The sequence below is a fragment of the Lepeophtheirus salmonis genome, chromosome 13 (genome assembly GCF_016086655.4).
Source record: "Lepeophtheirus salmonis chromosome 13, UVic_Lsal_1.4, whole genome shotgun sequence".
Classification (NCBI taxonomy): Eukaryota; Metazoa; Arthropoda; class Copepoda; order Siphonostomatoida; family Caligidae; genus Lepeophtheirus; species Lepeophtheirus salmonis.
The window spans coordinates 44,602,076-44,674,164 of NC_052143.2; the positions used below are offsets into that span (position 1 = coordinate 44,602,076).

The 72,089-nt window shown below is 32.0% G+C and overlaps 1 protein-coding gene and 2 long non-coding RNA genes across 7 annotated transcripts; 1 reads left to right on the forward strand and 2 right to left on the reverse strand.

Moving 5' to 3' along the window:
* Window positions 1–15,800: 15,800 nt before the first annotated feature.
* Window positions 15,801–19,891, reverse strand: LOC121127972 (uncharacterized). Of its 5 annotated transcripts, none has more exons than XM_071892742.1 (6): window positions 18,455–18,681; window positions 18,286–18,389; window positions 17,322–17,420; window positions 16,823–17,218; window positions 16,491–16,763; window positions 15,801–16,433 (listed from the first exon to the last, which is right to left on the reverse strand). In XM_071892742.1, the coding sequence occupies exons 3-6, from the start codon at window positions 17,416–17,418 to the stop codon at window positions 16,285–16,287; spliced, it is 915 nt and encodes a 304-aa protein (XP_071748843.1). In that variant the 5' UTR covers window positions 17,419–17,420; window positions 18,286–18,389; window positions 18,455–18,681; the 3' UTR covers window positions 15,801–16,284. The 5 variants fall into 5 exon arrangements, with proteins under 5 accessions (XP_071748843.1, XP_040579490.2, XP_040579488.1 ...); XM_040723556.2 differs by lacking the exons at window positions 18,286–18,389; window positions 18,455–18,681 and adding exons at window positions 17,499–17,583; window positions 17,676–17,786; XM_040723554.2 differs by lacking the exons at window positions 18,286–18,389; window positions 18,455–18,681 and adding an exon at window positions 19,487–19,891.
* Window positions 19,892–35,640: 15,749 nt separating this feature from the next.
* LOC139906958 (uncharacterized) lies at window positions 35,641–36,547 on the forward strand. The gene is made up of 2 exons (XR_011783229.1): window positions 35,641–36,169; window positions 36,233–36,547. It is a non-coding gene; the product is annotated as an uncharacterized lncRNA (long non-coding RNA).
* A 28,356-nt stretch (window positions 36,548–64,903) lies between these two features.
* LOC121128772 (uncharacterized) lies at window positions 64,904–65,702 on the reverse strand. Its single transcript, XR_005868273.1, has 3 exons — window positions 65,594–65,702; window positions 65,328–65,517; window positions 64,904–65,178 (listed from the first exon to the last, which is right to left on the reverse strand). It is a non-coding gene; the product is annotated as an uncharacterized lncRNA (long non-coding RNA).
* Between the last annotated feature and the right edge of the window lie 6,387 nt (window positions 65,703–72,089).

A 72,089-nucleotide genomic window follows, 5' to 3' on the forward strand; every position in this document is an offset into this window, starting at 1 on the left:
AGTGAAATACCATCAAAAAATTGAAAATCTGGTCACTTTATCTCTCCTATATTTCTAAAATTGTCGATAAACTTTTCAGCTTTTCCGTTAGAGGAATAGATAGTGTCAGCCTCTTCGTGTGAGTGCTATATTTTTCTTTCCTTTCTAGTAGTTATAGTTAAAGGACTCCAGGGGAAAGAGGGGTTAAGGGAAATATAAACAATTCAATCAAAAGACAAGGAAGACTATGTTCCTAACACGTACCTATAATATCGTGTTATTGTTGTGTCGTAGTCGTCCTTGTTTGATCTTCTCTTTTCACTAGGGGAGACGGCCTGTTCAAACTGGCTGCGTGCCTGTAGGAACATGTAGCAGCTTCTAATTTTAAGCCAATCAGAATTGAGAACTACTAAATCCTACCTTCCTTGCCTTGAGTGTCCACTCTTTGCCTAGAGTCCTTTAGTTATAGAATTCCTTGTCTATGGTCATTTGTCAGTCAAAAAACCAGTCCTTATTGGCCTTTCATGGTAACTAAAACCGCCTAAATGACGTAGTTACCAACTATTTATTTTCAGCTGTTCAACATAACCTCTTTCAAGAGACAAGATAGCTGAAGTTTAAAGTATGAGATGCGTCGTTCGAACTTATTATACGTTTTAGCTATCATTAATTATTTTTTGTATTTTGATATTATTCAATCTTAACTATGAGTGAAGAATTGCTATAAAGATAGTTAGGAACGTAGTACTGAAGGACCGAGTTATCATCGGTTGAATGGTAAAAAAATGCACAAATAAAAAAAAAGACTGAAAGAGGGAGAAGACAGATTAGGCAATCAATCCTAAGGACTGACCAACAATATCTATGGATTCTATGTTTCCTAACCCCTGAACGGCTATCCCTTGCTCTTTAATCTCCCAGGATTTCAGTCCCTGATACTTCTACCCCCCTATTATAATAAATAGAGGTAGTATAAGCAAACATTCAATCTTTTAACAACCATTCAAACTAACTATTAATTTACCTTAATAACGTAGGTATTATTTGTGTTGTCCGTCTTCTTTTGACATCATCACTATTCACTGCCATTTATTTAAACTTTATTACAACTTCATCTGGGACTTGGAAAACCTCCAATCCAAGTCATACCATTTTTTCTTTTTTATATTTACCTATGAAACGTTTTTCACTTGATAACATTTTTTTTTCAGCCCAAAAAAATATAAGGGTTAAGTATTTTTTAATCTATTTTAGCATAGAAAAGCTTGTCTCTGTGGGTCAACTGTAACAGGTGGACTGTAGGCTATCCAAAGAGCACCAAAATATAACATTTATTAATGACTTTAGTCCTCTATCGTTTACTAGATGTACTTTTCAATAATAACAATAAGAAAGGGTAGGGTTGGAATAGACGACTCGGGAGTGAAATCCTAGGGGGTATAAGGACGGAAGGGGGATGTATGAGCTGGTTCAACTCCAGATATTTAGAGAACTCATAGCCTAGTCTGACGTTTCTTATGAATGATTATATAACCGGCAGAGTTTTGGTCTTGGGAAGATCAAAACTTTCACCTAAGGAGCGAGATCAAGAGAAAAAAATTCTATTTAATTTAGTTTGGCTCTTCATACCAAGACCTCCAAGGATTCCAAAGCAAGATTTAAATGAGTCCAGATCAAGACGAGATCATCACAGATAATAAATTTGTAAAGAAACAAATGTTAATGAGTTTAAAGAAACTTTTATTGCAATTCTTTTTTAAAGATATGAATATCTAACGACAGTTTGATCATTTTCTATTTTTTTAAACAATATATTTTTTTTGGTAATGACCAAGGAAGTAATCCGTAATGTAGATTGTAGTCCATAGATCATAGTTTCTATGATATACGTGATTCTGATGTCATTTAAAGAGATTAGAAACATTATTCAATTTGAATAAAATAAGAAATAGTGCTACGCAACGTATTGTCTGTCCATTAATATACAGGGAGCGGGGATCAAATTGTTGCTTAGTTGAAACCTTGATAACTTGAAGACGACATTATCAAATAAAAACCCGGTTACCAAATAGGAAATATTCTTGTCAGCTGACGATACGTAGTTCAGTTAGCATCATTCAATATGTATATAAAAATAGAAAATAGTCATGTCATAATCAAGTTTTTAACCTTAAAACTGTTGATTCTAAAGATGTCATACCGACTTTGTCGAAAGGTGAAGAAAATGGTTGAGGATGAACAAGGTCCATGATGGCGAGGGATCTGGTCTGCCATGAAAAACAATTTGCCATATGTCCAAAATCTCCATGGAGTGGTTAACCGAGAACTGTTATGACGTCGTAACCAAGGATTTGTGGCCTCCTACTCTCCCGAGCTTAATCCTTTGGACTATATGTCGAACATACCAACAGAACCCCCATAGCATAAGGCCAAGATGGACTCCATCAAGTATTGGCAACATGGGCTGAGATCCTGCAGCCGGTTAAGAGGCCGTATTGAGGCTGTTATTGATGCCAACGGTGATTATAAATGAATGAAAATATTCTATACCTATATGCTCGTCAATTTTCAATAAAAAGTTTGTATATTTTGTGTTGTTTTTTGTAGAAAAATATTTTGGCCAAGTTGTATAAAAAATAGAAAATATACTATTTATTTAAAAAACATTTATGCATAAAATGCGTAATATTAAAATATCCCCCAAAAGTAGATTTTATAGACCTTAAATCCCAATTCCTGGATTTGTATAGACTATAAAGCAAATATTTATTTTAATATCTCCCTATATTGCCAATTACAATAATAGTGTTAATAGTATTTTAATGGACACAATCCTTTTTTTATTATTAGATAATATAATTTATGGTACGGATTTATTGAACACTGTGTACTTAATACTACATTATTTCTTGCTCTACAGCAGACATATACGATAAGGATGTCATCTTTGTAATGAAAAAAACCCCTTTGAAAATTTGAAAAGGAAAAAAGGTTGCTGTGTGTGTTCTTTCGTCTTTTTTGTTCATCATTTCATTGGTCGTCATGTTGTAATCGTTTCTATTGGTGCAATTGAAGAAAATCAGTTAATTGATTCCATTTATAATAATAATTAGCAACTTACTTGAAAAATTATTTGAACGCAAATAACTCCTCGGATGTTAGAGAGCTAAATTTGGTGCAATTAGATCAGGTGCTATGCAATAATTTTAATTTTTTTTGTCTAAATTGGGTAATTGGAAGTGGACTTATTCTGGAAAAGTCAACATTTTTAAGACCTTGGTAAAATCCCATTCAGTGACTAATTATTATCTAATCAACAAATCATCCACAATTTTAAACAAAAGGTATGTGTTAAGTTACGTTTTTCATTATTTCGTATAAAATAACTGACCCTCTAGAACCTCTTCATGGAATAACTATTTATAGAGAAACAAAAATGAAGAAATCACGGGGTGTTAGAATACCAAAGTTAGGTGTATTCAATAATGGGGGACGTTAACTATCGGAAATGATTTTCAAATCTGAGTCTAACAAAACTTTAAATGAGTACCATCATAGTGAAAGAAAAATGAAACTTTTGTGCTTTTGAAACTTGTTTGATTTTCTTTTGAAAAAAAGGAAGTTAAGTTGTCGCACCCTGTATAATTATGATATTTTCCCTAGAATAATGCTATTTTAAATATAGAAGGTTCTATTCTTTATAGCAGGGATGGGCAACTGGCCCTCGTTCTCACTCAATGCAGCCTTTAGATCAATAATAATTTTAAAAAACAAAAAATAAAAACTTGTAATTATTCAGTTCAACGATAGAGGGCGCCGTACGCAAACAATAGCGGGGCCCGAGCTACCTCTTGCATTAGAGAAGAAAAACATTAAGAGCAATGGCCACTAGCAGCGTACATATATTATGTGTTCTTATTGAGAGTCACTTGTAGCGTCTGTCATAGTCAGTTATTTGAAGTGCGTGGTCATGTAGCCCTCCTATGATAGTGCTGAAAAAAATTTAGTCCTCTTTATCTTGGAAGTTGTTCATCCTTGCTTTAAAGCGTTATAACAGTAATTCATTTTTTTCTCCTCCCCCCCCCCATATATAGGTATGCACGTCTAAACTCCCTGGAGAGGCCGCTGACGGTGACCTTGCCTCTCTTGCTCTCGACAGACTTTTTCACAGCAGCAACCATTTCGTCCGACCTTCGAGGCCTTGACTTAGATCTAATGGTTGCCTCAGGAGTCCCTTTGGCTACCACGCTGCAAACGGTGATGCGGTTGCAGTTCTGAACCTTGTCAATTTCAGTGGGAGTTTTTCCCCACGCGGAAAGTTCCAAAATTGCGACTCGAGATCTCTCCATATTATCGGCTCTTGTTTCACTGTTCCTACTTAGATTTTGCTGGAGTTTTGTTGTTAACTAGTCAAGACCCTTGCCTCGAAGTATAAACCGGTTTCAACTCTATAAAATCACGAATATGTGCATGGCGTAAAATTAAAAGGAGGGTTCAGTTTTAGACGCGCACACCTGTAACAGGCACCTGATAGTGACAATTAATAACCGCACCTTCTATCCAAACTTGGATTCGCTCCGAACTGCACGTGGTACGCCATGAACACGTCCTTCATCGTCAAGAGCTACCTATCTGTTAGAAGGAATATCGAGGCTGCTATTGCGTCTGAATTGGATTTAAAAAATATAGTATTTAAACATAGCACAAATTTTGTTTTTTTACTTTGTCTTTTCTTGATTCCTTAAAAATCCCGTTTTTCGTAATTTAGTCATCATATTGCAAGTTTTGGGTCCTCACTATGTAAATATATATACCTACATATATTATGTAGAAATTTAATATATAAACATATATATTTTTCAATTGTATTTTTTTATAAAACATATTTTTGTGATGTTTAAAAAAACAAACTTTCTAATAGTGAAGAATATTTTTATAAGAATATAAACTGAATTTAAGAATGATCAAGTTTCTATAATTATTTGTGTGTATAATGTATATTCTCTCGTATGAATGTATTCCTAGAAATGTATTTTCAACAATTTGTGTCCACTCTACATTTAGTCAGCACACGGTAATATTCAAGTATACTTGACTCACCAAGCGGACAAAAAGTAATCGCATCGTCAACTTATTTGAATAAATATTGCTCACGTGGTCTTTATTTCACCATTTTTATAGCTTTAGACAGAACAACTAAGTTAATTTTAGGCTTTTTTAACATAGCGGCAGATGACCATTTAAATTGTGTTTTTTTCGCGTTATGAAATATAAATTTTCAGAGGCGTCCGCAGGGAGTGGGCTGAAGGAGGCAAATTATGCAGCTGACCAAAAAATTTAATTTTCAATTTTTTTCCCCAAATAATTTAATTTTTTGTGAATAGCTATGGATTTTTGAATTATTTTTTTGATACAAATTTGATTTATTTGAATTAAAGTTGAAGGAAGTAATTAACATAAATACATTTTTTAATGGAATATAGAACTCTTGAAGAAATCCTGAATACTTTTGTTCTTAAATTTCCTGCAACCATGCTTCTATCATAAGTATGACCTCTAATAATCAGTGATTAAAGTTTTTTAATATGTAAGCCCCACTTAGTGGTTAAGATTAAGGTAATCATATATAATGATATTTTTAAATTCCATCAGTTAACTAATTTACTGAATAAATGTATAGATATATCATTTTTAATTTATATAAAAACGTCTTTAAAAAAAATATCTATTCGACACTTCTCGTAAATATCTAATTTGGTCAATTGCAGTACGTATTTACTGCAATAAAATGTATGTTAATAGAAGTCTTGTACTTGGAACACAAAGTGGCCTAGACGACATTGAAAGAGTAAAAAAACTGGGATGTGATTGGACATTCAAATGTACCCCAGAAAATTTTTATCAATCGTTCACCCTGCATATTGTCATTAACCAGACTAGTATGTTCGTTTTACTGCCGGTGTTTAACAGTTTTTTAACATTCCCAAGAGTCTACACCCAACATTGAGTGCACAAACATTAATGGTTGATTTCGAAAAAGCAATATTAAATGCATTCATTCAAACATTCCCGACTTTTAACATCACTGGTTATCTTTTTCATATGAGAGATTTGTATCGGTACATTGTAGATCTGGCCTTAACAGTTAGATATCTAACCGATTCAAATTTTAATATTAAAGTCTAGTGCTTTACAGCCTTGGAATTTTCTCCCAGTCATTGATATAATGATGGGTTTATAGAACTCACCGACGACGATGATATACCGCAAGAATTTGTTTCATACTTTGAAACACATTACATTGGAGTAGAACAAGGTTGTAGAGAAAACCCGTCATTTCCTATTGAAATTTGGAATAATTACGAAAGGACTCAAGCTATAATGATTTGAACCAATAATAGTGTAGAAAGATTTCACCACACTTTAAAAATCTCTGTTATTAGTATTCATCTCAACATAGGGAAAGTATTAGACGCTCCTAAGAAGGAAGAGAGCCTATCAAGAGAAAAAAAAGTGATTTAGACAGGGTGAAATAATACCAATATCCAAAAAAATATTCAAATATAAATAGAAGGATCTCCAAAAGGACTCTCAATTATAATCCAGATGAAAGGATGTAATATTTGAAACATAGCTAAGAATTGATTTATTCATCGTTATGCCTTATTTAGGTTAAGTGTAATATTTTGTAAAGTACTTTTTGCCTTCATTACATTTAAAAAAGTTATGGAAATAAATCATCTAAATATATCATTTGTTGGCATAATTTAGTTTCAACAGCTATTGGTTCTTATGGAATCCTATGTAATAATGCTGAATTTCGGACTCGGAATAACTAGGTACTTTTTAGAAATGCATACAAATTTTGATGATTGCAATATCCCCTTCCCCTAGGGATACTCAACGCTTCTTAGGGGTTCACTAAGAGTTGGAGAGGCCCTGGACTAAGGAGCAGTAAACATAATTAATCAAGAAAAGAGTAATGTGTAAGGTTTATCCCACAATAAATATGAATACTTTATAAAGATATGAAGTGAGTCAGTTCGGATAGACTATAATGATTTAAAAGAGGAAAACGTTGGATTTAGCATTGGAAACCAGACTGGAAATATGAATATCCCTTTAGTCGATATATTTTCTGATGATCCAACTTTTCAATTGTTCCTGAGCTTAGGCACGGACAACAACTTGTATGATAAGAGAAATAATTAATTATTAATTGTGCTCCTTGTGTAGTGTAAGTAGGATTCTACTCCAATGAAAAACACATCTTGAGAATTATTGAGACTCAGACGACCTCAAGATAGAGGAGTGTTCATCATGACTTGACTAGGTACATAAGAGCTCCAACACCTTCCATCCAAATTATTCTACATTCACAATGTCCATTGAATCTCAATCGATACTCATTGAGTCATTGATTAATCCACCCTCGATATAATTGCGGTTCGAACTAACTTTTGATGCATCCTCATAATTAAATTAATCAATTATTAATTAATAAACAATTAATTATTGCAATTTGTGACAAATAATTAAACTTTTTATCATTTAAAATTGGTGTAACACGAATGGGAATCATAATTATAAAGTATTTGAGAATGAATCATCATCAAGTATATTTATTATTTTATTCGTCGAAGTGGTTATTCGGCAAGGTATCCGTTTGGCAAAGAGTCCGTTCGGCAAAATGGCTTTCGGCAATGTGTCCGCGCACGTGAAAAAATATTTCATCATAAATTGATAAAAGTTTATTAAGGCTCCCATCAGTTTGGTGCAGAATATTCCGTTTTTATTTACGATTTAATCTTTTATTTTCACATTAATTAACCGTGTAGGCCACTGAAAGTATATCATCCAATCGGAGTTCTGAAGAAAAAAAAAATACTATGAGAGGGACTGAACGTGGAGAGGGAATTAAATATTCTCACGAAACGTTCCGAGAGACCTCGTCAAAAATTTCATCCACGCAAAAGATAAATTGTATTGAAGGATACAATCATTTATTTCGAGAATGGACCTCGACTCCGAGGAAAAAAATAGCTTTTGACACATTAAACAAAGATACGTCAATGTATTACACAGATGTTCATTCCCTTGCGCACGAATAAGTGTCAATGCCATCATCACAAGTGAGTGTGATGACGTGTTCTCTGCAATGAAATTCGTTTTAAGTCCCCAGAGGTCCTCCATACTAAATACAATCAATCCTTTTTTTAAGAGCATTGTTAATTGTTTTTTCTAATATATAATTTATAAATATACATAAACGAAAGGAAAAGGTTTAGTATTAAAGTTTTTAATATCTTCCGTTTTTATGAAAATCAAAACTATATTTATTTGGTTTCTATTGTTCATATGTGGTTGTGAAATTCCTGTTATACTCAGGAATCAGTCTCAAAATTCAAGTCGGACTCGGACTCGCCCGGGTATTTCAGGGAGTTAACAGCCCTGGTCCTAACAATACTAAAAAAAACAAAGGAAAAATATTAAAAAGTGGACTTTTTAAAATAATTTCTCCCATTTGATAGGTTTTAGTACTAGTATTTATTATCGCCTCTCTAACGAGGTTAACGTGGATGAGGGGACAATCAAGAGGGCTGTGAAGGAGGACTTGGGGTTTCCTCTTACATAAAGACCCAACGCCACATGTTGACGGACACTCTGAAGGAAAAGAGACTGCAGAGTTGCAAGAAAGTTCGTACGTGGATCAAGGCAAATGGATCCATAGTAAAAATATTCTGACGAGAAGATTTTCACCGTCGACCAGGTCTACAACCGTCGGAACGACCGTTGGCTTGGGAGATCACCAGAAGAGTTCAAGGGGGTGTTCTGTAAAAAACATCTGGTCCAAAAAATGGTCCTGGTAGTTGTGGCGTCCGGAGGCAAGAAGATGCCTACCTTCTTTTTTAAGGCTGGGGAGAAAATCGGCCAGGAGGCCTACTACAAGGTGTTGAGGTTCACCATCCGGTCATGGCTGAAGTCCACCTACACAGAGGACAACTATGTGTGGACCCAAGATGGTGCACCTTTACACACATCGGCCAAATGGCAGAAGTTCTGCGCCGACAATATGGTTGATTTTTGGCCCAAGGACATCAGCCGTCATCTTCGCTGGATTTCAACCCGTTGGACTTTGCTGTGTGTGGCAATTTGGAGAGGGAGACTAACAGGACATCTCACCAGAACAGGGACTCACTGAAGTTCCCAGAAGTTCATTATCAACTTCTGGAAGGCTTTCTATCACTGTGTGGAGTCTGTGATTGCTGCTGAGGGCGGCCATTTTGAGTGAACATGTTTACAAAGATCGTGTCTCAAAGTTTTAATAAAAAAAATTCAAAATTGTTTATCAAAAAATAAAACTATTGATATTTTTCTAAAATCAGTCATTCAGTCCACGTTTTGCTTCCGAACCCTGTGCATCCATAAATTATAATTATGATTAGAATATATATATCTAGCCCTTGATTTAAATATGAAATCATGAATATTTACTTTGTCCATAAATCCAATTAATAGATAAAATATATTTTAAAAAGTCATAGGTACGATTGTGCTAAATCATGGTCTGAATCATTCTCCATAAATATTTTTACATTTGAAAAAAAAAAAAAAAAATCCTATCGTTTCAAAATATTAAATTTGTTTCTTAAAATATTTTATATTTTAATTTTTTTCTAAAAATATTTCTAACCTCAATGAGGGAGTCAGTCTTAACGAGCCAAATTAAATACATATACCGAGGTATCTAATTTAAATTTTTCTTTGTGGGGGATTTGTGCATTCAAAAGATTTCCATCTATATGGTTCTTCCACGTCAGAGTATAGTCTCAAAATCGTAAAAATATCTAAAAAATGTTATTTTAATAAAGGCTTTATTGGCCAAACCTAGATCTGAAGGTCATTTTCGAGTTTTACGACTTACAATAACAATAATAAAGATGATTTTAGACCGAGGACATGTCATGACCTGAATTTTTTTATACAGGACTATCATTATTGCACTTCTTATATGTTAAAAGAAAATTATTCTAGACCCTAGTCTTATACTATGATCCTTTTCTCCTCTTATTGGTTGACTATTTCAAATAGTAACATTTAAAAAGTTGGAAAAACATTTTTTTCCGGTGTACTTTGTATATAAATAAGTATTGCTGGAATCGGCAGCATTGAGCCAATTTGGTTGGTCCAAAGAAACATAAATTCTTGCGGATTCCGATGCATAAAACTTAGGAGATCTATTTCCGTATTTTGACAACACCTTAATTACGTTTAGTAATTGATAATTTTGAGCATTCCATCATGAGGACTCCTGAATTGTGAAGAGTACTCTCATCATGATTAGACTATTACTAGCGGTAGTACTCGGCATTACCCAGATTTATTAGGTGTTGACGAATATACCGGCTTCAAGTTAATACTATAGATTTGCTTTAGGATCATTCCAAGTCAAATCAGAAATTGGTTCTACCTACGCACACATTTTCATCTGTAATATCGAAGTGGAATCGAATACATCTCTAAAAACTTCTTATTGTATATTTTTATAATATATTAGAAATTAACATATAAAATTTGAATGAAATTAAACATATTTTTTTTTTTTTTGAGGTCAAAATATTGACCTCGTGACCTTGTTCACTTCTACAATAAAATACAACAATAGGATAAAAATAAATGGGTAATTAATCTATTAAATGGGGTTTCAAGCAGATCGATATTTTCAAAAACATTCAAAATACAGTAATTTAAAAATAAGGCATGTGGTGTCGAGGCCGAAACTTAAGAAACGTATAAATCCTAAACTGGAGGACAAAAAAGGCTATAATTTTGGATTTTGGAGGTTGTAACTAATATTTAAATATGAGCCAAATTTGAGGGGAAAAAAAAATCGAAAATGGTGCTCTGAAAAATGTCCTTTTTTCATTGATTTCATTAGGAATCACCCTTGATTGATATAGAAGATAGCTCCCAAGAAATTCTTTGTGCTACTCTAGGTTTTCATGAGCAAACTCACATGTAATTAGTCAATATTTTCTCTCCTACAGAATAAAATAATAATTCCAACAGCTCGAAAAATAAAAAACAGCTTACCGACAACAAAAAACTCCCGCTGTAAAAATTATTTTGGATTTAAAGGCAAGTACTCTTCTTTTCTTTTTTAATATGAGGCCCTGAACGTAGACAAGTTCGTTGCTAAACCTAATCTAAAGTTACATTCATTATTTTTTATTTTCCATAATGGTGTTCCCTTTTTTTTCTTTTTTAATATGACGTGCAAACTGAATGGCATTGTTATTTTGTAAATCAATTACCTATCCTATCCTAAAATACACTCAAAAATAACTCTACGGAGAGCATACCACATCCAGATAAACTTAGCTTAACTTAAATCTAAATTTAAAAAATGGTTCAAGATTCAACTTTTTAGAAGGAAAATGCATGATGATTCTGCGTGATTAGTTGAAAAATAAAAGTATCCCCGATGAAGGAAAATAAACATATTTTCCTATTCATTCGAGGGTAGATTGATAAGTCAGGTAAAATTTATTGAAGCAATAAAACAGAACAACATGGAACTTAACATGTTTGAACATAATTTACAGAAAATTTCATATGGATGTTTTCATTAGGGTTTATTTGACAGCTGTACGAATTGAACACGTCGTTCATTCTTTTTTACGGAAGAAAACAATAACAGAAACGAAAAAATCGCTTGAGATGATTTTGATGAATTTTTTTCCGTTACGTAAGACGGTTCAAATAGTTTTGTTGTGGCAAAATAAGCACTGGAAATGTGCCTCACTTAGGACGTTCCATTGAAGTACCCCTCAATTATGGTCACAAATGTCTACGATATCGTGTTATGGACATAGATGAGTAAAGCTATGGGAAATAACAAACACTGTGAGCATTTAATATGAAAAAGTTGCGTGAACATTTGCATATGAAAAAGCTTTCAGTAAGATGGCTGCTGCGTTTTTTGATAATTGGTCAGTTAAAACGAAATACAAATAAGTTTTTGTGCCAATTTATCATTGTACAAAGATGAAATATGTATCCAGTTTTATACATCAAGAACTAAACAACGTTGCGTAAAAGGCGTTAAAAGTGCTTCAAAGAAATCCTATACCACTCCATCAGCAGGCAAATTAATTGATTACATTGTTTTCAGGGAAACACAAAGTATCATCTTGTGTGATTTTATACACATAACTCCTGATGCATTTTTTTAATTTTAGATGAGACAAAACACTTTTTGAGAAATTGTATGATTAAATTTTTTTGAAAGAAACTAAATTTGACCGAATGAACATTTAAAAAAAAAAAAAAAAAAGATTGAAAAAAGGTTTTGGTTTTTGGTTTTTTTTTTTTTTCAATTTAAATTTTTTTAAATGTACCGATTAGGATGGGACACAGTCCCTCCAGTCCACCCCCGTGGACGCTCCTCATATTCTCCTTATCTGATTCCTAGTGATTGTTTCCTATTTAAAAAATGGCTTGAAATTCAGTTATTTACATTTCAAAAGAAGGAACGACTTGTCCCGTTTGAACAGCTGTCAAATCCGCACTATTTTGTACATGCCTTTTCTGTAGCTTCCAACTAAGCAATGCCCAATCCAAACATGTTAAGTACTCAGTTCTAGCATTATTGTTTCATTCAACTCTACCTGACTTATCAATCTACCCTCGAACATGTATGGGAAAATGTCCTTATATTGCAAGTTTAAGTCGATTCGCAAGTATTTGTTCACAAGTCCAAGTTAAATATAAGTTTTTCAAGATTTTTATCGAGTCAGATTCGAGTCTTTGGTAAAAAAAGTTACTTTAAATAGTACATCCCATAAAAATTGAATATGCAATCTATACAAAATGAATCTAAGTGCAAATATCTTAAAAGTATAAAATGTACCAAAATTATATTTCAAACAGTGAAAGGTTATACCAAAGGCAACAAATTGTATTAATGCATCATATATATAATTGCAGAAGTTGTACTTAAATTTACCCCAAGTTTAAAGCAATTCTTAGTGCATGATTTCCTCTGAACTCAACTGTATGTATAATGATATATATAAATAGTGTCCGTATTTGGAATATAATAAGTGTTTTCGAAACAGTATGAGATGTGATATTGCAGATATCTCATATTTTTATAAAAATAGTTACATGAATTCTAGTGATGCAAAAGTTAACTTTTAGCCCGCGAGTCGGATTGAGTATTTAATAAATACTTTCTGAATTTAAAAAAACCGTACCAGCGGGCTCTAAAAAAATCATTCTGTACAATAACATTAGGTTGGGGAAAAAAGTAATTTCATTATTCCCACCTTTTTTTTAACTACAGTATGTCCAAAAATTGATGGTGGTATTAAAAATATCCGTTTTATAGTCAGAAAAAATTATTTTTGGTTGGAATAAAATGAAATTTGGCTCATAGAGTCATTAGGTAATATTGAATTTTTCTCATGCAATAATTCTGGATGATTGCATCATACATCAGTATAAAAGTGCTCAGAAAACACTACAGGATATTGGTTGAAATTCTATATCCGAAATGGCGAGAGAGCACTCTAAAGAGACCAGGGCCAAGGCTGTTGGCATGATAGAGGGTGGATCAAGCCATAGAGACGCTGCTCATAGGTTGCAGATTCCTCTCAGGACCATTGAGAATTGGTGTAAGAAAAGGAAGGATGGACAAATCCTAGCAAATCAGAAGGGTCGAGGAAGGAAGAAAAAAATTAGAAAAGTTCACAAACTGGATATTTCAATATCTTTGACCAAAAAGAGGGAATCCACAAGGAAACTTGGAGCAAGATTGACTTCAAAGGGCTATCCAAGTCATCTGTCCACAACTGCCTGAGGCACTCTTTAAATGCTTTGCCATACAAACCTAATCTGCACCCCAAACTTTCAGACAACCAAAGGAAGGCCCGGCTTCAATTTTGTCGTGAGCAGAAAAACTGGACTGCAGATGACTGGAAATGTATCCTCTTCAGTGATAAAAGTCCATTTGAGCTATTTCATGCGCCAATTTCCCAAAAAGATCGGATTTGGGCAAGAGATAAGGGAGATGTAAAATCCACTCCAACTGTGAAATTTCATCTAAAAATTCAGGGTTGGGCTGTTATCAGGCACCAGGCAGTGTCAAATCTTTATTTGATTCTACGAAACCAAACTGTGACGCCCGAGTACTACATAACGGAGATCCTGAGCAAGTCTCTGATGTCAGCTTTGTCTCGTACTGAAGACACTGGACCTCCTTTGAAGAGGAAAATGTTGTCTAACACATAAAAAATCATTTTCGAGCAGGATGGTGCCCCTCCTCACCACTCCAAAAAGGCACAAAAGTGGTGTTCAGACAACTTGGATTCTTTCTGGGGCACAGTCACATGTCCTGCCAACAGTCCTGATTTGTCTCCCATTGAAAATTTGTGAGCCTTGGTGCAGAGGGAACTCAATTAAAATGCACCAGCAACTTCAGAGGACGAATTAAAAAAAAAAAAAACTGACAGAAGCTTTGGAAAAAAAATAATGCAGATACTTTGAATAATCTGTATGAAGGGATGCCAAAACGCATAAAAAAATGCATTAAGCTTAAAGGTCGTCCTATTAGGAAGTAAATAAAGTTTTTCCCCAAAAGAAATCCACGATTTATGTTATTTCATGATTTTTTTAAAAAACCATTATCAATTTTTGGACATCTGTAAGTATATCTTGTTCATTATTGGTCAGATTTGATCATACGATAAGGAGTTTTAAAGGTGTGAACGATTACTACAAACGCTTTTTGTACACTTGGGACGTTCAGCCTTGAATTATCGTGCGTCGAGTATGGAGATCTCAAAGGAAGAAATTCTGCATATTTTACATTTTTAATACCTGAAAGGGAATAACGCGTCAAAGCGACCCGGACATTTTGTGATGTAAGTGGGGAGATACTCTTTTTGCCCGTGTTGCGCAACAGTGGTTCAATGTGAACAATTATTTATCCATCCTACAGTCCGGTCCTAGCATCAAGTGACTAGAGACTACCACCTCCTCCTGTCTATGGTCTACGCGCTTGGGAGTACAAATTTGGCTTCAATAGGGGCCTGTGAAAATGGGTTGTCCGAGTTTTGAGCCAATAAGGAGAAGGGCTTCTACAAGAAAGAAAGTATGAAGCTGGATCCTCGTTTGTAACAAGTTATCGAACAGAATATTTGTCTGAAATCGGATGATGGTATCACTTCTTATAAAGCAAAAAATACGAAATTACTTTTACCCAAACTTATTATAAAAATGATGATTGAGAAGATAAGCCTTAAGGACTCAAGGGATTCCTTTAGGTAAGAACAATATACTCCGACAACTGAAGCCAGTCATCATTTTTTCAATCGCACACGGAGATATGACGTAAAGACGATCAATTAGAGTGCTTCCTGAATAAAATATGAAAAACTGTAACATAATATAGTCCTCAGTTTTTGTTTGCAAGTTCATTAATGATATAATTATGACAAATAGACAGTAGGTCCAAGAGAAATATCGTAATATGTGCAATAACTTGCCAAATTGTGATATTGACCCATGTTTGAGAATCCAAAGAGTGTTCCTAAGACGACCAATAGGCTTCCAAAGCCAACATTCTCCCTTTTTTCAGCTGATTAAGGGGATGGATGTAACCTTATAGTCGTCAATGAAGGGAGTAATATATTATAAACAATTTTAGAGCCTCATTCAGAAAATTTTAATTATAGAAATATACAAAATATTATGAAACCTTCTAAAAAAGGAAATACGCATGTTTTTTTGTTTTTTTTGTATGTAACACAGTCTAATTTTCTATCAAATCATATAAACTTATATATTTTAGAGATAATTCACATGTAAATATAATAGATATAGTTTCTTTTTTTCTTTTTGAAGAAAAAACTGTAGGAACTGCTATGTGCAAAACAATAATAATAATATAATAAAAATAATAAACTGGGAAAGGAAAAGAAGATAAAAACAAATAGTCAACAAACTAAGGACAAAAAACGAAGGTTTATGAATAATAATATATATTATGTAGATATAATTTTCACTTTAGAATTTCTTTTTGTGTAATATCAGTCTGAATATCTTGCATTTATTTATGTTTTAAACAACTCTGGGCATTATGTTTGAATAGAGAAAGAGAGAAAAAGGCTGAATAATAAAAAAAAAAAAAAGTGGTAAAGTGGGGGTTCTAAATAATAATAATATTAATGAGAGGGGGGCAAACTTTAGTATGAATTAAATAATGAACTCTAGAAAAAATATTTTTCCTCTGGATGTTAATTATGACGTCGTCACTAACTGAGGTGTATTTGTTCTCCTTGGAGGAGGGGGAGATGTACTTGATGATGATGATGATGACGATGACTTAGAAGCTGCTGCCTGTAGTTTGATCCAGGTTTCACCCAGAGCTTTAGCAAAATGATCTTCGACTAAATAATAAATAAAAGTTAAGTTTGGCTGGGTATAAATGAATGTAAAACTCCTACCTGTGGAGCCTTCCTGATCCATTTCAACTATATGGTCTCTCTCTGTATCCTCGGCATTGATAACTCGGACTCTTTCGTCGTCATCAAGATCTGTTTTGCGAGAGGATGGGCTATTATTATTACTGCTACTTTGCTTAACATTGGAATCATTTTCGGGCGAGGACTCATCTTCCCCATCCTCTTGAGATACTGGAGACTTTTTAAAAAGGGATTTATAGTTTGCACCTAAGGATCTTCTAAAATGCTCATCTAACAGAGGGTCAGCACATGAATCTAAAAAAATAAAATGAGGATGAGACTCTTTTTCATAAATGTTTAAATTGTGAAATTACCTGTAATAATAGTTATTTCACGAATAGGGCGAGTATCTTCGTTTTCTTTATTTGACTCTGTGGACCCAGGTCGATGTAAAGAATCTGAGTAGCGCTTGGAAATAGCAACCTCATAGGACGGTGGTGGAGGAAGATCCCTTAATGATATAGATGGTGGAGATCCAGAGGAAAAATTGATGGGATAAGGGGGAGGGGGAGAGCGATCCCTCTTTTTAATACTCATGTCCAATGGACCTTCTTCGTCTGTGGTCTCCATTTCTCCCTCTGATGAAGATGGAAGGGGATGAAACTCTCGAGAATTACGTCTTTTATTTCCAGCTGCTAATAAATATTCTGGAGTCGAACTCTTACGGAATTTGGGATGGCGCTCTTTGAAGGAAGAACTGCGTTCACACCCTGGAACAAATTAAAAGATTTATTCATGAATACCAATCTCAAGAAAAATGCTTTACAAATAAATAAGTTGATATAAAGTATATAAATGAATTTATAAACCAACCTTTGTCACTTTGTTTAAGATTAGAGGATATTGATGACTTTTCCACCATGGTTGCTGCTCTTGATAGTACATCCAACGGAGATTCAAGACTAGACATTCCTATAATAATTAAAATCAAAAAGGATATTAAAATACTGACTTGAAAAAGGTATTTAAATGATATTCAAATATAATTACTTTTTATAAATAAAAAGAGGCTGAGAAAAAAGCTCAAATCGCACCAAACTACTACTTTGTTGAACAGAGAAAATGGAGAAACCTCCTAAACACTCAAATATAATATGTATATATATATATATATTTATCCCTAATTCTTTCACACAAAGGAACGGGATCTTTCTAAAAACTATTCACCTTCCTTAAGAAAATGTGGAAAATACCTTCATCAACCCTACAGATTGCAAGGTATTCGACTACATTTCTATACATACATAAATATACAAAAAGAGAGGCTTTCTAATAAATAGAAACTATAAGGCGCGTCGTCTTGGCCAATAAAAAACATAATAGGAAATCCTTACTACATTCCTTCAGTGTATGTGCAATTGTAGGGGGAAATCCTTTACACCAAAGAAGGAGAACGAGAGAGAAAAAGGAGTTTGGAAAAGAGAAAGGATCCAGTAGCTCTACTCGTAGCTAGCTAACTAACACACTACGGATGATGAGGCCCTTTGCATCTGCGTCATTTCCCAATGGACTATTATTACTATTGTAGAATTATATTATCGATATTATGTTTCATATATGTATATATATACAAAATAATCGATGGAGGAGGAGAAGGAAGAAGGACTTCCGGCATTGACAGATGAACGAAACGAACAGGGGTTTCGTCCCCTTATTACTAGTTAGTTTATATATATTATGTTATATGTACTTTCCTCCTCTATCCATTATATATTTAAATATAAATGAAGTGATAAGACGAGAGGGGGAGGAACATAATGCTTTTGCAGACTATTACCAGCAGCTGCTCCTGTAGACTGAGTCCATCATCAGAACGTATCACCACTCTTGTCAGATGTGAAGATGATGATGTTATAAAAACAACAACTAAATATATTGTATCTATAAAAGAAGGCAAAGGCGCCAGATGTAGTAGATTATATTCTTGTAATACTTAAATCATCGACCTCGTAATAAAGAAGGACGAGGACTTATACACTAAATAATCCATGGGATCATCATCGTAGAGGAAGAATGGGAGGCATACAGACTTATTATAATAGCAAAAAATAAAGAGACAAGGTTAGGATATTATCATGAGAGACCCATTGTTTTGAAACATGAGAGTCTTTTCATAATCCTATATGACGACGACTTATGTACGTCTTCTCCAGCTCCTCCTCCCCCTAGGAATAATAATAATAATAATGATTTGATTCCATTCTTCCTGTAGTAGAAAGAGGGAGAGGAAGGAAAGATAGAAAGAAAAGGAAGAGAGAGAGAGAGGTTAAGTTAATTTAACCCTTCTTCGTCCTTCATTCAATCAACATGAATGTCAACGTTACTAAATAATATCATTATCCATGACTTGAGTTGAATTGTATAAAATATGACTATTAGCGCGTGCGCTATTTTTTTTTTGGTTGGTAATTGTTTTTTTTAATTTATTCTTTCCCAACACTGCCATAATTTATCTTTAATCCTTGAAGAGAGAACATCTAATCATTTGTGCATGTTCAGGAATGAATGACGGAGATTAACACTGAGGATTGATTTGGGAGTTGTAATTATAATGTATGTAAGTCCTCGTTGGGCTCAAGGTAGAATTGAGGATCGGCATGAGAGTAATTCCTTGCTGGATACGTGGATATTTCTATAAACTCATAGCTGCTCATATTTTTTATAGCTGAATGCATGACATCATGACATAAGAAGAAGATAATAGAAGGGAAATCATGGACAGCTAATTATAGGGACATGGGGCTGTTTGAGTGGAGACACTTCTTTTCTTTTTCAACTATCACGTAGTAGTCGACAGCAAAGTAGCAGCAAAAAGAGGAAGACAAATAATAAGAAAAAGGAAGAAATATATATACATACATTACTTTTAAAAGAGAATATTACAATTAAATAAGCTTCCATCCCTGATTCAAGGTTTTCATTCAATCAATGTACTTTGATACATAAGAAAATAAATATAATACACAACATTTCCTTACCAAATAATTTGTCGTGCAATCCTTGGTGTGATGAAATACGTGAATAACTTGAAGATTAATATTCGTGACAGAGTTTTTAACGATTAGGAAGGGTGCACATCCCAGGGAGCAGCAAGAAGATGCTTGAGAGTTCTATGTAAAGTCGTACAATAAAAGACTTTGTATACGTAAATCTATTGCTGAGTGTATCTTAGGAGTAAAAAACAAGGAGACAATTATAATAAACACACAACAGTCAAGAAGACGAGAACAGATAAGACACGCCGCACAATCTTTCCACTTCTACTCCGGCCTTAAGCACAAATTGAACTGAGGGGTTAGATTGTGTTATTTTTTGTATAAATCTTTTTCCTGAGGAGAGTTGAATAAGCCTGCCCGTCATAGGAGAAGGAATGTCTGGAATGCGGTCTCTCCTCTTTTTGTTTTGTCTTCTTCTAGTTGTAGTACTAGTAGTTGGAGGAAGGGCGGGCAGGCCCGAGGAGTGCGAAGACCTCGAAAAGACGTACATTTATTTATAAATATCATCACAAAATTACTTACATATACACACACGCGTACAGAACCGTAAAGACACGCAAAGTTTCACGCAGAAGGGTTCGTACGAATCAATAATCACCATCCCATTATCATGATGTTGATAGAGTATAAAAAGAGTTTGGTAGGGACGTAAGATTATAAATAATCAATTTAAAACAGCAATATGAAGTGGTTCCAATAGCTTTGTTAGGCCTTTCCATTATTTTTTTTTTTTTGGTTTAGAAATGCATTCTCTAGAAAGAATCCTGGAGTGAAGGTTGATGGGGTTGTTTGTTGTTTTGACAGTACCTAGGTAATGGATGGGAGGCCTTGTAAGAATATACGAAAATGTTTTTTTGTTTTTCTTTAAAGTACCTACAAACCCATAAAACATATATTATAATATACATATTAATATAAGTGGTAGCCTTGATTTCATGAACAACTAATTATATCCTTTCGATTCAACATCCTTCATCAAATGATCATCTTCAAATATGTAAACCTTTATTTAAGTACTCTTAAGAATTAAGGAAAGGCCACATAACCTTACAAATTCATTTTATTTGATGACATAAGATTGAAAATACTAAAGTTAGTTTATTGAGTCCCATAGTCTTTGAGAAGAAAGAGCTGAACTTCGATTACGACACTTACCGTTATTGAAATTCGAGTTTCAATGTGGTAGAAAAATAGCCTAAGCAAAATTTCATCTTTCAGGGGCGTGCACAGGGGCTTAAGCCCCCTCCAAATTGATTAATTTTTGTCGTTATCACACATAAAAGATCGCGTTGCAGGAAGAATTTTAAATAGAAAAATGGGCAAAATTAAATCTAAACACTTAGAGGGAAAAGAGCAAATTGCCTTAGATTTAATAAAACACTTAAAAAAATAGCAAAATGGAAAGAATTAGAAATATATATGGTACTTTTTCTTTAAAAATTTTGGGACGATCAAAAAGTTTTAATCTTGTCCTTTTTTGCAAAAAAGTAATTGCCTCAAAAATAGAATTATATGGAAAGGGTCCTAGATCCCGATCAAAGTTTTATAATAATCTTTATTTAGTCAATTAAGATTAAAATAAATCATGGTTCAATATTTTGCAAAAAAAATATTTATACAGACAGTATATATCCAATAACGTATATTAATCAAGTTTTTTTTTTTCTTAAGTCATTTTATGGAGAAGAAAGAGGCAATAGCCTTAGGAAATTTCAAAGTTCTGCGTATAGTGCGCAAGTATTTTCTTATATATATATCTTATTTTAAGAAAGAAAAGATGTTCTAAATGTTTTTTTTCAAACTTAAATCGATGTGTAACATTATGGAACAATAGAATTGTATGACCAAATCATAACTTTTCCGCACTAGCCATAATCGAAATTTGATGGAAGTATAAAATCAAACTGACCTAATCTACACCTCTTATATAAACCCATTCCAAAACTACTCTCAGTCTTTCACAATTCCTTTTGTGGATAATTATATATTTAATGTTATTCCAGAGTGTGTCATCTCTGGAAACACATTCCATTCGAATTAGTTATAATATGTATGTTCTTCACTTCTATTCTAATTACGAAATACTAATTATAATATGAGACAAAAAGTCATTTTCTTTTACTCAATTAGCAGTGGTGCATTTTTTAAAAAATATATTCATTTCGAAACACGAATATATCTCTCTTGACTCTTCAATGTAAAAAATATATTAGCATCTTAAAGGAAGCGCGGAGCCCAATCAAATCAAATATTAACAGTGTCTTGTGAATTGATATACAATACATATTATAAAATGATTCAATAATATATTGTAATAGCGTTTATTAATAGCTAGTCTCTGTATATGAGTCAGTCAAATATGTGTTAATGTTGTTCTACGAACAGAGACATGGAGAATTGTACTGGAGTTTTATATTACATTGTTATTAATTACAGTTGCATTAGCAACATAATTAGAGTCCGTTTCAGATCATTTTTATTATAAATACTATCTACGGGGTGGGGATTTTAAATCTGAACAAGTTTAGATTTCAATATCTTGGCAACCCTGAAATATATTTCTATGAAAGTGTGCTCATCCGATTTAACTAACAAAACTCTATCTTAAAAAGTAGAAACTCTTTGAATACGAACACCGCTCGACTATTATTGTGTGGCTCCTTGTGGACGCAAATAAAACCATAGATAATTTTGCTAGAGAGCTAAAATTGATGTTGACAGATTTGGTGTCATGCTAGAATTTTAAATTGATGCAGTTTGTCCAAATTGGTTAATTAAAACGGATTTATTGTACCATTTTAAGACTTTTATGTTTTGGGCAAAGGAAACCTTAGCTCCCAGCTCGCTGGATCTGAGCCCCTTGTATGGGGCGTCCCAGAGAGAGTGTCCAGTAAACGTGCACATAATACTGTTAACTACCTGTAAGCTTCCATTTTAGAGGCCAATATACACAAAGAGTTCCTCATCAAGGCCCGGGTTATGCTTAGGCCCAGGTTAGAGGCTTTGGTTGAAGTTGGAAGGGGCTGTTTTGGGTTATTGACTTCAATATAGACCCTGTTATGTAAGAGCAAAAGATTACTGAATTACTGAAATTTGGGGAAATACATTTTAATATAAATTATCCTTCAATTGTCCGAATTTAAAATCCCCACACTGTATATATATATATATTGCTTCTATAGAATCCTTAAAATGACATACTATATATGTATGTTGAAATTGAGTCAAGTTAGTGTTAGAATATACCAATTTTCGAATTCCGTCGAGTTCGAGTTTTAAGTATTTCCACATGTTATGTCGCGGGATTCCTTCTATTGAATAGAAAATGAGGGTTGGGTCGGTATTCGTTTTTACTATCCTTTAGAGCAGTATTTCCTAAAAAAAAATTGAGTTTGACCCTTAAAATATATGACTAGATAATGTGCGACCCCTACACCTTTCATGGAGAGATGAATATAAAATTTGGATTGCATTTTATGCAAATAAATGACTTAAATGTCATATAAACCCCCTAAATTTCAACCTTGAGGTAAATACTATAAGTTATTTGATTATATTGATCAAAAATAAAGATTTTAAATCTACCTATATTGAAAAGTATAATAAATTTATAGGTTTATAAACGAGCCAAGATCTTACTGTGTCGGATGTGTACTGTCCATTGAGCAAAGTTGGTCTATCCTGTGTTTAATTTTGGACAAAGCAACTCAAAGATCATCCTCCACGTTAAACCACGATCTGTATTTATTTTTCGCCTCCTTCATTTTCTCGATTTAGAGTGCTGATCCCATAAGTTTGACTAATAATTATTATTCGAGTTTTACAAGTGAACAGTCTAATTTTACTTGTTCATATATTTTGGACGAATTTGACTAATTTTCAGAAAATTGACACCTTTAATATAGTCGGGTTTTGTAGTTTTTTTTTCTCTCGAGTTTACGTTTTACATACCTTTATTAAACACTAATATTATGTATTTATGTAGATCTTTACAGTTATGACTTTTTAAATAAGTTGGACTCCATTTTCAAACGGTTGTTAATGGGAGTCGCTAACAAGGAACAAGTATTTAGTCAAACTTCTTTATATTTATGTATAGGCTAGAGGTGTATGGATAATTGATTTTGATAACACAAAATGAAGAAAACAGACATGAGTTGAAGTAACCTATATATTATGTATTATTATATATAATAGATATGTGTTATTTACAATACAATCTACATACATATGTACCTTCACGATGAACAGTATGAACTATCATAGGTAGCGCATATTTTCCCTCTGATTCTCTATTATCAGAATAATAGTAGAGAAACAAAAAATAAGTAGACCAATTTTGTATAAAATGTCACAAATACTTGTAAACTTGCCAATAGACCCATTTATCCTTCTATACTACAAAACACAAGTCAGGTAATAATGTACTATGTCTTCGCTATGAAACAATACTAAAAATGAGCTGAGTATCGAACTAAATAAATAACTCATCAGGAAGAGTCTCTACAAAAACTGTCTGGACTAACAATCATTGAAATTCTAGCATAGAATTTGCCATCCATCATCAATTGATTATATTTAAGCAGAAAGTTAAAAAATAAAATATTAATCCGTATCGAGTAAGGGGATAAAATCTAATGGAGAGTACCTTTTTAATTCCTTGTTTTTTAACTTGGTATATTTGTGTGATTTCCACACTAATATAAACTGTAGTGTTGAGTTATGGCCTGGAAATTTTAGAACGGTCTAAGACCTTTAATATTCTTGTAAGAGCGAACTAATTCGGTACAAGCTCGGTCTTGCTGCTTTCCAACTATGGAATTCTAAAGATCTGGAATAATTACGCATAATTTGTATTCCCATATGAGGGAATATAAAAGGAATGATTTCTTCAAGAGGGGAAGTATCGAAAAACAAGCTAAGCTGCATGCGTAAGGATTCCATGGTTTCAATAATCAGAAAACGACCTTTTTGAAAAGAGATTTGATGAAAACCATTTTTTTTTTCGAAGTACAGAAACAAAAAAATTAAAATACAAGCAAGCTATATTTGGCGCGAAAATGATTTTTTAAAAGCTTAATTAATTCTAATTAATTTTTATTAAAAAAAAATACCTCCTGCATCAATTACAATCTCTATACGAGGGCGAAAGCGCGAGCCGATCTTCGCCACTTAGTCCCTTGATAAATCCTGTAATTTCTTCTTGATCTGACTGATAAGTTCGTCTTTGGTGTTGCAGAAGGTTTGGCTATTGTGTCATTTGATCGTACCCTACACAAAAAATCCACCAAATTCAAGTCTGACGAGTTTGGAGGCCAACAGTCGGGGAGATGAAGTCGTCAAAATAGTCTTGGAGACATTTGATACTTTTTTTTTTTTTTTTTTTTGTGTTAGGGAGCAAAGTCCTTAAGAGGCCTCAAACTCCCTCTTAACCTTGCAAAAAAGTGTCTCAATGAGTCCCAGAGCTCGAGCTACGGTTATGATTTCGCTCCTGGCGCGGATTCCAAGGACGGCTCCGTTCCTTTGCCAAATATTTGGGAGAAAGAATTCTTCCATTGATTACACTTTTTTCCAACTGTTGAACGTTTGAACAAGCAATCTAAAAAAAAAAAAAAAAAAAAACAAGCCTAATTGCTTGCGTTTGCCCAATTTGGTGGCATACATATATAGGTTACACGTCCTTTATGTATGACCTTATTTTGGAATAGAAAATTTCGGTCTAAGGTTTAAGACTGCGGTCTGAAACTAAATATCCGTCTTCCCTTATGATCAAACGGGAAAAATATTTCGTCTCGGACTGAGTCTTAATACTAGTAAATATGTCCAGTGATGTTGTTTTATAGATTGGTCTTTGTCTCTCATTGATCTCAAATCCTAAATTAGTTTCAAATTTTCCATTTCTAAAAACACAAAGTCTCAACTTGATTCTTCAAAGTCTTGATCTCAATCCCTCAAAGCTTTTCTAAGGTGGTCTTGACTACAACACGTCATATTATATATAATAGTCGGTGCAATGTCAAGAGACCCTCCTCTCCTCTACATATTTGATGATTCAAAGGACTCTCAATTTATTTTTTCCATGAATTTGTTTGTAAAGAAGAATTTCCTATTCAAAAAATTGTTCCACGTGTCAAAAATTTGTCAGAGAGTTAGTTGAATAATAATGAACAAAAAAAAAAGGATTATAAAATTCAATTATAATATAAATTATGTATATATAGGTATTTATTCAGAAAGAAAGAAATTGAGTCACCCATGTGAAGTGACAAAGGCTAAAATTATTTCCTTAAAGAAATTCCTTTTTTTTTAAAGGCTTTTGTTAATTTTAGTAACTTATTATTAAGTTGATGGAGAAAAATCTATGATGGATATTTGAGAGAGGCAATCAAGTATTTCCAATTGCTTCTTCTCACTTCTATCATTATGAAAAAAAGAATCCCTTTTCGCTGAAGCTCCCTGTTTTAATGGCCACAGCAAATCGTTTTTGTATCCCATGGAAGGTCCATTAAATTTTTTTAACCATTAATTTACTCTGTAACAAAATGATCATCATAATATTCCATTATGGGTTACAGAAAATTCGTATTATGAACATTGTACATTGTTAGGGCGGTTTCTTTTTTCAACTTTTTTCGAATCTCGATTACGGGTACTTCGAAAAAGTTGTGATATGGTCTAGTTTAAAGTTATTTATTTAGTCAATGAGTATTCAATTACTGCATAAACCATTACTTTTTATTCATGAATTATGATAGACGTTATTTTAAATTATAAAACATATTTAAAAAGTTATTTTCTAAAGCTAGCCTATAGAGCCAAAAAAGAGAATAACGTAAGATAATTTTTTTTTTTCTTCCATAGGATAATTTTAGAGAAAATCTTTTCATGCACTTTTTATAGATTAAAAAAAATGTCCATCCAAATTATTTAATGCAAAATAACTAAATATGTCTTTTTTAATATATATATTCACTAAGTAAAGTGTTTTTCTCATAATTTGATAGAGATGTGGGGCCTAAAGATGACCTCGTAGGATGATATAATTTTGTATAGGGCAGTTTCATACCATATGACTACTTTTCCGCAATAACTATAATTGAACTTGGAAAAAAGTTGAAAAACAAAACACCCAGGGTCGTGATTAGTATTTTTCTTTTGACCTAGACCATTTCGAAAGTGTCTTTTTTTTCACATAACACTTTGATTTTTAAAAGAATCAACATACAAATTTGACAAAATATTTTGATCTTTTGTCTTTTTTTTAACTCCTTCTATATTAAATAATCTGAGATTTATAAATATTTTTGGAGAATTTTTGTAAATTTTCCAAACAACCAATATCTACAACCAAAAATTGTCACATTTCCAAGTGGTAGGCGCGCACAATTTAAAATTAAAACGATGATTAAGCACAATAATCTAAAATGGTGTCAGAATTCTGCAATTTTAATCAAATATACATTAATTTATATATGTTGTATACAAGTTACAATTTTGTATATGTTGTAACTTGTATAAGCAAATTGTACTAGATGCAACCAAAGAATGAGATGACTAATTTATAGATTTAGTGTACTTGGGATGAGGAGCAGGCATTAATTGAGCATTCCATGGATGATTGACATATATGAGGTATAAACTCTGACTATTTTAATAAAATTTAAAAAAAAAATATAAGTATTCTGTGCCACATTATAAAGTTTAAATGCCTGCATTTTACAATAAATAAATTGCAACTTGTACAATTTGCTTATACAAGTTCAGGAGGGTTCCCTGGGGTGGGATGTCTCAAATTAAAGATACTAAATTTTTTTTGCTCAAGAGGAAAAAAATTTGCACAAAAATAAGGGCATATTTTTGTATCCAAAAAATTTAATATTGGAAACTTAATTTTGAAATGTTTTTTTTTTGTAAAAATTTCATTTTTTGAAATATTTTGTGAGTAGATATTGATTTTTAATTGTTTTTATTTTAATATGGGAAACTTAATTTACATTTTTGGATCTTTTTTTAAATTCAAAAACCAAGCCCCTCCCCCACAACAAATTTATATTTCATTTGGATTGCACAAACATCCTTTTTTCGGTGGGACATAGCTCATAGTTACGGCATAATATATATAATTATCTCATATTCCAGTTATGATTATACGCTGAAAAAACAAAAAGACGAGAATTACTCAATTATCACTTGGTTTATTAATGAAGCGTGTTGTCATTTTAATATTCATAGGGTTATGAAATAGTTTTTCCAACTGAATTTGAAAGAAGCCAAAAATTAGGGAAAAAAAATTACATTATCATAAAAGTAATGAGGATTCTCATTAAGGAGAAGGAGGAGGAATAACTAGTACCTCATGACTCCTTCTTTGTGCTACAAGGGCGTCGGCAAGGTTGGACTAGAGAGGGTGTAGCCCTCTACCCCCCCCAAAAAAAAAAAAAAATCCATAGATTTTTATAATTTTTTCCAAAAAAATTAATATTTTAAATTTAATCTTGTGAACAATTGAGGATTTTTGACAATTTTTGAGATTAGCTATGGATTTTTGAATTTTTTTCGAAAAAAAATATTTTTTTTGTAAGAATAGCTGTGGATTTTGAATTTTTTTTCCAAAAAAATTAATATTTGAAAGTTATTTTTTTCCATCAATTTCCATAGATTTTTAGAACTTTTTCCAAAAAAATCTATATTTGAAATTTAATTTTGTGAACAATTGAGGATTTTTGACAATTTTTGAGATTAGATATGGATTTTTGAATTTTTTTCGTAAAAACAGCTGTGGATTGTGAACTTTTTTCTCCAAAAAAATTAATAATTGAAATGTAATTTTTTTCCATTGATTTTTTGAATTTTTTCCAAAAAAATTAATAATTGAAATGTAATTTTTTTCCATTTTTTCCAAAAAAATTAATATTTGAAATTTAATTTTGTGAACAATTGAGGATTTTTGACAATTTTTGAGATTAGTTATGGATTTTTGAATTTTTTCAAAAAAAAACCTTTTTTTTGTAAGAACAGCTGCGGATTTTGAATTTTTTTTTCCGAAAAAATTAATATTTGAAAGTTAATTTTTGAAATTTTTTTGTGAACAGCCATAGTTTTTTGATTTTTTTTGAGAATATCAATAGATTTTATAATTTTTTTCTTATTATAAAAAACATACTGAACTAGGACCCTACATACAATGCATACATATTTATTGCATAAGCAGTCAACAACTGTAATTAAAACGATGTAGATCTTACTTCCAGACCATAAATATTTCAAGAAGCAAAGAAAAAGAAATACCTTCTCCTTTAACTTGCAACAGAACCATTTAAATTGGAAAGTTAAAACGCTATAGCAGTCCGAACTCCCTGTGTACCTTAGTATGTAAAATGTACACATACACACACTCACGTCAGTATTCGGGCCGTGATTATTATTCTTCGGCTCTAACGACAAATTATTCAACTATCTTTGGTATGCGGACAAAAAAAAAAAGAGAAAGATTATTTTGCCGGCAGGCGATGGGTGAAATATCTCTAGCCATTTTTTGGCCTTTTAAAGAAACACAATCATTTTATTATTGTTAGTTGTACTGTTATTATGATAATTTTAACCCATTAAATGATCATATTTTTCAAAAAAGTTACTGGATTTACTTTTAGTCAATCAAAGCTTTACAAATGAATAAGACACTTGTGAAAGGGAATATTTGCTTTGTCATAATATTTAATGGCCTAGATAATTTCCAGGCAATCATATGTATCTATAAATTGACAAATTAATATATTGTTTTATTTTTTATTACCAAGTAACAGCTTTTTAAAGGAATTTTCATTTCAACTACCTTCATAGGTATGCAGTAGCCGTAGAGGACCTACCCATAATAAAGATAGAATCCTCTCCCATCTACCCTTGAAGAATGCTTGTCAATGCCCATATTATGTACTATTATATTATATTATATACATACCTTTCTTGTAATAAAATGAGTGAGAAAAAAAGAGAGGAATAAATACTTTGAGTTCCATTCTTCACCTTTGTTTTGATGACTTACATATTTTCTATGTTACTTAGTTACTTATAATCAGCACAACACACTTGACAAAAGACTCGGAGAGTCATTAGACATGATATTACATATATAAAGATTAATAAAAAATAAGTACAGAGTGCAGCAACAGATTTGTCTGCAGGTTTATACATTCGCAAAAACCCACAGTTGATTACAAGAGTTTATTTTTTTTGAAAAAAAAAAAAAAAAAATATTTAATTTGAATTTTTTTGAAAAAATAATTCAAAAATCTTTAGCTATTCTCAAAAAAATAAATTTTTTGGAAAATAATTTCGAAAATCCGCAGCTGTTTACAAAAAATTTAATTTTTTGTAAAAAAAAATTCATATATACCTAGTTAGTCCCAAAGAAATTAATAATTTTTTCGGAAAACCTTTTCAAAAATACACAGCTGTTGACAAAAAATTAAATTTTTGGAATAATGTTTCAAACATAAAATTATATTTTTTCGAAAAAAATTTAAAAAAATAAAGTTTCTTGTAGAAAACCAAAATTTCTTGATTTTTTTTTGGGGGGGGGATATCTCACCCATTTGTTGCGGACGCCCCTCAGAAACATAACTTCTTTTCTTATAATGCATGACAATTAGACTAGAAGTTGTAGTGGAGTAGACCAGGTTTCATTCTGGAGGCGAGATTCAAAAGTTTTCTTGCAAATACTATCAGTTCCTACCAGGTATTGAAGTTGTGAGGAACTTGCTTTTGACATTGAAAATAAATATTAACACAAAATGATTTGACATAATATTTTATCAGATTAAACTTACTGCAATTTAGGTCATTAATTTTTTTTTGTTTTTCTTTTCTATTCATTTTCATAATTTGTTAATTATGTTAAGAGAGTTAAAATTTGTACTGTCCGATTTAGTCTTGTGCAAGAATTTTTAATTAGTGTGATTTGTTCTAGTCAAATAATTATAACCGTGATTTATTCCAGAAAACCAACATTGTAAGACTTGTACAAAATCGCCAACTAATAATTATGTAATCAACTAATTATCCACAATTATTGGCTAAAACATGTTCCTTATTAAATTTTTCATCTTTTTGTATAAAATGAATTTTAAAACTCTCAATGATTTAATTAAAGTTATTTAAAGACAAACAATAAAACTAATAAATCATCCGGTAATAATATACCAAAATTCGATGTATTCAATAATAGAGGACGTCACTTATCAACAAAACAAAATCTTAAATGCATATTATCATTATGAAACAATAACGTTGGTGCCCCCAGTAAAATGTACCTATTAGTATTGCTCTCAATATAGATATCGCCTTTTCGGTATTTTTCGGTACTTTTTGACTAAAAATATAAAACTAAAAGGTATTTTAGGCCAATATATAGACAGGTATCAGCAGAATTTTCATTTGGAGTTGAGACTAACTAAAAAATTGATAATTCGAGGTATTATGTCATCGGGGGGTGAATTTTTTTACGACATAGTAAAGATAAAAGAACCGAGTGGTCCATTAAAATATTAACACTTTGAATTTTAAACCTCAACAAGATATAATTTCAACAAAATTAATACTTAAATAGATGTTTGTTTGAGCTCTCTTAATTATTAATGTTGCCGGCCTTAGCGGTAATGATGGATTTAAGGCGGTGGTGGTACCCAATGCGGATGTAGTCCTTTGTCTGGCGTCCCAGTACTGACTGACAGTGGCTGTGAGGCCTCGGCGTTTGGATGACGGATACTGCAGTCCTTCCACTCGACATGCAACAAAAGTTGTAGTCTAGGGTTTTAGCATCAGGGCTGTAAGGGTACCAATAGTGTCAGAAAATAACTCAAAAGAGTCTTTCAACGGAGGATATGTGTATCTTTCATTGTTGGTGTCAAAAGAGGCCTCTCCCCCTTCACAAGTCTCTTTGCAGCCACTTTTTGGCTAGCAATCTGGACAATGTGACGTGAAACCCCGAGATCACTTGCATGGGCCCTCATAGACTTAAGGGGATTGGCATGGGCTGTTTTCTTTAACTCATTCGGATCCATTTTGGCCTTTTTAAATGAGCTCTTCTTCGTCTTCAATGTTTCAGATTTGCTTATGGCGTAGACGGTGCTCCTGGAGACGCCAAACTTCTTGCGGTGCAGGAACGGAAATTCGTCAATCACGTTCTATTGTCCTTTTCTCGACTTGTACGTAAGCTAGACAGCTCAGGTTAGTTTTGTTTTGTAACTAATTGTTTATGCTTTAATATATTGAAATATGAATTAATTTAAATCTCGACCTTCATTAATTATTGAATCAGTAAGTGTTCAGACTTCAATGCACCACCCTGAACCAGTTCCATTATCTGTTTAGTATACTACCGTTTTAAATGCATGAGTACCCCAGTACAACTGTAGTGCCGGTATAACGAACAACACTTGAACTTATATAGTTCACTTCATCATTCAAACCCTTTCCGAAAAAAATGCAGTTACAATGAATATAGGTAAGAAATGAAGGGGGGAAAAAGACAACGGTATTCATCTAGGCCTTGTTGTCTCCTCCTTTAATAATTTATCTCGTAATTTGATCTTCTAAAGCTTCTTTAGATACTGTCATTTGCAAGAGTCAAATAATTATTATAATTGATTATTTTGTTGACAAATATGTCTTTTAAAATAAAATTATTTTTCGCTAAATAATACATTTTCCTTTATTTATAAAGAAGATCGTTTTCACTGACGTCATAAATTTCATCATAATTTAAGGAAACGCTATCTTGGGGGCTCATAGTTGATCTTTTACTACATAAAATGAACAAATTTCCAATAAATCCTTATAGAACTTAAGACTTTCATTGAATGCTACTTGATGCTAATAATATACATGGACATTTGAATTTTAAATCAAAGTAATATGTACTGAAAGTCCCTATAAAATAACTAGAATGTTAGTTTATTTTCTTGATCGAACAGGAACGAGAAAAAAAGGATAAGAATAAGATAATATCTTATTCTTTCTATTGGTGTAGTTAATTTATTGTCCACACTATGGAAATAAGATTGGATAATGATGTAATAACCTAATTTTAATACGTTATAGAGACAGATATATAATGCAACTGGCAATAAAGGGTTAGGTTTTTAATAGACAGTAAGGTTTAAGTTCTTTTGCTGGGCTAACTGTTTTTATATACCCATTGAAAAACACAAAGTATTGAACTCCATGGCAATATCCTGGGCAAATTAGGAAACAAGTTGATTAACGATTACTTATTACTTGAAACCCAAAGAACACGTTTTAGCCAATGTATCCACGTTCAGAAAAGATGGTGAACTCCAGGCGATGGCGGAAACTGCTTTAGACCCTCTAGATGTACTCGGGGCTCATTGAGGCCCAGGTTTTGGTAGACGGAGTTATTCAAGGCGCGATTACTGTTGTGACGTCTCCTGCAGGACTTGGACTACACGTGCGCTTAGATGGAATAGTCTAGGGGTTTGAGGTCTGGGCTTAATAGTAAAGGTCATCTCATCACCAAAGACTTTTCTGTCAACAAAGGTTACAGAATATGCTGCAGAGACTTTCTTGTACACCGCTGATAAGGACTTGTTTATTTTCTACCCATGTCAGTAATTAAGGAATTTGACTTTTTCTTGATGGCCGATTTCAGGTGGTTGACAGACACGGAGGATTTCCTACCTGCTCTTGGAGAGTGTCTGAGGTCATCTCCGAACTTTAAGTGGATAAATACATTACACATCGGTTTCTTCGAGGCCCTGGTCTGCTTCCAGATGTACATCTAAGACAATCCCACGCGGAGGAGGGCGACGATCTCTATCTACTTCTCGTTTTGTGTGCTTATGGTGGTGACCAGCACAACGTTTTTCTTAGCAATCGACAGTTAATTAAGTGTTCCATAATATTGCTTATCGGAAAATGGTAAATAAGCTTACTCTTAACATCTCAAAATTTGCACAATAATAACGGTTGGCCCCGTATTTGTAGGTCCCATTTTGACATCCAATATAGAATATTATATGTATAGAGAATATTTTCTCCTCCACCATGTCAAAATTATAGGACCATGCTTTAGAACTTAAAAAATCGTAAGCCTAATAATTATGTTGTGATCCAAGACTTTAAAGGATCATAACTAAGACATTAATTTATCTTTGTTTTTAGGAAAGAATCATTTGAATCTAGTTTAACATGTCTGAGATCAAATCAAGACATTGAAAGATTAAACCCAAGAACTTAAGAAATAGGCTTTGAGACTAAGATTGATTACAAGAACTCCATCCGTCCCATACTCTCTATTAGTAAAATCTTAATATCGTAATTGCAATAAGAGGTAAGATTTATTTTAACAGGTTTTATTAAAAAAAATAAAGTTTGATATCTCTTTTCAAAGGATTAACTATATATTTATTTTACTTTTTGAAGCCGTATTTACTTTATTGTTTGTATCGAAACAATATTATACAGATGTATGTAGAATTTAAAAGCCTCGCAATCAAGTGTTTTTCACAGATTACTCCATTTACAAAAGATTATCAATCAAATTCTATATAACATATCTGTAAGGGTTATACATCATCGACCTTTTTGGGATTCCCGGGAATCGATAATTCTTCAAAAAAATTATCGACACAAATAAGTTTTTAGATCCTTTAAATTGAAATTTTTGCATAATAATAGCAAAACATGAAAATTATCATCTCTTATTAGATTACGAATCTTAGTAGAAAAATTTCCAAGACTTGAAAATCTGAGTTTTAGTTTTTGTAGAAATTGGTTGAATAGTTAAAAGTACCTATTTTAAATGTACCAGAACATAATTTTAATTCAAGTCCTCCTTTTGGTCATACAAAGCCATGTTGTTGTTTTTTTTAAATTAACTGATCAGTGCAAAATGAATTATCATTTACTTTAGTAGTAGTTTTTTAAAATTTAAAAATTCTTTAAGCTTTACTCGATAAGTTTGGCCTTTTGAAGTTGAGGTTTAACTACAGGTTCCATTACTTTTTGATTACGAGACTCATTTCTACTTGAAAAAAGTCTTGTCAGCAACTCGATTGCAAAATTGACTTTTCTGTTGTTTTATTAATCACAAGATCCTTTTTTTAAGTCAAATATTCACAATCATCAAAATACTGAATGAGGTGTATTATTTCAGACCGGCGTCTCTCAATGACCTTCTCAATAATAGTATTTATCAAATTTTGGCTGATTTGCGTGTCCTGTAAAAGAATTTTATAAGTTGTGTGAATTATCACCTGCTTACATGTAAAGAGACTGGAATCTCCTTCAGAAAAATTGCATCTTCCAATAGAATCAAAAATCTTCGGGTAGTTTGATTTCTTTAGAAGCAAAATCAAACTTTTTTTCTATTTTAAACCTTACAATTTTTAAAGATTTTCTTACCTCTAGGAAGCCCATTATCATTCTCACAGATGAACTTTGTATTACTCAAGACTAAGTATTTGTTTTTGTAAATTATCGTCATTTTTTACAAGGATCTTGTGGAAGAGTTTAGAAATTTCTCTAAGTTGACTTAAAACACCCTTAACATTCGTTTAAAATTCGGGAATCTCCTTATTTTTAATTATGTTCTCGGTCTCAATATTCAATACTTCATTACGGTCTTCTTGTTCTTCATTCTATTGGTCTTATTTCCATCAATCTTGGGGAAAATCCTCTTCTCTGTAATATAAAATAAAAACGTTTATGGGGTAAAAATAATAAAACGAAGTTTAAACTGGTTGAGCATGCATCTTACCACTATGTACATGATATATCATATTTAAGGGTGATAATTTTGGTAAGAATAGAAAAGCGTGCGAGGAGAAGAGAAGAAATACTTATGGCATCATTGATTAAATAATATACATCTTCTTCTATCAATCATGAACGTTATTATTCCCGCCTTTATTATTCAATATTAATATAATAATATTAGATGGGGATAGTCGATAGAGAACTGAATAAAATGCAAAAAATAACGTCGCCTTCTGTCTGGATTTCTGAAAATGGAGGCCTAGGAATTTGGAAAATACTTACCGGATGAGAAACAGATGGTTTGTCGGATTTGTCGATATAAATGTGCCTTTAGTCTCCTGTCTAGAATTACACGCCTCAATATCCTCATCTCATAACAAGATTCATCTATAAAATCAAGTGAACGATGAATACATCAAGTCAGACTTTAACTTTGATCTCACAAAGATGCTTATTACATGTAATCCATTGCTAATCATCTACGTTCGAAAAGTTTATGGAGAAAATACACGGGTAAACCTATCCCTTCCCAAGGAACCATCATTAAATTAATGGAGGATGTTGGTACTGATGTCATTTATAGAAATACATATAAAAATATTTTGAGTCATCCACACCAAATGACGATCAAGTTATCAGTAAAAAGTACAAAGTATTTACTAATTTCGAAATGAAACTCTGAATTTTGTACTATCTAACAGTAAGTATTCAATTTTTTTTAAATCTAACCATAAAATATGATTCTATTTTAGCTAAACATATCAAGAATTATAATACACAACTCAGTAAAGGGCAAAAACAACTGCTTAAATGGTCACAACAACGGGGTAGTAGCTTTGGATGGTTTGCAACTAGTTTGTCTGAGACTACTTACTTCGCTTTAAGACTTGGGTATGATAATTAGGTTTTCCAATATTACATAGTCAATAAATATTACTTTTTTTATCACTTAAGGCTTAGTTATGGTTGATGGGCTCCAAGAAATGGTGTTCAGAAAACTCATAAAAGGCAAAAACAACTGTTTAAATGGTCCCAACAACGAGGGTAGTTACATTGGGTGTTGCATTATAATTAACAATTGTGTATATCCTTCATGATAATAGTATGTTGTTATATAAGCATACCTAAATAACGGGGAAATATCTTTTTTATGCTCTTAATAGGGAGTAATATCGCCGGACATTACTACATAATTAGCTTTTGCTCTAAATCTTTACGATGAATTTATTTCTAACATTTTTTTATTAATATATTTATTGTCTAATTTTATGATTTTGACATTTACTTTATTATTAATAATTAGTTAGATCTCATCAGTAGAGATATATCTATCCTGTGCACAATTGTATATAGCAACTTCCACATGAAGAAGAGGGTTGATTATCTTTTTGATTAAACTCCACGTCTCGCTTGTGTATTGCAACCTAAAGTTATGACATATTTAACTGAATTCCGATGTTAGAACAAGAAAAAATTATCTGGATCAATCTATTATTTCAATATTCTGTATTTATAATTTATTATTATTAATAGTTATATGATTTTAATTGTTTAATTTTGTATATTTAACTTAAATGTTTAATGGTTTATTTTTTAGTATGTAGATTATATTTAATTAAAGCCTTCTTTTTTAAACTTTGAGCTTCAAATATATTTCAAATACTCTACTTTGTCGTTTCATTAGTTATTATTCTGAGAATAAGGTTCATAATGAATTACAATTTCATGGAGTGTGACTTTTTCAAATCTACTGTAACAGATACAAAACATCGAAGTCAATTATACGTAGTATATCTTCATTAAACATTTTGCTAATAAATACATTCGTTATACCCTCAAAAATCATAATAAAGCAGGCAGATGATAATCACATCAGTATTTTAAACAATGATACCATATGTCTTTTTTCCCCCTCCTACTTGCACGCGTTTTTCTCTACAATATTATCAACTATAATGATATTATAATCAACTTGTAGTAACTTATTAGACATTACAGATTCAGGATAACTAAAATCGGTCAAATTTCCCGGGAATTGCCATGAAATTATCAGGAATCGAGAAAATAAGTTTCTCAAAATGCAATACTAATATCTACGGAATAATATGTAAAAATCAGAATGACATTCTTAAGTCATTTACACAAAATTTATGTTTGTATTTGTATTTCCCTTATTTTTTTAATATGTATACTTTTACCTATGTCATGGCTACAATGCCGGGTTTAGGATCCATTAGGGGCATTTATCTCATGTTCTTGAATAAAAATTGGTAAAAAATATGTAGGTAAATTTATACAAAAAAGTCATGATTCTTTTTATTTAAAAAAATGAAAACCAAAAATATCATAAATAAATTCCTTCAAAATTTATAAAATACAGAGGGTACGGATTTAAATTACAGAACAAGTTCAGATCTCAATATCATGGTAACCCTGATATCTATGTTTATGAAAATGTGTTCATCACAGTCAATTGACAAAAGTGTATAAGAAAATATACAAAATCCTTCACATGTCTTCTGAAAAGGAACGCCGTGCGGCTATTTGTGTGTGCCTCCATGCGGAGCCCACTCCAATGAGATTTTTGAGTTTACAGAGTTTTCAAATAAACTTTTTAGGAAGTTAACAAGGCTTTCAAGGATTATGCATGGGTCGGGAAAACCTGCAAGAGAACCTTGAAGAGAGAGTCCAATAAACGTGCACATAACACAATTGAATTCTTGCAGACTTTCATTCTCGAGGAGAGAATAACAAGAGCAAAGAGATCCTCATCAAGACCTGTGCCAGGTTGAAGGTTGTGGTTGCAGCTGGAAGTGATTGGTTTGAGTGATTTACTTCACTATGGGCCCAATCATGTAAGAGGCAACGATTTGTGGATTGCTGAATGAATTTGGCAAAATAAATTATTGAAATATACATCATCCTTAAATTTTCTGGATTTAAAATCCTTACCCTGCCCAGCATACTTCAAAAACCAACTCTTTCTCTAGAACCTACACTTTAAACCAGTCGTTCTTAACCATTTTACCCCTATTAACCAATTTTCTGAATTTTGATCCAGCCATATTTTACAATTTTCCCATACTTTAATTGACTTTTTTATAACAAAATTGTTTAGACTTCTTTAAAAAAAATAAAAAATATTTGATTTTTTTATGTTTTATGCAAGACCTCAACTCCCTCCCAATGACATTCCAATTAACCATGGTTAAGGGACACTAAATTAATATATATATATAAAAAAAATGTCCTCCGTGCATGAAATGATTTCCTAAAATAAAACACACGAAAAATTCTTAAATTTATAAAAAGAGAGGAAAGTGTACACCCATTTATCGATCCCTTGGGTATAATTTTTTATTCATATAGACAGAATATGATTTGTAAAAAAAGGAGGAACAAATACAATCTTTAAAAGTCTTGGGAACAAAACAAAAAAAAAAATACAATCATAAAATAAATAAAAATCCGCGTTTCCTATATTATAATAAACCAAATTTATATTATAAATATATAATTCTCTCAATTTCTTTTCTTCACAAATTTTCATTTGATATTTCTGTTAGCTTTGAGGATATAATCAGGGATTATCATTTTTATTTTTCCCTTAAAAGAAAGGATTATATATATTTGATTTTTTAACGTTTCGTATCTAACACGATCAGCTCTGTTGGCTGACTTCCTTTTTTTTATTTTTTACACAGTATCCTCTTTCTGTAAATATAAAAACATCTGTCCATTCATTCTAAGATAGGTTTTATACAGTACAAATAATATCATAGTGTACCCTAACGACAAAAGTTCGGAGTTTGGTATTGAAAGATATCTTTTCTTCAAAACAACCTTTCATCGTTCAAAAAAGGGCCTTTCATGGACTTGTTTTGATTAATAATGATCGAGTGGAATTGAGATACTACAGGATATATATCAAATTAAACATTGTATATGATTCAACAATATTTTGACAGCATTGCTACATTGGCCTCACAAGCAGTATTTTAGTTCTAAAGATGTGGCAAGTATAGATACATATATATTCTTTATATAAATTAAAAATATTTGAAATTTCATTTAATTATGTATTTAATTTTTTTCCAAAATATTTAATTTTCTATTAATATCATAATTTTTTTTAAATTTCTGCAAAAAAATTAACATTCGAAATGATTTTTTTTTTTTTTTGAAATTTTTGGCCCAAAATTATAGTATTTGGATTTTTTTTTTCAAGTTAATTGTAATATATAAATATATATAATCCTACATACGTCCCTATTTGGTATTGCGTATTACTCAGAAACATTATGATTTGTGACTTCATTTTTACTACTCAAATCTCTTCTTTTTTATACCAAGGGTTCTAATATATTATTATCAAATATAAAGTCTTCCAGTGTTCCTTTAAGTCAAGTATCAAAATATTATTATTATACTTCTAATCTACAATATTATATTAGATATAAATCCTGAATTTTAATTCAACTGGGTTTCTTGTTCAGATGACGAAAATGTAATATAAAAAAAATCCTCAAATACAAAATTCTGATTTTTTGTCAACACGGTACAGTCTAATGTATATATGTATATATTAAATATATCCCACCTCGTTACCTTTATTGTATCACGCAACTTTTCCTCCAAAAAGTAACAAAAAGTGGCCGAAATCATCTGGTAGTTAGCCAAATAATTCAATCACAGCAACATCTCTCAAGTCCTTCCAGACGATCTTTATCATATTACACAGGTTAATACTCATTTTGTACAAATGAATTCAAGCCAAAAAAGGAACTTATCTTGGAGCGCAGAATCCAACTGATATCAGCTTTTCTCTTAGTCATCCTAATTCTGAAATATCTGAGATTATAGTAATTCGGAAATATTATCGCTCAGAGTCATTTTTTACATTAATTTACATTTTGAAACAATCCCAAAAATTAAAAGTAGGATTAATAAAACATATATAAAAGTGTGTTTTATGATTGAAAAGGGTTTTATTGATTCTTCATCTTGTTCTAAACTTGATTCCCCCCAATTTTAGGCTGAAAAATGATGAAAACCCCTCATAACTTATTCATAATACAAAGTGATGAGGAATATCATGGCTTATATAATAAAAAAATACTCCTTGTATCATTTAAAATCTCCAAGGATATTTGTTCCATTTTGTATCTTGAAGTGATCCCATTTTCATGGCGGGGCAAATAGTCAACATTATCATCATATTTTTCCCGACATCAATAACAATTTCATGACGTCATGCCTCGTAATTAGTAGATATACAATATATATGTATATATTAGGTTGGATTTCGGTCTGAAAATTATAGACTGGTCTGAGAGCCTGATGATTTTTAGAGGACCGAACTAATTCGGTCTAAGCCGGTCTCAAAGAATAATTCGGTGTGGACATGTCTAGCAAAAAAATCGGCCTGGATCAGTCTCATTTAAAATTCAGTCTAGACCGATTTTGTAGGTGAAAGGTTGATGACGTCATGAGTTCAATTATTTTTGATAAATACATAATAATCATATAATTTTAATGATTAAAATTATATGAAAGTATCGATTAATAGTAAGGTATTATAATGATCAATCTTGTATTATAATAATGTATTTCAAGACAAAGAAATTGCAACGTGTACAGAACATTCATAAAGGATAAATCAGGATGAGGGAGAAGATCGGTCTATAGTTTGAGAGTGTAAAAATGTGTTTACTATTTGACAATTATTGAATTTAAGTAAACGGTCTGAGATGGCGGTGTGGACGAAAATATCGGTTCTAATCCGTCAAGAAAAATATTCTAAGAACGGTTCCAGAAAAAAAATCGGTCTTGGATCGAGTCTCAACACTAATACATCTGTTTGAGAAATTGAATGACGGTGTTTGTATTTACACTCTACATATATATAAAAGTTAATTTCCTGTTACCTGTTGCGTCTCCTACTTCCTCCTACAAATTTTTCCATAATTTCAAAATAGATTTCCATCTTGAAAAAATATATAAAGTTAGTTGTTTTTATTCTCTTTAATTCGAATTATAATTGTCAATAGCAGGATGATATAATTAATTATCTTTTTTGCAGCCATATACAAATAATATCGAAAGGTTTGAAAAAAAAAAATTAGAAACTCACGTGCTCTGAAAGTTTTTGATAAAAGGTTAAAGAATAAGATAACTATAATTCTTGAAAAACTTATATATTAGACTTCAAATCAAAAGTCTTCTGGCCATTGATCAAAAATTCGACTGTAGACGGCCGTTTATCGAGAAAAAGGGGAGTTAAAAGGAAGAAAAAGAATGACTGGACAAAATGTTTGCAAATAAAGATACTCTGGGCTGGTTAAGGGGTACTTTGCAGAAAAAAATATTTTAAAAGGAGTAGATTACTTAAATAAGGTTGTTCTAGATAACATTATTTAAAAGCTAGACTTTGGAGGATGGATATCAAGATTATAGGGGGAACAGTGTCTGTTTCAGGGGCAGGGCATTTATAGTTCTTGCCCCATATACTATAAAAATAAGGGCCCAACATAGAGAGTATATTTATCATAAATTAATCTATTTAAAAGAAAAAAAAGGTAATTTAAAGAAAATTAGAATAAATATTTTATTTTCTAAAAAACAATCGAAATGAAGTTCAAACGTGTCCTTAACCTAGCGTGACATTGTACACACATATTGCCTGGGTCGAAAAATTACTAACCTATCGTTTTGGGACTCCATACATACATTTTCACTCGATCTACTAAAAAAATCGAGTGAAAATGTATGTATGTTGTCCCACTACGATAGGTTAGTAATTTTTCGACCCAGGCAATATGTGTGTACAATGTCATCAAGAATAATCATTGACACAAGAGGAACTGTCCTACGATGATGAGACTGAACTCCCTCAACAACAACCAGCATTTTTTAATTTTTATGAATAATAAAATTTCTTCAAACTGTTCTGTCTTAATAAAAGTTCTTATCATTTGCTTTAAAACCACAAAAATAAATCCTTTTATTTTATTCACGCCTACCAAAATCCAAAGACTCAAAGTACTACTAGGGATTTTTAAATTTTGTAAGCCCTGTATATAGTGAATAAAAGAGCCCGGAGAAGAGGGGGTGGGCCTACAAGGTAATAGTTTTGTACGGTAAGGAACATGAAAAACTCATAATTATTTGAAAAGCAGAATTTTGTCATGAAGGATTTGAAAATGTGGATCTTGTGTTATCGATTTTGAGCATTATAGAACTAGCTTGAAAATAAAAATGAATTTACCTATTTCAAAATAAACCTTGCAAGATTTTCACTAATTATATTTTCTTAAAATTGAACTATCTTTACAGATATACAAATCAATCATTTTTTTACTGGAGCAATCCATAAAACGGAATTAAAGATGTTTGTTTTTCTTTCTTTCTTTGCATTAAGAAAACTCAAAATGCACTTAAATGATGAACTAATTAGAAAAAGAATGTGGAATATCTATAGAATAACTCATTCTGTCTGAATAATTAACTAATTTTGTCCATTTTTTAAGCATTTTTGACTAATGAATAGTATTTCACAAATTAATTATATATTTATTGCTCATTTTGAATCCATTGCCAATACAGTTCATTTATGGGATATATAATATTATTACTTACAATGCATAACTCCATCATAAATACATAATTTTGAATTAACTTGCTTTAAAAAATGTTTATCCTGGGATATAGATATATATCTGTACAATATGTTCCTGATATCATTAAGAAAAAGAAGACTCTGTTGTTAAAAAAAGTATTACATTTCAATATATACAGAGTTTGCCTTGAAATAAGTGTTATAATCGTTCGTCTCTAAAGATTCATTTTCATAAATCATGGTAATTTTTTTTCTCTTAGGACACTAGCATGCTCAGATTAGAGTTTTATTGTTTATTATTTTATAATAAGACTGCATCAGAATACAGGTTGAATGAATCATTAAAAAAAATGAAAAAACCATAGCTATTTACAAAAGATTTAAAAGATCTACAGCTGTTCACACAAAAAAATTCAAATATCAAATTTTTCGGAAATTTTTCAAAAATCCATAGCTATTCCCAGAAAATTATTTAGTTTTTTTTTTAAATTAGATAGAAACTCAACAATCTAAATTTTTAGCCATCTTTGAGTTCCACTTTAGTAGTCATTTAAATCTGTATTTTTTTCTTGATCGTCCAATTAGAAGTGGAGAAAATTTCAGCCAGAGAGACCCACAGAATAATCTTTATCATACAGCTTTGATAAATCTCTCAGTGGACTAACTGGAAACGTTATTTTGTACTATCGAAATTAATTTGAACTTATCCAAGGCTAGGTGAGTTAATTTAGCTTAAATTTGTCTAAAGTACATTAACTTAATCTTAACTAGTTAAAAAAACCCTCGAAATTAACTTCAACTTAACTATTTAATTTTCATAGAAACAACTAGTTATAAAATAATAATTAACTTGAACTTAACTAATCAAAAAGATATGTTAGCTTGCACATCACTGATATTGGGGGAGGGGGGCTACTTATTTTATTACTATTTGAAAGGTTACTCATGCGATAATCTTTATATATATTTAATTGAATTCATTTCAGAGCAATCTAAGTATGTTATTATAAATTTTGACGTATCTTAACGTTCAAGTTTGTGAGTTTTATTATTATTTTTGGTAAGAGTTTATATTTTTATTTTCTAAAGCGTCTATAATTATTTTTTCATTCTTGTACATAAGTATGCAGTGTAACTCATCAAAGGGGTGAGCAGCAATATTGAGGACTAGTTGGGGGGGGGGGGTAATGCACTCTTAGACAATTCTATGTAGTGATAACAATCGGTGCATCCTTTTTTTTAGCATGTACGTTTTTTGGAGTTGGCAAGCTGAAGAATGAATTTTCTTTTCCTCAACCGTTGTCAATTATTATTTAACTCCTGAGGAGTGAACTTCCTTTTCTACTACATAGAACATATAATTGATCATTACAAAACCGGATCGATGTGTGCTCCTAAATGATGTAAGCTAACCCTCAAATTTTGTTCTGGAGTTATAATTGTAAGTCCTTTTTGGACTTCGAATAGAATAGAGGATCGATATGGGAGTAATTCTTGCCTATGCCCTTGTTTATTTCCTTCTCCCCCTCCTCCTTGTAACAGGTGATTGAAGCTGATCTAATGATACGTCATGACAAATAAGCCAAAACATTTTTCAAATTGTCAGGGTTACCAGGTTGATTTTTGGTTTCTTTTTTTCACATGACCATACGATTAGCACCACTGGCTATAAGTGTAAGTTTTTAATGGATTTAATTAAGTATAATTGAGGATTGAAACTGGAGTAATTTCTCCCAATGTCTTTGCTAGATACACAGAGGGATTTATGCTAATTCTCTTAATCTCATGGCTGCTTGCAGGTAATCTAATAACAGGTTATGACAGCCAAGTTGCCGTTGTTCAAAATGTTCTTCAAATTGTGAGGAAAACTATGTTAATGTTCAGTTTTTCTTTTAAGTTTGTTGTTTAAGTATAAAAACATATATGTAATGAAAATGAATACGATTTAAAACCCTAGTAATGAAACTTCCTATAATACTTTTTATTTGTTCGATTAATTATAATTTGTTATAACTAAAAAAATACGATACGAAAAGTATAAACGTATGTTTTAAACATATGTTAGCTAAGCCCTGATTGGCAAAGCAATATATCCGCATAGTTAGTTGTATATACAACAGCCCGAGTGTATACTCACTTTTTTTGAACGAATGACAACACTTGAAAAATAAAAAAAAACCTTTCTAACCAAAGGATACAAAAAGTTAAACTTGCTTTGTAGGATACAACTTACTTACATCTGTTCAATTTTTCTATCTTCATTACTCTATAAGTAATATATAGACAGACATATATTTCTTATACGTGTTTGATGGATGTCTGTGTACGATAGTTATTTAGATTTGCTAGGACATAATAATTATGTACATATGTATATAGAATAGATATATCCAAGTTTTCCGAAATGAAATCCCTCCTCCCATCCATTTGATGTGTTTAACCAGATTAACTAATTAAACTTTTCTTTTAATAGTCATATGAGTATAATATTGTATACAAATATGAGTCATTATTCTGTTTGATACTAACTTTCAATTAATAAAATTGATATTATTAATCATAATTTGTCTCTAAACTAGAGCAAGATAAATGAATACAGGTGGAACTATTGTATTAACTACGAACGAAGCATTTTTTTTTGACTTTTTTAAAATTGATTTCGGAAATTAATTGAACAAGAGTCGTTTGAAAAAAACATAAATCACGGGAAGCCTAGTCAAGAGCTGGGATGTGGCAAATATTCTCCCCTAAACCCTTCTGCTTGTCACCCAACTTTGTATTATTCATTACTATCTGTATCGTTGTTCGTGGATTTTAGGGAGTATGGATTTTATAGTTCTAATTTGCCTCTTGGTCCGATACTCACCCAAAATCGACCTAAAGACTAAAAAACCAATGATACCGACAATTGGGAAAGTTCCATAGCACAATGAGGCATAGTTCTAATTTGCCCGATACTTTCGTCTCGTCTTTTTTCATCAAGAAACGAAAATGCTTGTTTTAATAAGAAGAAACAAAATAAAACAAAAATGGTTTAATTTCTTTTTTGTCTTGTAAACATTGCATAAAAATCATTGGTCGACAAATATATTTCATTCAATCATAGCTGACTAAATAAACCCTAAACTATAGAAGTGTGTAATTTAGTATAAATATTTAGTAAATTGTCTTTCAACTTTCAGACTTTTATTATTAAAAAAGCTCATAATACAAATATTCAAAATAAACCAATCAAAAAGTGTTTCTCAAACTTGTCAATCCACAAAGAAAACGTCTTAGTCATGCCCTTGGACCCGTATGAAATTTGTAGTGCCCCTCCTTACATATAGGTTTAGTTATGAGACCATATGGTCTATTGTTCACAAACTTGAAGATCGACAAATCTATCTTTTATACAGATTTATGAATATTTTTGAAATATTCATAAATTCATTTGTTATCTGATGTCCTTTCAGCTATCTTCACAAAAGAACTCGTGTTCTCATGTTGTTGAATATGTTTTATGAACAAATCTATAGATAGATGGTTGTACAATATTTATCTTGTGTGGTTATCGAACCTTTGTATCTCCATCGCAGTATGAACCCTGGTTTGTAAAAGAAACGTCACATTTCGCTTCCAAGTGATGCTAACATGAGACGTATACATACTATTTTCTTTCTTACATCCCATGAAACAAGATACTTTTTAACTGCCTTAGAAGAAATAATAAACCTCTGCTGCTACTGTTTCCTAGCTTCAAGCCAAATTAAACGTTTCCCTCACTCATAGTCATATCTCACCCCTCTATTTCACTACATATAATTTTCTTTCATGATGCTTCCAACATCATTTTTGATACATTCCCTTTGAGAAAAGAGGGAAATGGTTGTTACACATCTGTGTGTAAGGGTAGGGTGTTGGGATAAGTTAGTTAGTAAATCTCTGAAGCATTCATCTTTCAGCCTCTCTTTTCAATATGGATTTGTGGACAGAGTGCATCTGTCTTTAGAAATAATAAAAAAGAATGTTTTTGTATCGAAACCATATCCTATTTATACATGGTTCGCCACAGGAGAAACAGAAAAAAGAAGATGTTTACATATTATATATATTTTTGACTCTGACGCAGATGGCTGTAGGGCTAAAAGGGGGGTAAATCCCTCTTATTTTTGTGACACGGTCAATTCTCTCACACCCTGAAATACTGCATTAATCATGAGTCGAGAGACCATGGGAATGTAACTTATTTTTACATAAACATCTACCCTCAAATTAGGAAATATAAATGTTTTGAATAATAATATAAAAACGCTCTACGCTTTTTAAAATCCGTGGGAAGTTAGGTTTTTTTTGTGATGTCGAAGGAATTTTTATATCTACCCATAATAATACCTACCTGTGAATGGGGTTGAATACTATTTTTATATTTAAGTATGTACAGACATTGTACATATCATGGTTCAACCTATCCCATGGACGATGACAAACGATGAATAAATAAATAAATCAATCAAACGGTTTAATTCAAATACCGTTCATTCAAAAGGCGTGAATCTCCCTTCTTTAAATAAATATGTATATATATATATACAGGGTGGGAATTTTAAATCCGGAACAAGTTTAGACCTCAATATCTGGGCAACCCTGTGATCTATATTTATGAAAGTTTGTTCATCAGATTCAACTAACAAAACTGTATAAGAAAAAAAATACAAAATTCCGGAGATGCTCTCCGAATATGAACACCCAGGGACCATTATTATCTCCCCCCGTCCCGGGCACACACCCAAGGATACAAATAACTCCATAGATAACGATGCTAGAGAGTTTAAATTGAGATTAACTGTTCTGGTGGCATACTATGTGTAGTTTGTCCAGATCAGATAATTAGAACCGGATTTATTCCAAGGAAAACCAGCATTTCCTAAACCTTTATGTTTTGGACAAAGGAAATGTGAACTCTTAGTTACTCGGATCTGAACCCCTTGGACTACTATATGTGGAGCATCTTGGAGAGAGAGTTCTTTGCGGGCTTCCATTCTCTCTGCAGTGACCAACATGGACAAGGAGTTTCTCATTGAGGCCTGTGCCAGGCTAAGGTTGATGCTGGAGGTGATTGGTTTGAGAGATTGCCTTCACAAGGGACCTCCTCTTCTAAGAGCAAAATATTTGTGATTAATCATGTTGGGAAATAAAACTTATTATAGATTACGCTTAATATTAAATGTGAATGTGTGTCCTTCAAGTATATTAGTATGCTCAATAGTCATACCTACTCATAAAAATACCATGAGAATAATTCTGATTATTTTTTGTTTTATATTTAGCAATAGTAAATTCACTCTGGTATACATTATGCTTAAATTTTCCGGAATTAAAATCCCCACCCTGTATATGTACATATATACGTATATGAATCTTTTTTAAAGACATACAAAAAACCACTCTTTAATCCATCCTCTAATACTAATAATATGTTATTTATCCCTCTCTTAAAAGATGTTTTCCGTCAACAGGATATGACTACGATCTTACTCTAGGATTTATTTGATGATGTATCTATGTACTTCCTAATTAAAATGAACAACTTCCAACATACATACAGGAAGAGACTCCAAATGTTATTAAAGGGTGTAAATAAATAGCCAACTCCACAATATTTACCTTCTTTTCCGTCGTCATTTAACAACCTACACCTTTAGTATGGATGAGCTTGAAACAAATCGAATGGTTCCTCATTAGCTTATATATTATTGTTGATGAGTTCCGTGTTCCTTCTCATTTGATCCCCTCTCTTCTGATGGTTCATTATAATCATGAAGACCCTCTAGATCAGTGGTTCTCATATGGAGCTATGTGAGCTCCATCTAGTGGTACGTCAAGGAATGTATAGGTGTCCGGAAGGGGTGGGCTGGAGGGGGCTATTACCCCCTCCCTAAAAAAAATTGAGGATTTTTGGTTTTTTTCTAGAAAATGTAATATTTGAAAAAAAAATTGTCAAAATTTTACTTTTGAAATTCATTTTTTGAAATTTTTTTCCAAAAAATTTAATTTGTTGTGAACAGCTATAGATTTTGAAACTTTTTTCTAGAAAATGTAATTTTTTAATAATAGCTTTGGATTTTTTTTTTTGAAATTGTTCTATAAAAAATTGTATTTTTTTAAATGGATGTGTATTTTTTTTAACAAACTCAAAAAATTTAATTTTTGTGAACATTTGTAGATTTAAAAAATAAATAGCTCTGGATGTTTGTATTTTTTTATAAACAGCATTAGATTTTTTGAATTTTTTTGCCTAAAAATTGATTTTTTTGAGAACAGCTTTGGATTTTGAATTTTTTTTCCAGGAAAATTAATATTTGAAATATTTTCAAAAACCAAGCCATCCTCAAAAGATTATCAATCCTGCGTTCCCCCCAGGACGTATTCAATAAGTTAAGCCTCTCCATTCAATACATTCAATTTGGTCTTTGGGCGGTACTTAACTATTTCTCAGGTGGTACACATTGTAAAGGGTTTGAGAACCACTGCTCTATATATAAGAATAATAATAACAATAATTAGAAACTTTTTGTTGATGAGTTAACGATCTGTTGTGAAGCCTCGTACATAATATCTCTCCTCTCAACAATCAACCCTCAAACTCTGAGCGTGAGAACATATGTATGCTCAATATATTAAGTATACAACATATGTACATTTGTACATCTTTATAAAAAAAATATGATACATTTCCTTAGTTGGATTTTTGTCGTCCTATATTAGATATAGGACCTCCAAAAAAATCAACAGCACTAAAAGTGTAGTAGTTGAGCATTGACGTCAAAAAATATATTATCAAAAAAAAAAATATGGAAATAATATTTGAATGGCTATTTTGAAATACAAACGATGTTAATGAATCCCCAGAGAAGTTGTCCCCGAGGATACAACTCCTTTCGAATCCTTTGTGTCCTCAAGGTGAAACATTTACTATGTATAAATTAGTGATGGGGTTCGGTCTGGAAATCCTAGACCGGTCTGGACCGGTTTCATATAAAAATTATGTCTAGATCGGTTCAAATGAAAAATTTGGTCTACTTCAGTCCAAAAAAAAAAATAGCTCTAGACTGATTTTACAGATAAATTGTTATTAACATGACATCCATTGTTTTTTCAAGTACATACAATGACGTTATACGAAGTTTAAACAGAGATAGCCCGGATTAATTTTGATCCCACCGTCTCTTATATATAGAGAGTATTTGTTCTAAGCTTATTAAGTGAATTGATTTTTTTTTCTCAACTGGTGTAGGTTTTAACAATCTATCCAACAAAAGCAATCAGCTGCCTTAGGGTCTGCATGTGCCCAAGATAGCGTGCCGAAGCTTGTGCACCATGTATATGATATGTTTTTTCCCCCCTGAGAGCTTCAAATATTTAGGAGGGCCCTTAGCAACACCACTGCTAAGGGCTAAACGTTACACAAGTTGCTGTATTTAATTCGGGATGACTTTAAGGGTTGGTAAGTATTTCTATAACGTACCCTTAGGGCGTGTAGTAATTATAAAATCATTTGAAATTCTTGATTTCCTTATCTTTTACATAAGTGAGTAGTAAGTTGCTAGGAGTTAAATCATTATAATGATAACATATGTATCAATTTTTACTTTCACTTTTCTTCATCATTAGGTGGTACACTTTAATTACTCTTTAGTAATGATGTATTTAACACATCCCTAGGAATAAACTACAAGGTATACATAATGTAAAAAGGGGTAGCAGCGGCGGGTTCTCTCTTGCCCTCTCCATTTGATTCGTATGATTTTCTAACAAAATATTCGATGGATTTCAATAGGAATTTAAGGCATTGAAGGGGATCCTGTGGTTATAGTTTGTTCATGCATGTAATATTATGTAGTAGGAGAGGCGTACATACACATGCCGAACCTTGACATGTTGAATATTTCGACATTCCTAAAGGTATGTACATAAATCTGTAATCATAATTATAAAAATTTGTTTAAATGAAAAATAAGTAAAAGTTACATAAAGATACATCATTCATAGTCCTCTTTGGAAGTAAAAACAATTCATTAATTATACAAAAAATATTTATACATTTTTGTCTAATGATCATCAAACGTTTTTTGTTTACTTTTATCACGGAGGTAAAAACAGATTTTCAGGCTTGAATTGAGATCCTAAAAGTTATGTTTACTAGTTAAATATGTACTTCTGATAGTCTGGATTTTATGTATGTTTGTAGATCCTGTTTCTTCCTACTTTTGCAAGCGAGGATACAAATTTAAAGGATGAAGTAAATTATCAAAAAGAGATTTTAGAGCTTAAAAAAATATTATTATTGATATATATCCCAACTTTAGAAAAAAGTACAAAAATTGATGTAAATTAGGGTGGAAAATGTTGTTGAAGAAGTCAGTTTTCTTTTAAGGTATAAAAAAGAATCAATGTTTATAATATATGTAGCAAAAAGTAATTCATTATTATTTCAATAGATGGCTATCCGATTTATAAGTGCAATCAGTTTACGCCATATGTTAAGATAAGATTTTGTACTAAAAAATCTTTGTAGACAGTTTAGTGATTGTTTAAGAGGACATCAGACATGAACACTAGCAAAGAGAATAAACGCCAAATGTAAGCCATGTGGCTGAAAATGTGAACAGTATTTATGGTCCTGAAAAAATCAACCGCAATTTTGGTTTTCGTGGATTCCGTTCCACTACTTTGGATGTCAAAGATGCACCACGCTCTAGAAGGCCAATTGTCGAAAATGTGGATAAAATAATATAAATCATTATCGAGTCCCACAGATAATATTAATTGAACTTTTTCTTCAAACACATTAAAAACAATGGATATATTTTTAATACATCCTACATATACGAAGACAAAATATTCAAATTACTAAGCCTATCCAAAAAGCACCACTGAACGAGAAAACTTTTGAGCAGATTCATTTTACGGAGTGATGAATTTTTATGACTATCATCTGGTAGGAAGCTCCAATTTTCGTTAGTCCTTTGTACAAACATACATCACGATGCGGGTTCATTTTTTATGAAACAAATTGCATGCTTCTACGGTTTAAAAATACTCTTTTTAATTAGGTTATTTGCTTAATAATAAAAATGAATATTTATGTATCTCAGTGTCCTAATTAAATTCTTAGTTTAAGGTGTTGAAATAAGGATTTCACAAGAGCCCTTGCGATTCTAAAAATTATGAAAAAAATCATTGAAAGTAACTATAAATAATGTATCAAATTACAAAATTAAACTGTGAAAATAAAGGTAATACAAATTGAGTTCAATAAATTACATCATTAGAAAATATTCGCAGTCTCATGGAAGGACGCCATCATGTTGCGCAAAACATTCGGTCCGTCAGAGATGTTCACTCAAGTAATATTACAAATTTCATCATTGCCTCTCAAGTTTATTCATAAATACATATTAATTCGTTAATGGAATTCTTCATAATTTGTACCCAAATAGTTTTATGGGGGGTAGTGAAAGTGTTTTTCCAAGTGTGTGATAGCGTTTTATATATATATATATATACATACAATCTATGTAGGTTCTTGCTTTGATGGATGAGGTTTCATTTGACGCTATAAAGAAATTTTTAGGGAGAAATGAGATGTTTCAAAAGTATGTTAATTTTGTTATTCCTTTTTAAAGATAATTAAGTTTGTCATGGAAGATGGGTTTTATGAGTTTTGAGAATAAGATATATATTTTCAATTCACAAACTCATTAAAAAGTCTATTTATTCCCCACTTCCTCTCTCAGGAAATATATATATATGAAGATAGATATCTAATAAAGTTTAGATTGTTAGATAGAACCCCTCTTTTGGCAACCTCTACATATAAATACAACACTTGGACCAATCAAATGCAGCAATCAATTGGAACAATACACGATTAAAAAAATAAAAACAATGTTAGACTCTTAGTGTTTGTTCCGTTTTCTACTTTGAACACGTGTGTATCTATCTTCATACGTACCTATGCAGAGAGTGTTTTATACAGAGTTTCATGTTTATATATTATTATGGTAAATCTGTTAGGTAATAAGGTTTGTAATCGATAAAATTTAACTTTCTAGGGAAGAATGTAAATATGGCCAATCACATAATAATAATTAATAATAGCAGAGAACGTGAGAGAGAGAGAGAAGAACGTTTCATGGCCTCACATATACATAAATATATATATAATAGGGGCTATGTTGTGACTTCATTATCATTTAGATTGGAAATATATATATAATAAAAAAAAATCGAGAAAAAAATTATTTAATAGCCCAAAGGAAAAAGATAGCTTTAAATTGTCATTTATGGATCATGTTGATGAGTTGAATTTTTGTTAGTTATGCACTATCAATACTAGAGGTGTATAAAACATGTCCTAGAATGCGGGATTAACTTTCTCTAGGTGGTAATATTGAAAAGGATTCTGTATTTTCCGAAGCTGTTGTCATGATTATTTAATTCTCGTGCCTATATCCTTGCTAGATGGAGAGAGGAGCTTGTGTTCATTTCCATCATTTCATCACTGCTTACATTTGATCTGAAACAACGTCATGAGAGCTAAACTACTCTCCTCCCAAAAAATGTACATATTGTCAGGATGACCGTGTTCATTTTCTGTTTCATTTATTTTTAAATATTGGGTGGACTCATAAATTATAGAACAGTCTATGTAAGTAAAGTATCGGGCCTTTGAGCTCAATTCTTAGACAAATTGTAAGTCTTTTTAATTCAAGAATGTCTAAGGTCTAAAATTACAGATTAATTAGACGTAAGTATGACTCCATGAGAGTCGTAATTACACGTATCCAGGCAGTAGTGTCGAAACAAAGGGGACATTCTCGCTCTCTCCATTTTTTGAAGAAAAATAACAATCAAAAGTTCCATGATTAATTTATCATCCATACCGTTATTTATATGCAACCATCCCCTATTTTTAAATGGGCTACGGGCCCCTTCCCCACCTCTAATCCAGTCACAATTATGCTTGTGTCGGGGAAAAAATAGCAAACTTTCGATCAAATTATTGGTTTTTATACTTTGGGGATTTATTTTGACGAGATCTCCGTATCCTTTTCTGGGCCAAGGGTTACTAAGATTAAAAAGCTGAAAGAACGAGTCTTGAGAGGCCAAAAAAAACACACGCAAAAGTGGTTTGAAGATAACTTGTAGAATTTATGGCTCTGGTCAATGTGGCCTCCGTCCTCACCAGACTGTGCCTCTCTTGACTTTGGAATATGGGGGGGGGGCTGTGACACCTCCCATGTGACTTTGGAAGCCTTAAAGGCTGCCGTGGAGAAGGAGTGGGCTGACATGTCGGAGGAATGCATGAAGAAGACTCTCAGGCCAAGGATAAAGGCAATGGTGGAGGCCAAGGGTGTTCTTTTTGAGATTTAATTGTCTATATAAAGTAAAATAAATCGTTTCTAACTACTTGTACTTTTTGAGAATCTTGATAAAGTTGGGCTTTTGAAAATTCATCCACGATTCGCGAGTACATACTGTAGGTAGATTGTACAATATACAAGCTAGAGCAATTGTAATCTGTCATTCATTTCTGCACAATCTATCAAATGTCATTAAATAAAAATAAGGAAATAATTAACTCTGAACCACCTTTTCAAATGAAATATTTGTTTTAATTTGATGAGCTATTTTCTTTAAAAATACTTAGAGAAGAGGGGGGTCCCATAGTTGAAGCAATATGAGGACGACTCACTAGGGTTACTAAAAGGCAGATAGTTCTTATTTTAATGATGACTTTAAAGGAATGTAGCGTAATAAATATCATGGAACATGATCATAAAAATCGTTTTTCTTTCTAAAAAAAAATATATATCGAGACTTAAATTCAAAATGAGGCACGTAGTTTCAATTCCTAATACATATAAATATTTTTTATTATTGTTTACCTTACATAATAATTCGATGATGAAGAAGAAAAATAGAGATACTATTTGATCAGTGTAATCATCCCTATCAATTTCAACATGATGTAACATGAATTCAAAAAACATGTGCATTTAAGGAAGTCCTACATATTATTGCCATTCTCTCAAATTGTTCCAAAGTTAGGTTTTTTTGATTAGTTTGTAGTAATAATAATTATAGGTACTTTGTATGCTCAAGTCATGTCGTCCTCTTCACACGTACCATCATCAGTTCCTTTGGAATTTCAAGGCTAATACCTTTTCATACATACCTACAACTAAGTATATAATATAAGCTCATAAAAAAAAGTCTCATTACGATAGGTTATGCACGTACAAAGGTATTCTGCTTTTGTAAATATGTAGACAACTCATCTGTAGGTACTGCATGAAATGAAATAATATTTAAATACATAAATTCCTTTTCATAAAAAAATGGAAACCTTTTTGAACCTTAAATATTAGTATGAGCCAATATCATTCTTATAAAAAGCCGGCAGTTCTTTAAAGGCAAACTGTAGACCCATAAGAATATATATGAGATTAATTTATGATATAATTAAATCATTAAATTCCCCTTTATATTAGAAAAAAAAAAAAAAAGACTTTTTAAATGAATTCCTATTTGCAAATTGGGGGAATGATTAAAAGTACATATTTCGTTATACATAAATCCCTAGGTTAATAATATATATATTTAAAAAAAGAACATTTTTAATGGGATAATTGGAAGAATTCACCGCCAATTTGTTTCTATGATAAGATGCCACAACTGTTTCTGACAATCTTATCTTCATCTTTGCCCTTTTTAGGGCAAAGAAATTGGTTTATTTTATCTAAAAAAGAGATTCCCTTGCACGTGGAATAACTCAAGGTTGAAACAGGTTTTTCTCAAAAATTATATATTTTATTTTCTGTTGTTTCTTCAGAATGATTATACTCATACTCCAAGACTCTCTCAAAAGGATATTCAAAGACGAATATTAATATTTAACTCCTCACTTCCAAGGATTTTTTGTTTATAATCTCTGCTTTGAATAATGCTGTGTTTGTTTGAGGCTCCGAAACAATTTTTGAAGGTTTTTCTCATAAAGAATATAATGGTAGGGATGAGGGGGGTTTCTAGGGCAAATCTACTGTAGAACAACTTACATGACCTATGACCTTAAACTATTAACAAAAATATGAAGTATAAATACATAATATTATTGGTTTCAAGTTTTTCATCTCAAGGACTGAAGATCACTAACGCTTTCACACCATTGATTTGTACAGAATGCTGAACATGATTATATGTTATATTTTGTCCTATATATTTTTGAAGATGTGTTCTTTGATTTTAATCCATATTGTGTGAATTTTTTTAAGTGTCTATTGTTAAAATAAATTAGTCTATTAACGCAGTACATCTTCGGAATTTTTCGTTATAAATATATATTGTGCAAATATACACTATTATTCAGGCTGGTATCCCATACTTTAAGGGGTTAATATGCTCTTGATCTCATCATGAAAAGTAATAGCTCAATCACTATCAACTTCGATTTCAAACTCAAGGATTTTCAAACCAGGGGAAGTGTAGCCAGGTTGTTAGTGTTGGATTTTTTTGTAGGTATAGGAATTTAAATTGTTTACTTTTGTTTGAATGATCCGTATGGATACGGCGGTCTATAATATGCCTGTATACCCATAAGAATGTTGATTGCTGTTTCCCTGCTTCAGTCATCCAAACAGCCTTCAGATTGCTGTAACTACGGGGAGCAATAGGATTTCCACCCGAACTGTATTTTGAATTGATTTTATTCAACTTAAGCTCCAAATTGTCATCAAACTCTAAACTCTTGTTTTTAACAATCGTTTATTTTTAAATGTATCCCTTGACATGTCACAACAGAGGGGTTCAATCAATTAAAAAAAAGGCTATTTATAAAATAAAGATCATTAAGGCCATAAGGAACAATCCTAATACTGACCATGCCTCCTCCAATGGAATTTGAAGTCCAGCTTATCTCGTTACTGGACCGGGCCTCATTGTTATTAATATTCATATAGAAATTCCCAAAACGACGTTCCTCCTCACTAAATTTGTTTAGTAAATAAAAAATAATATATATTAAATATAAATGTCTACCTGAATTCTGAACAGTATTTAATTTCGAATACTTTACTTCAAAATAGATTATTTCAGTATACAGGGTGTCCACGATAAATTGGAACTACTTTAAACTTCATCCAGATCCATAATGTGGATATTCAGGGTTAAATCATACTAATATAAAAGGTTGAGTGAACTTTACACTATAACTTCCACCACAATTGTTTTGACAACAAACAATAGTCATCATGGAACAAGCAAGGAGAGACGCCATCCTCGAATTTGCTCGCTCGGTACACAAGCCCTCTGCTATCTACAAGCTTCTTAACTACCCCAAGACCACGGTGTACGGGGTCTTCAATGCCTGGTAGGTTGAGGGGAAGGTCTGCCACAAGGCCCATAACATGAGGAGTGACCGAATCCACACTCCCCGCTTCCTTAAAGGCCTCCGGAAGTCCATCAAGGCTTCGCCGGGGATTTCCTTGTTCAGGTTGGCCGAAAACCGTGGAGTGAGCAAGCAGATGGTCTCCAAAGCTGTGAATGAGGACCTCGGGTACAGGTCATACCGATGGACAAACAACACATCCTCACGGCATCCATGAAAGACACCAGGCTCACCAACGGTAAGCATCTTCTTAATGAACTGAAGAGTCATGGTGGAAGAATCATCTTCTTCTCCGACGTGAAGAACTGGACTGTCGAGAGAAGCTACAACGTCCAGAATGGCAGGTGGCTTGCCAAGGAGAGAGAAGAGATCCCTGCGGTCTTCACCACAAAGTTCCCAGCCTCCGTGATGACCCTGGGTGTCATCTGCAGCACCTGTGTGGTGATGCTTCCTTTCTTTTTCCAATCCCAAGGAAAGGGTTAACGCGATAAGGTACTGCGAAGTCATGGAGGAGTTCGTCATCCCCTGGATGAAGGATACGGCCGCTGGGAGGGAGTTTTCATATTCCAACAAGCCTCAGCGCCCGCACACATCGCCATGAGAACCACTAACCTCCTCAACTCCCACGACACCACTTTCTGGGATCGCCACACCTGGCCCTCCAACTCACCCGACCTCAATCCGTGTGATGACTACTAGTAGGGGAAGTTGGAGAGGGAGGTGTGCAAGGTCAGCCACAAGAGCATCGCTGCCCTGAAGGGCTCCATTACGAGGGAGTGGAATGCTGTCGATTCTGCGGAAGTCATCAGGGCATGCAAATCCTTTAGGGGCAGGATGGAGAAGATGGTGGCTGCTGAGGGAGGACATGTTGAATAAATTTATTGTTTAATATCATGTCTAACTTTTTCATATTAACAAATACACTCCAAATTCCATTTTTATCAAGCAGGTTGAATTTTAAGAAGGTTCCAATTTATCGTGGACACCCTGTATACTCGTATATAACTACAAAATGCCAACAAAGTATTAGGTCCAGTTAAATTGAACTCAATCAAATTTTGACATACTATTTTGTTTGTGTAGAGGCTAATATTAGAATTTGTCGAGTTTGCAATAAAGTGTTTGGAATTTGGAGTATTTACCCTCTAATTTGTGATTACCTGTACATACAACAAAATATACAATCGCAAATCAAGAAAATCGGATTAGAGACATATCTAACTAAGGTTGTTCCAATGAACTACAAGAGTGGAACGTGGTCCCCCATGGTATAAGGAATTGAACTCAGAATTCCTTTGTTTTTACTAACAAATTTGTACTATTTAATAAATATCTGGAGTATCCCGGATTGCTCAGAGTTAAAACATTAGAAGCAAGATAATCATATCTAAAGAAAGAAAATATAGTTTAATTAAACTCTCTAGATTAATTCAAATAAACTTGATCATTCTCATTCTTTAGACGTGATGATCTTGCTTCTAATATTTCGTTGAGACGACTTGTGCTTCTTTCAGTATTTTAGAACTATCATATTCATATGGATATCAGCATCTTCCTTAGATTCATTCTTGTTTGGCAATTTAAATGCTTGGAGGATCTTGCAATCAAAAAATGTTTCTTAGTTATCTATTATATTGGCTTCAAACTTTCCATTCGACGTTTGAAGATTTCCGATGGAGCATTTCAAATGGAAGATTCCATTTTAACTTTAATTTTTAATAAATAATTTCATATATCTATTTTATTCCTTTAATAACAAATAGGAATATATCTGACTACAGCAAGTTCCTCACTAACTATTTAATTAGCCAGTAAAGTCTTATTTTGCAGGTACTCTGATTAATAAATATGAAATATATCAGGGGATTATGTCAACTTATAACTTTATACAATGCACACTAGATTGAATTGTTATTCTTAGATTAAATATCTACGCAGTCCTAAGATAAAATCAAAAATGACTGCACGCGTAGTACATAGACAGATAGATTTCGCTTTATTAATATATGTATGGAGTGAATAAATCTGTTCGGATTCCGAAATTGCTTCAATTTCATGAACCAAATGTACGGATAATTATAACATGAATTTGCTTTGACTAAGTCATTTCGATCTGGGATTAGAATCCTTCTAAATTTACCTCACATACATTCACGTTCAATCAAATCATCTACGTGCATATTTTACCGCACTTATTTGTTTATAAAGGAAACGGAAGAGTTCATTAATAATACCGGGGTACCTTTAGATACAAATCTATAATAGGTTTACAATGAATATAAGGGAAATGAGGGGGAAAAAACAAAAAAACCCTTAGATTTGATATCCTCCTATAAATGAACAAAGAACTTTTATGTGTCTCCCCTTGCATTATCTGTCAATTAATAGTTGCAGATACCCTGAGCCAATCTAATGGGTTGTAAGTACATATTACATATGCTTCAATAAAATATAGCTATATAAAAACTTCTGCAGACTTCAAATAATTAATTAAAAAGACTCTTTACCCTTAAAAATAAAAACGATAAGCAGATGTTTGTTAACACAGGACTTTGCAGTTCTGCTCAGTCAATTAGTTTTCCAAAGGGTAGAGAAGGCGTAGAACTTTAATTTATTGATGTTTATCTCTCCTTCTTGGATATTATGAGTGCTTATAATATGTAAGTACATATTATATTAGAGTGTCTAAATAACTGTTGAGAAGTAATTACGTAACGAGGACTTTATATACATGCAAAAGAGTTGTTTCATGTGATGTAACACTATAGATAAGCTTCATGTACTTACAATATTGTACTTACATTTAAATCTACTTTTAATTAATACATGTAATAAAAAGGAAGACTGGGGAACGTTGAAACAGTTTTTGGCTCAAAAGTTCAGAGATTGTTAGACTCACCAAATATGAATAAAGCAGAATTATAAACATATGTCTGCTATTGTGTGAATCTATTTAAAGATAAGTCGTCTACAAATCCTGATTGTTACTCTCTCTCTTTTTTTATAAGATAAAATACTCAATACTTGGATGTTCTCTCCTCCAGAATAAAATAATAATGATAGGAGGTAGATAAAAAAGTAAAAAAATATAGTTCTGGTTACCAACAACAATACAAAAATGCTTTGATTTAGAGGCCTCTATATATATGTAGCTCCTTTTTATTTGACATTTTATTATAGTGTGCTTAGCTTTAGCTAAACTCTCTCCTTGATAAACCTAACGAAAGTCACATTCTTTATTGTATATTTTACGTACGAGGTGTATTCAAAAAGTAGGGTGACTTGGTATTTTTTAGGAAAAAATATTTAATAATTCATCAATATTTAGGTTGTACTCTTCAAGGATCGCAAAGTTCGAATACCCGAAATTTGCTCGAATATTCATCTTTAAAGATCTGAACCAATCCAGGTCCCAAAAAAATGCATCCCTTCAACACTTAATTACAATGCCGTAATCACCGGCCTGGGCTCCAATAATGTTTTCAATATTAGTCATTATCAGCCATTTAATGGTCCTCAAGGGCGTCTGCAGAATTATATACATATATATTTATCTTTTTTTTTTGGGCTTGGTTTTTGAAATTTTTTTGAAAAGAAAATCGAAAAATTATTTGAAAAAATTTCAAATATAACATTTTTTGAACAAAAAATTTCCACAAAAATTGCAAAAATTAACTTTCAAATATTAAAAATTTAAAAATTCACATCTATTCACAAAAAAATTTCAGATATTAAATTTTTTGAAAAAGAAATTTCTAATATTAAATTTTTTAGTAAGAAAACAAAATTTCCCAATATTAAATTTTTTAGTAAGAAAACAACGTTTTCTTAATTTGAGGGGGCTACAGGCCTCCTGCCCACACCCTACAGACGTCCATTGTCCTCCATAGTTACTCCAGTCGGTTTGATATCTATAAAAAAACTGTGATTACATCACTGGATTGTGTACATTGACCCATTGCAAATATATGTAATTACAACACGTAAAAGAATCAATCCCATATTCCTTTGTGAACGACAAAAATATTTCCATTCACAATTTTTAATCTATATTTTTAAATATATGCAAACATTAAACAATATTTGTATTAATATGATGTTTTAGGTGTGTCTTAAGAGTGAATGGATATGAATATAACATGAATTGAAAATTATATTTGAGGACCATCGATGGCATCTCTCTCTAAATTTGTAAGGGTGTGATACAATACATACATATATAGGTACATTGAAAATGAATAAAAACTAGGTGTGGACGCTCCCCTGTGTTTTGGAAATCATCGGACACAAATACATATAAATAAATATACATTCCTTTTTGATAATCTTAATTTAGGAATGTTTATTTATTTGCATTTTTAACATTTTTGTCTTTCAATAGCTTCATTCAAGAAAAAAAAAGAAAAAGGAAAATAGATTAAAAAAAAATGTATGTATGTAAGAGAAGGAGAAAAAAATTCTTTTAGGAAATTCGTCAAATTGGAATTTTAATACAAAAAATAAAACCTCACCTTGGTCACGCGTCGTCATCCCCACATTTTTTATACCTATTTGGATGTAGAGAGTTAAAAAAATACACTCATAAAAAATGTACTCAATTGACGCATTAGATGAAGAAAAATAAATACAATTAAAAATGGTAGAAAATATTGTTTGTTTATACTTTGATGTATTTTTTGTTGTGTCCAGATATTATAAGGGACAGGTGAGAAAGGAACTTCCTTTAATTGGATCTTATTCATATCTTATTTACGTACATATAATATAGAGAGCTGCAACGGAGAACAGATGTTGATATTTCACAGAGTAGATATATTTAAACATACATTATTGTCTATCAAGAAACATGTCCAATTAAGCTATTTTCTAAGCCTTGACAGCAAGGACATAATTAGCACTTGCTGGCATTCATTCAGCTGAGTAGTTGTTACTGCTTCTCTTCAAAGTATGTTGTAGCCTATTAAAATATCATTTGAAAATTGTTTGACATAAAATATTTCCGCTTTTTCCTTCAATGTTGTCATTATGGAAGTCGATCATCTTACAACGGCGATACCTCGCTAACACAAAAATACCCTATGTACTTTTTCCCATGCGTCGAATCCCTTATCTCATTTGATACGTCATGATTATTTCATAAGTTATTATTAAAGATGGGATGTGTGTAAAGAAAAAACTAAGTATAGCGATTAGAAAAGGAAAAACTGTTGTTGCGTGTGCTCTTTCTTCTTTTTTGTTCATTATTTAATCAGTCGTGCAGGTGTGTTAACATCTCCCTTTAAAAGAAGAATTCTCCCCTATCTCTGATGTAAATTGTTTAAAAAGTGCATAATAAAATAAATATTTATGAAATTCAATCTAATTATGATATTTTCCTTCACTAATGCTATTTTAAATATTGAGGGTAGTAGCCTATGAAATTGTATATTGTTAAGCTGTAAGGTGTAAACAATTACACTACTCAATAGTTGATGGAGATAATGACATAATTTCCTTTCAAATGGTTTTTTTCATTTGAGGGAATATTTGAAGAGATACGATCAAGTTTATTGCTTTTAGTTTAGAGGCTACAACCAAATTATTAAAGTTTCTTTAAGTTCTTTAATAATACTTAATAACTATACATATTTATCTACAACTACCTATGCCTCCACCAACATGGCATCACCTTTGTTTTACTAGGTAATTTTTGACGTCAGTGAGAGCACTTGATAAGAATGTATTGTCAAATAAGGATTTTCCCCGAAATAGTTGTCCAAAATTGATTATGAAATATATATGAGTACACCTCTATTCCTAAATTTACTTTTTGAATTGAAAGATTATAGATTTTTCTAAATTGGATGATTTTTGGGAATCAAAATTTTGGGCAATTTTGATTCTTGGAACAATATAATAATATTATCCGCAAATAATCAGTTTTTAGTTAAAGGTCTTTTTAGAGATTCAATTGCGTGTTTAATCTATACTTTTTGTTTAAAAAAAACTACCCAACTATTAAAAATGGCATTTTAGAACAATCTTTAAGGCCAATAAGGCACCGTATAGGAGTTGTATACGTAAAAAAATGATTTTTGAGCTTTTCAAGTCTGAAAGCATGTGAAAAAATGCGCAAACATATGAAAATTCAAAAAAGTATATTTTTGAATGTATCTAGAATTTGGATTTCCTACTGGTGTCGCCTGAAAATTTGGCTGGGGTCGTCTAAAGCCTTTTAAAAAGTTGTATTATGTTACCAAATGTTATGGTGTTCTATTTTCGTGTTAATATCAATATTCTCTAATTATACTGGGCAAATAAACTCAGATTTATTTTGTAAAATTTCAGATTGCTGATGAGGAATCCTGAGAAAAGTATTAGGAAAATAATATATATAGGGATAATTTTTTTCAAGAGCATACTTGTTGTAGTCGATGATCTGTATGATTAACTTGGAAGGACTGCTACAGGGGGTTCAGAACTAACGAGAAAGACGCAAGCACAGCCTTCTCACTGAATATTTTTGATTTTCGCAATTCACTTTTTTTTCTAGTTCAACTATAACAAATTTGAATGCTGATAAAATTATTACAAATCAATTATTTAAAACTTCTAAATAAAGAACTCTAACACTGTTCCTATAAATTTTCAGATTTTTATATGTCAAATTTAATAAATGGTCTAGTACTAGTTAATTTCAAAAATGCAGTGAAGGAGGATACACCCAACAAATTTTATCTTTGGGGTCACAGCAACTTGACAAATGTTATCAAGGGGTCACTGCACCAGAAAGGTTTGGAAACCGCTGGTCTAGAGTACATACACTGGATAACGAGTATATTTGAGGGATAGAAATACATAGATAGAACTCGGCATTCAAAACCGAGAGTGATCTTACTTCTTAAAATATTTAAAACCAATGTAATCATTATCAGTTACAAATTGAATGGTGCTTCCATCAGTGTGCTCCAAGGTGTGTGATTATAATACATAGCAATGAAACTTATTTCCTTGGAATATAAGAAGATATCGTTTGTAATCATCCAAATTGACAACAGAGCATGGAAGCAAGAAACGACAGCTCAAAACCAATTTATTTCTGATATGTTTAAATATTATTTGTAGCTATTTTTTTATCATTCAATATGTCCTCCTTCACAAGCAATAACAGCCTCGACACGCCGGCGATCAGATTGGCAGCTCTTGACAATGAAGATAGTATGCATAGCGTGCCATGCTATCATGATGGCAGCTTTGGATTCGCTCAAAGCTGTGATTAAGACAGCATTTCTCCATAGATACACCCTTTGTCGTCAAGAGCTGAAAATCTATTTGCCGGCGTGTCGAGGCTGTTAGTGCTTGTGAAGAAGGACATATTGAATAATAATAAAAATAGTTAAAAATAGTATAGTAAGTCTTCTCCAAGATCCTCCAAATACCAGGGGGATTAGTACCAGGCCAAAGGTGGGCCACATGGAGGCAGGACAGTAGTCCGCTATATTGTTGCTTACAGAAATGTAAGATAATTAGATTAAGAGGTCAAATTTCAACACCCTCCTTAATAAACTTCTTGATGTTCTAAGCAGTCCAAATGGAGGTGACGACGCGTTGCTTTTTATTGTTGTATGTAGTTCCTACATTTTTACACCCTTAGAGACATTGGATAAAAACAAAACTTGTATATCTTTGTTTCAACTCTCGTTTGGCTGCGTAAGAAAACCTTGTACTTATAAATAACGACTATAAAATCCTAATTAAATGCTATTGCAAGTTTTGGATCTCCACTCTATGTATATTGTAATACTTATCAATTCACAGGACTTGCAAATGAAGAAAGATAGCTTGAAGTGAGTCATGGAATTTGCGATGCACCTAAGAGAAGGAAAGCAGGAAAAATAAAAAACGTAAATAAATAAGTCAAGTAAATATTTATATGTGTTATTAAGTAGTAGAATAGAATAAATTTGATACAGAGGTTTTTTATAGTTAAAAAAAACAAACATGACACAGTGCATAAATACCTGCAAAAATGTTCCATTTTAAATATTCGCGAGTAGATATTATGTACACAACATGTACAATGCATTGTATGTTAGTCGTTACTTCACTAACACACAAAAATATAGATTCTAATAGTTGTCAGCTGTCGTTGTGTTTGATTCTTTTCTCATAATCAGTGTTCTGAACAATGATTGGTTGAGATGGAATGAGCTATTGGAAAGTGTTGCACAATTACCAACAATTTTCTTTGAATAATGATTATATTGTTGGGAATAATTTTACTCACTACTATTGATTTCGGGCCTTTCCTCTCCGTTTCTTTTCTGAGGAAAGGTTGCGTGCGTGATACAATAAAGGTGATGTACATATAAAAAAGTTATGAAACTTCTCTAAATACTTCATACATACTAATATATATCCATGTATGTCTTTTGCTAATCCCCCTCCCTCCTGCTCTAGTAGTAGGAGCAATAGTACCCTAAGCAAATTGAGAGAAAATATGATACACGATGTCTATGTACATTTATCTCTATCATTTATGGCATTATGAAAAAATTAGGTCATGCTAAAAAGTGTTAAGTTATGTCAAATATTTTTTTCTTTTTTTAGCACAATAATACAAAGCAATAAGCCTTATGTAAGATCATAATGCTTTGTACATAGTGTCTAAGAGAATATATTGAATGTAGAACGTAACATATACTATATGCCTATATATCGACTTAATTGATGAGTATTTTTTCTAATATGACACAATGAAAATTGATCTTCATTAGTTGGTAAATGGCATTGGTAGTTCTTCGGCCTCGTCTGTTAGTTGTACAAACTTTAAATACAGTAATTAGTACCTTGAAGATTTTTTTTATACCAATAAAAACTAGAATGGGCACTCCATATAGCGCAAACCTCACCTTATTGTCCTTTGTCCTTAATTAGATTTTTGCTACATGTAGAATTTTTATTAAACTTACTGAACGACTCCAATTTGAGCTCCGTTCTTCAATATGTTCTAAAGCTTTGGTCCATTATGTATTCTAAACGTTCTGTGCTACCTTGACCTCTCAAAATTTAATGACCATTTATAATCTTCGTATCAAGTTTCATCAAAATCAATTTATAACTTTGTCCGTAATCCTGGTGACCAATGAACAAACAAACTAAAGAACAAACAGAAGATAAATCATAACCTCGTTGGCAGAGTTACTAATCCGTCTTCCCTACATAATTTTTATCGTCAAAATTTATTCATATTTTTATCATTTGTCTTTTATGAAAAAAGTTGTTTTTTTAACAGTTTTTTATCTCAAATTTCGTATTTATATTAAATAAAAGACTATGTCAAAACTGTCAAAAAGACCAACATCCACCCACCTCAAGAAAAATCCTAGTCACACCCCCCAAAAAAACCATATAAGCCCCTAGATGACCTCATGACGATTATATAAATTACCCCTCACTTGCAAATACATTCTGGAACGAATGCTCCACATTCGACCATAATTTAGCATATAATTATTTTTTTTGAAGAATTGATTTCCTATTAAAACAAAAAGTTTTAATAGGAAATCACAACTTTATCAATGATTAAGTGCTAACATAAAGCACTTAAAAACTGTAGAAGTTCCTCAACTTTGTTCGACAATGATGACTTGAATTTTTTGTGGCAATTACCGAATGATTTTACTTGATAATCATAATTAAGTGATACCAAAGTATCAAAGTACTTGTTTATTTTTCCCCGCCTCAAGGTAAATATATCCCTAACAAGATCAATTAGACTTGGACATAGATGTTCATTTAATGTACAACCATTGGGCTAAAAAGGCGTATCAGCTCAAAGAAATGATTTATATCACCATTCATGGAGGGGACTACTTTTTGATCTATCTATTTTATGTAGAATGTACAGACATATTTGTCGGTAAACCTTTTGAAATCTCAGAATCACTCAGAATCAATTTCATATGATATACCTATAAGTGACTAAAGAATTTTTCTACACATTCCAAAGTAATGTTTATATATTGTATGATATATATATATATAAACAGAGACTCCCAAGATACAGGACAATAACACCTAGGAGTCCAGTGAGACCGAGAGGCCCCCTTCCCTACATGATGAAGGAATTTGTCACAAGGAATTTTGTTTGAAGAACTAAGAATTCACCTATAAATATTTTTATTATTATTTGAGGTTTTCATTGTGTAAACGCACAGCAGACATTCTTCTTTTTTTTCTTCTTTCTTTTTATTCATGGAATGTTGATGTGTTGAGACATGAAAGTCTTGAAAGAGAAATCAAGAAAGAGAGGCTGATGATAAGTCCATTTGAGGGGCAATTTACAATAATGAAGGATGATGATGAAGTTGTAAAAATGAAAAGGGATTTCATAAGAAAGGGTAATGATATTGGAAAAAAAAAAATAAGGAGTAAGGATTAAAATACTCATTATTCAATCATGATAAGTGACATCTTAAATTTTTTTATTCAGAGTGGGGACCCAAAACTTGCATAAATTAGTAAAACCTCTTCATTTATGAAATGAAGACAAAACAACTTAAAACCAAGTTGTGATACCTATAAATACTATATTTAGCTATATTTTTTGTTCAATAGGCTCTTCTTTACAAACAATACAAGCCTCGAGAATCCGACAAACATATTGGTTGCTTGTAATGATGAAGGCCGCCTCCATGGCGCACCACCCTGTCGTAAAAACAACTCGGAGGGAAACCGAATTTGGATGAGAGATGTAGTAGATATTTTTCTCCAAGATATCTCAAGCTGCAAAGTCCAGGGGGGGAGGTAAGGGTTGAAGGAAGGGTTGAAGTCAAGCATATTGTTGCTTCAGAAACTTTGGTTCTTCTTGGGTTTATGGAGCTGTCATGGACTTGTTGATCTTGTATGATGTTCGGGTAGAGATACCAAGGGTCTTTGCAGCCTTCTCGGCACTGACACCCGCGCGGGGGAGATCGTAGACGCGTTGTCTTTTTTGTTGATGCTCTGATATTTTTACAATGCAAACATATGGGATAAAATCAAAACTTTTTTACTTTTGTTTTAACTGTTGTTTGGTTGCGTAATGAAACCCTGTGATAAAAAATAATGGGGATAAAATCGAAATTAAATGCTACTACAAGTTTTGAGTGCCCAACTCTATTTATATATGGTGAGTTAAAACAAAAACAATCTTGAGCAAACATAAAGAAAATGACAAAATTCCCAATTAATTTTTGTGCGTACAAATCACTATTTTGATTCGTTATAAGCACTGTAATTAATTTTCTGGCATGATTTGGAATACCCAGGAATGTTAACTATAACTTATAATCTTCATTTGATTAATGAAACTTAATTTGTCCACCATATGGTCATTCAAATAAAATCTAACCATTTCTAATTATTTACTTTAAACAATGGATTTTTGCTAATTTCAATGGAAAGGATTTATATGAACAATTTGTTAATGGAACTTGACGATAATTTGCATAAAAATAAAAATGTCATCCAGACTTCTGTTGACACTAATTTAATTGAATATTTGAGGTCGAATAAATATAGTTCTCAATAAATTAAATAAAAAGATGCATACAATCCGTTGGTAGTTGATTCTAAACCATTGAACTATTTGTTATTTTAAAAAGTAGAGAATGGTTCATCACTTAAACAACAGTCAACTTTCAAAACACAAATAAATGACAAGAATTGTAGAAAAACATGTTAAATTTCATATGAGTGGGATAAAGCCGTGATTCCACATCCATTTCTAATATTATCATTCATAATGGATTTGTGTGAGTGACTTTAAAGTGCATTTCTTGTCTCATGATCCAACAAAAGTATGTAGTCATAATAAAAAAAAAGATTCATGACAAAATTCTTGTAATTTATTTCTGTTTCTTCTATTGTTGTTCGAGCCTTGTATGGTGTGTGTGTATATATCTGACTATGTATCTCTACCAATGTAAAAGAATGTTTGAATTTTTCTACTGCAGGAATTTAACGATTTTTTTTTCTCCTTTTTTTTACATGATTTTTTTTTTCTATTCCTTTAAAATGACATTATGATTTTATTTATTTTTTTAATCGTCATAGGGAGATGAAGGAACGAATTGCGAAAAAAAAGAAGATCTATGAAAAAAAAAAAACCTTTTAGAAGTTAACCAACCAATTCCAACAAAAAAAAGATGGAAACCCAACAATTAAATCGCGTCTCAAAAAGAAAAAAAAGAAGGAAAAAAAAAGAAGGTAAATTAACTATAAAAATTCCATAAATTCTTTTGTTTTTGCCCTCTAATAACAATAATGACGTCAAAAAGGAATTAATTGTTTTAGGTGCGTGAGATTCCTGACATATTTAAGCAAAACGATATTTATATACTTACATAAATATGTACAAATGTTTATAAACATATAGAGCATTAAATACCAAGGTATACTCACTCAACCTGGTGAGGCTTCTTCTTCAATCTCTCACACACAGCCGATATTAATCACTTAAGGCCCGAACGATCTGGATTTTTTTTTACAGCCCATCAGAGATGGGGACTTAAACTTGATTCCATATTTTAAAGACTTGCGTCTCGACTTGACCTCATAATCAAAGACTTGACTTGATAGCTAAGACTCGCAACTCGACTTGGGCTCAAAAGCTATTGTATACCGGGTAGAAACTTGAAACTTACTCACTTGGAAAGAAAAAAGAAAATTGTCGGCCATTATTTAATTATACATTTAAAAAAAAATCTTTATTAATCTTTTTTTTATACATAGCCAATGCAAAATTGATTCATTCCATTCCCCCTCCATTGGGGATGCAGATGGCTACCAGTCTCTTGCGAAAAGATTGCAAGTATTGCAATTTAAGTTCGGGTCCATAGTAGTCCACTCCTCGTCGGCAGATGCTCTCTTTTGGTTTCAATTTTGCTACAAGCCTTCCTCTCGATGTACGACCAGAAAGAAAAGTCGAGGGGATTTACATACAGATTGTATGTTGGCCACATTCTCGTTCCCAGAATGGCATGTTTTTAGTAATTTTCGCTTAAAGACGCCATAGCTGTCGGAAGAAATTTGTCTTGACCCAGGTGAGCAGGATGGCCTTAAAAAAGTCGATTTACATGGCGGCTATGAGGCTGGTAACCCTCCGGGAACCATATCCGGGGTGTCCTTGATGGCATCTTCATTAATTATGGGGTTTTTTTTCCAGAGCCATCCTTCCTCCTTAAATATTTCGTTGTGGTCTAGCCTCTTCTTAACATCGTAGATGGTCTTACAATGTATTCCCGTATGACTTCTACGAATAATAGTTAATGCTCTAAGGCTTGAATCTCGCTATGATGACATTTCTCGTCAGTCTCCACTTGTTAAATAACTTAGGAAAAGCTTTAACACTAGGGACTATATGTTTTAATTATGGACAACTTGAAATGGTCTTAAAAGAAATCTGAGAGCTCCAACTGAACTCGAGTAATATATTCATTGTCTTGGTTTGGAAACTACACTTGCAATGAGGACTTTTTCCGACCTCAAACCCCGAGGCATATTAATTTTTTTTAAATAGTACTTGATACATCCTTCAGGGATTTCCTCTTTAATTTAACCACTTGGAACCTCATGAAAAATAGTCACACACATGCCTAAACCTGATAATTGGCCACTTCGGACTCTATACATATAAAAAAACTAATCTATTGACATTTTAATGTACGTATATTTGGTTAAAATGTGTTACCTTTTCTTCATTATTTTGAGAAATCTTCTCGCTGAGGAAATGCTTTCATTTGGATTTAGCTTTGATGTTCAATTTTTGGTTAGGAGAAGGGTGGAAACTGGCGCCATGTCCCTCTCACTGACAAGGCCGGTGGTCATGATTAGACAATAAATGATTAAATTACAAGGTCCAGCAACATAACTTCCTTTTTTATCATACGTGGCAATCAGGATGTAGAAGTAGTAGCGAGCTGGGCATCGTTTTATTCTAGAGACGAGATTCTAAAGTATTATTGGAAATATAATCAGTCTCTATCATGCATTGAAGTAGTGAGGAACTTGCCAAAAATGGATTGACAAAATATTAAAAATATTGAATTAATTTCAAGTCAGCTTCATAGTTTTGATTGGTACGATTTATGAAAATCAGCTTCAATTTCTAATATATAAAAAACGATTTTTTCATTTTCATAATTTTTAAAATTCTTTGAACCCAAATAACTCCACAGAAAAATATGCTAGAAGAGCTAAAATGTAGACCCTCAGATCCGGCATCCTGCAAAAAATTATATATTGGTGTGATTGGTTCAAATCAAGTTATTTTAATTGTATCTAGATATTCCGGAAAAACAATGATTTTTAAGATATTTACGGAATCCTCAATAACTAATTATTTAATCAACTCGCAATGAAAAGTTATTTAAGGAGAAATAAGAAAATGAAAAAATCACCGGATATTAAATTAACAAAGTGTGGTTTACTAAGTGTATGGACATTGGGGATGTGATTTTAAAAACTGCGTAAAGCAAAACTTTAAATGTGAGTTATCATTATGAAACAAAAATAAAACTTTTCTGACTCATGGAACTTGTTTTATAAATGTTTGCGCACCCTGTTTAAAATCTATGACAATCATAACAAATAAAAGTGACGCTTTAGATTATCAGAGTCACAAAAATAAATCAAAGGTGAAGTACGCTAGGGAACTTTGAAAAATTGTCACTATGATCATGACTGGGACTTTAAGAGTTAATTGACTTAAACAGACCATGATTTTGGGATGTTTAAAT

What these genes read in the sequence shown, in the direction of transcription:
- LOC121127972 (XM_040723556.2), bottom strand. Translation starts at nt 17,750, where the DNA reads ATGTATAGAAATGTAGTCGAATACCTTGCAATCTGTAGGGTTGATGAA. An exon ending in CCTCTTTTTATTTATAAAAA is followed by an intron (nt 17,421 to 17,498) that starts GTAATTATATTT and finishes TAATTATTATAG; the next exon opens with GAATGTCTAGTCTTGAATCT. An exon ending in TCTTAAACAAAGTGACAAAG is followed by an intron (nt 17,219 to 17,321) that starts GTTGGTTTATAA and finishes AATTTGTTCCAG; the next exon opens with GGTGTGAACGCAGTTCTTCC.